Source organism: Anomaloglossus baeobatrachus, chromosome 4 (assembly GCF_048569485.1).
Source record: "Anomaloglossus baeobatrachus isolate aAnoBae1 chromosome 4, aAnoBae1.hap1, whole genome shotgun sequence".
NCBI classification, from domain to species: domain Eukaryota; kingdom Metazoa; phylum Chordata; class Amphibia; order Anura; family Aromobatidae; genus Anomaloglossus; species Anomaloglossus baeobatrachus.
In genome coordinates this window covers 16,828,248-16,900,336 of record NC_134356.1, presented here as the reverse complement: position 1 = coordinate 16,900,336, position 72,089 = coordinate 16,828,248, and the positions used below count along the sequence as shown (strand labels likewise).

The following is a 72,089-nucleotide window of genomic DNA, read 5'->3' as shown; positions in this document are numbered from 1 at the left end:
GGGCGGGACTGCCGACCTGACGTCCGATGTGAGGGCCGGAGCATCCTGTATGTTTCCTCCCCCCTCACTGATCACTGTGGGGACTCCAGATTCCCGCACTTTTCTAGCGCCGCCCATGGCCCCACTCCTCCCCAGAGAGCTCCGGCAGCCATTTTTTTGGCATTCTGCCGGTGGAGGATTTCCAGGAAAGAGCTCTGCAACACTGGGAGACCTAAGGCAGGGAATCTGGAGGACACACGCTCCGCTTTTTAGCGGTCGGTAAGCCACACCGGTCACCCGGTGCTGGTCCCCTTAGGGTGCCGGAATAGATACTATATATTTATATATATTTCTGTTCGGTCGGGCTGTATACCCTTTCCCATATACCCTCAGTGATCACTCTCCTAGGAGACAACAGCATGTCGTCCACAAGGAGCAAGGGTGCCAAGGCACAGGGTTATTTTGCGACCTGTACCTCTTGTGCGGCTAAGTTACCTGCGGGTTCCACCTACCCTCACTGTGAGCAATGCTCGACCCCTGTTTTGCTTGCTCAGCCGGAGCCTCGGTCACTAGTGGGCCCCTCGGCTCAGGTAGACCCCCCTGCTCTCCCTGTCCAGAGTTTGCCGTTTTTGCTGAAAAACTCTGAGTCACTCTCACAATCCATGGCTCAGTCTATGGACAAATGGTCTGCCAAGCTGCTTGAAGCTTTGCAGTCCAGACCGGTCCTTACACAGGCCCCGGGCCCTGTTGGATCGTCGCCTCCAGGCCCCTCCCAGTCCGTGCCGCAGCGCGTTCCCAGGGGGGGCCCTAGATCTCACGGGGAGGACTCCTGCCCGGACCACAGTCCCAGACCGGCTAAGCGGGCCCGCTGGGAATCTTCCCCCGACTTCTTCACGCTGCTCGGGTTCCCAGCTTGAGGACTCTCTGGAGGACGAGGCGGATGTCGCAGCTCAGGGCTCTGACCCTGACGTTGCTCTCAATCTTGATACACCTGAAGGGGACGCCATAGTAAATACCTTATCTCGTCCATCAACCAGGTGTTAGATCTATCTCCCCCGCCTCCTCCTGTAGAGGAGTCGGCGTCTCAGCAGGAGAAACACCAGTTCCGGTTCCCTAAACGTACACGGAGTGCGTTTTTCGATCACTCTAACTTCAGAGATGCTGTCCAGAAGCCCAGAGCGGTTCCGGACAAGCGCTTTACTAAGCGCCTTACTGACACACGTTACCCCTTCCCCTCTGACGTAGTTAAGGGTTGGGCTCAATGTCCCAAGGTGGATCCTCCAGTCTCTAGATTGGCGGCTAGATCTGTGGTATCGGTTGCAGATGGCTCATCGCTCAAGGATGCCACTGACAGGCACATAGAGCTCCTGGTGAAATCCATCTATGAAGCCACGGGCGCGTCTTTTGCCCCGGCTTTTGCAGCCGTGTGGGCACTCCAAGCTATCTCAGCTTGTCTGGCTGAGATTAATGCGGTCACACGTAATTCTGCTCCGCAGGTTGCGTCTTTGACTTCTCAGGCGTCAGCTTTTTCTTCCTACGCCATGAACGCAGTTCTAGACTCTGCTAGCCGTACAGCGGTGGCATCAGCTAACTCTGTGGCAGTCCGCAGGGCCATGTGGCTGCGCGAATGGAAAGCAGACTCGGCTTCCAAGAGGTTCTTAACCGGTTTGCCGTTTTCTGGCGACCGCTTGTTTGGCGAACGATTGGATGAGATTATTAAGGTTTCCAAGGGAAAGGACTCCTCCTTACCCCAGTCCAAACCGAAGAGACCTCAGCAACGGAAAATACAATCGAGGTTTCGGTCCTTTCGTCCCTCCGCCAAGCCTCAATCCTCTTCGTCCAGCAGGCCGGAGAAAGGCCAGAGGAACTCCTATGTGTGGCGGGCGAAGTCACGCCCCCAAAAACCCGCCGGAGGCAATGCCTCCAAGGCGGCCTCTTCATGACTCTCGGCATCCCCTAGCCGCATCCTCGGTCGGTGGCAGGCTCTCCCGCTTTGGAGACGCCTGGTGGCCACATGTTCAAGACCGATGGGTGAGAGACATTCTGTCTCACGGTTACAGGATAGAGTTCAGCTCTCGTCCCCCGACTCGTTTCTTCAGAACCTCTCCGCCCCCCGAGCGAGCCGATGCACTTTTTCAGGCGGTGAACGCTCTGAAGACAGAAGGAGTTGTGATCCCTGTTCCCCCCCAGGAACATGGTCGCGGTTTTTACTCCAACTTGTTCGTGGTGCCAAAGAAGGATGGCTCGTTCCGTCCCGTTCTGGACCTCAAACTGCTCAACAGACATGTGAGCACCAGACGGTTTCGGATGGAATCTCTCCGCTCGGTCATCGCTTCGATGTCACAAGGAGACTTCCTAGCATCGATCGACATCAAGGATGCTTATCTCCATGTGCCAATCGCATCCGAACATCAACGCTTTTTGCGTTTCGCCATCGGGGACGAACACCTTCAGTTCGTGGCATTGCCTTTCGGCCTGGCGACAGCCCGACGGGTGTTCACCAAGGTCATGGCATCTGTTGTGGCGGTCCTACACTCTCAGGGCCACTCGGTGATTCCCTACTTAGACGATCTTCTGGTCAGGGCACCCTCTCAGATGGCGTGTCAAAACAGTCTTTCCGTCGCTCTGGCGACTCTCCAGCAGTTCGGGTGGATCATCAACTTCCCAAAATCCAAGTTGACACCGACCCAATCACTGACGTACCTTGGGATGGAGTTTCATACTCAGTCAGCGGTAGTCATGCTACCGCTGGACAAACAGTTTTCGCTGCAGGCAGGGGTGCAATCTCTTCTTCGGGGTCAGTCACACCCCTTGAGGCGCCTCATGCACTTCCTGGGGAAGATGGTGGCAGCGATGGAGGCAGTGCCCTTCGCGCAATTCCATCTGCGGCCACTCCAGTGGGACATTCTCCGCAAATGGGACAGGAGGTCGACTTCCCTCGACAGGAACGTCTCTCTTTCCCTTGCAACCAAGACGTCACTTCAGTGGTGGCTCCTTCCCAACTCTCTGTCGCAGGGAAAATCCTTCCTACCCCCAACCTGGGCTGTGGTTACCACGGACGCGAGCCTGTCAGGATGGGGGCGGTTTTTCTCCACCACAGGGCTCAGGGAACCTGGACTCCGATAGAGTCATCCCTTCAGATCAATATTCTGGAGATAAGGGCAGTGTATCTAGCCCTATTGGCTTTCCATCGGTGGCTGGAGGGCAGGCAGATCCGGATCCAGTCGGACAACGCCACTGCCGTCACATACATCAACCACCAAGGCGGCACTCGCAGTCGTCAAGCCTTCCAGGAAGTCCGACGGATTCTGCAGTGGGTGGAAGCCACAGCTTCCACCATCTCCACAGTTCACATCCCGGGCGTAGAAAACTGGGAAGCAGATTTTCTCAGTCGTCAGGGCATGGACGCGGGGGAATGGTCTCTTCACCCAGACGTGTTTCGAGAGATCTGTCGCCGCTGGGGAACGCCGGACGTCTATCTCATGGCGTCACGGCACAACAACAAAGTCCCGGCATTCATGGCCCGGTCTCAAGATCACAGAGCTCTGGCGGCAGACGCATTAGTTCAGGATTGGTCGCAGTTTATACTGCCTTATGTATTTCCTCCTCTGGCGATGCTGCCCAGAGTACTGCGCAAAATCAGGTCCGACTGTCGTCGCGCCATTCTCGTCGCCCCAGATTGGCCGAGGCGGTCGTGGTACCCGGATCTGTGGCATCTCACGGTGGGTCAACCGTGGGCGCTCCCAGACCACCCAGACTTGCTGTCACAAGGGCCGTTTTTCCATCTGAATTCTGTGGCCCTCAACCTGACTGTGTGGCCATTGAGTCCTGGCTCCTAGCGTCCTCAGGGTTATCTCAGGATGTCATTGCCACCATGAGACAGGCCAGGAAACCAACGTCCGCCAAGATCTATCACAGGTCTTGGAGGATCTTCTTATCCTGGTGCTCTGATAATGGTTTTACTCCCTGGCCGTTTGCCTTACCCACTTTTATTTCATTCCTTCAATCCGGAATGGACAAGGGATTGTCTCTCGGCTCTCTCAAGGGACAAGTATCGGCGCTATCCGTATTTTTTCAAAAGCGTCTAGCCAGGCTTCCGCAGGTCCGCACTTTCCTGCAGGGAGTTTGCCACATAGTCCCACCTTACAAGCGTCCGCTGGAACCCTGGGACCTTAACAGGGTGCTAATGGCTCTTCAGAAACCACCTTTCGAGCCGCTGCGGGATGTCTCTTTATCACGTCTTTCGCAGAAGGTGGCCTTTCTAGTGGCAGTTACATCGCTCCGTAGAGTGTCGGAGCTGGCAGCGCTGTCATGCAAAGCCCCCTTCCTGGTTTTTCACCAGGATAAGGTGGTTCTGCGTCCTGTTCCGGAATTACTCCCTAAGGTGGTATCTCCTTTTCATCTCAATCAGGATATCTCCTTACCTTCATTTTGCCCTAATCCAATTCACCAATGTGAAAAGGATTTGCACTCCTTAGGTCTAGTGAGAGCACTCCGACACTACGTGTCTTGCACGGCGCCCCTGCGTCGTTCAGATGCGCTCTTTGTCCTTGTCGCTGGCCAGCGTAAGGGTTCGCAGGCTTCCAAGTCAACCTTGGCTCGGTGGATCAAGGAACCGATTCTTGAAGCCTACCATTCTTCTGGGCTTCCGCTTCCTTCAGGGCTGAAAGCCCATTCTACCAGAGCCGTAGGTGCGTCCTGGGCTTTGCGGCACCGGGCGACGGCTCAGCAGGTGTCAGGCAGCTACGTGGTCTAGTCTGCACACTTTCACGAAACACTATCAGGTGCATACCTATGCTTCGGCAGACACCAGTCTAGGTAGGCGAGTCCTTCAGGCGGCGGTTGCCCACCTGTAAGAGGGGGTCGTTTCGGCTCTTTTTATCGAGGTATTCTTTTACCCACCCATGGACTGCTTTTGGACATCCCAATTGTCTGGGTCTCCCAATGGAGCGACAAAGAAGAAGGGAATTTTGTTTACCGTAAATTCCTTTTCTTCTAGCTCCTATTGGGAGACCCAGCACCCGCCCCTGTGCCCTTCGGGCTGTTTGTTTTTTTGTGTACACATGTTGTTCATGTTGAATTGTTCTTTTGGTTATGGTTTCAGTTCTCCGAACATCCTTCTGATTGAATTTACCTTAGACCAATTTATAAGTTTCCTCCTTCCTGCTTTTGCACCAAAACTGAGGAGCCCGTGATCCACGGGAGGGTGTATAGGCAGAGGGGAGGGGTTACACTTTTTTAAAAGTGTAATACTTTGTGTGTCCTCCGGAGGCAGAAGCTATACACTCAATTGTCTGGGTCTCCCAATAGGAGCTAGAAGAAAAGGAATTTACGGTAAGTAAACAAAATTCCCTTCTTTTCCTGAACCATCTAAAAATCTAACCACAAATGAATTAAAAGCTATTGAAAAATTAAACTCATGAAATGACACAATCACACGCGAGGCAGACGAGGGAGGGAATATAGTTCTCCTAAGTCGAGAATATTATATCTCAGAAGCCCATCGTCAATGAAAAGACACGACTTCCTACCTCCCTTTAAGATCTGACCCTACAGAAAAATGTAAAAACAAATAGTGCAGCTTATTAAATAAGCACGTGACACTCGCAACTTTATCTAAAAAACAAGCTCTTAAACTTTTCCGGAATATCCAATGAGACCGCACTGCTACTTTTTACCAAAACTACATATAAAATATGTTCACCTTCCGGCCGACCCATTGTGTCTGGGGTGGGCTCTATTACTGACCCCTCTCCAGATACATGGACTGCTGCTACCTCCTGCCTTATCTCAAATTCCATCTTATGTAAAAGATTCTAGGGACTTTACCAATGTAGTTGATTCTATTGTGTGACAAGAAAGCATTCAGTTGGTCTCTATAGGTGTAGAGAGCCTTTATACAACCCCTGGCAAAACTTATGGCCTCACCTGGCTCTGAAGATGTTCATTCAGTTGTTTTACTTTTGTATATACAAAGCTGATCACAGAAATGACACCAAACTATAGTCATGTCAAATGGCAACTTTCTGGCTTTAAGAAACACTAAAAAAAAAACATGAAAACATAATGTGCAGCCAGTAACGGTTACTTTTCAAGACCAAACAAGGGGAAAAGTGATGGAATCACTCAATTATGAGCAAAAAATTATGGAATCGCCATATAAATAGTGGCGGAAGGTCCTGTCAGTGCTGGTTATCGGGAGGACGCAGCGATCATCGGAAGGAATAGTGACAGGAGACAGAGTGCAGGACGCATCGCGGGCACCGGTAAGTGTTATGGCAATGTTTATTAACTGTATGTGTACATTTATAATGCATTTTTCTGTGTTTGTGATTGCCTCCCATTATAGCCTATTGGTTCGAGTTCGGTTCGTCGAACGTTCGCCGAAACCGAACTCGAACGGGACCTCGGTTCGGCGAACCGAGCTCGAGCCGAACCGCGGCTGGTTCGCTCATCTCTAATCTTTACCTTTATATATCAAGAGGTCCAGACATTCAACTGTTTCTTGGCTATATTTGCTTGTGAGTTTGATGTTGCGATTATTCAGATTCAGGGTCCGGATAAATTCATCTAGTTCTTCCTTGGTGCCCTGCCAGCTTAAGAAGATATCGTCGATAAATCCGGTCCATAACAAAACCTTTTCTGTATTTGGGATGGCATCATTGAACAGGGACTCTCTCTCCCACAGCCCCAGGAACAAATTGGCATAGGAGGGCACAAAGGCCGGTCCCATGGCAGTGCAGCTCTTTATCAGAGTTAATAAAACAAATTACAAAAAAAATGTTGGATTCCACACCCTAATTTTCATAACCAGGACATGAACAGCAGCTGCAACAATTAAGCTGCTTTCACACTACGTTTTCTTAACATGCGTCCTGAACGTTTTTTTAACGCAAAAACGGATCCAGTGCAAATGCGTTTTCATTTCAATGCATTTGCAATGGACTCGCGTTAACAAGCGTTCACATGCATTTGCGTGCGTTATAGTGAGGATCCAGCGACTTGCAGTTTTTTAACATTTTTCAAAAACGCTACTTGTAGCGTTTTTGAGCTGTGTCCAACTTCTGCAAATTGCTGGATCCTGACTATACTGCACACAAACGCATGTGAACGCTGGCGTACTGATAGACAGGATCCTGCTTGCTCTACTGAGCATGCCCAGAAACCAGCCTCGGGTGATCAGTCTCTCTCTCCCCCTCCCTCTCTGTCTCCCCCCCTCCCTCTCTCCCCCTCCCTCTCCCTCTCCTCTCTCTCCCTCGCCTGAGAGCTGCGGACGCTCGTAACCAAGGTAAATATCGGGTAACCAAGCAAAGCGCTTCTCTTAGTTACCCGATGTTTACGTTGGTAACGTGTGCAGGGAGCCCGGCTCCTAGCAGCTGCGGATGCTCATAACCAAGGTAAATATCGGGTATCCAAGCAAGTTACCCGATGTTTACCTTGGTTACGAACCTACGCAGATGTCAGATGCCGGCTCCCAGTCTGTCACGTTCAGTTCCACTGGCTCCCGATCACATGACTCCAATGCCCGCCCCTAAACATCCAGTGACAGGATCCTGCAAAATAACACATGCGTTTTCATGCGTTTTTTTGCTGTAAAAGCAGGATCCGTTTTACAGCAAAAAAACGTTCATGACACATGTTAAAAATACGTAGTGTGAAAGCAGCCTTAGTTGTCTGCTGTCTCTTCGCTGGTTTGGAATAATAGAGGGGATCCCACACTTTTTTTTTTTCTTCATTATTTATATATATATAAAAAAAAAAAAGACATAGGGTCCCCCCATTTCTTTTCGAAACCAGCCAAGGGATAGCAGACAACTGGGGGATAATATTTTAAGGGTGGGAAGGGCTGTGGTTATTTGGCTCTTCCCAGCCTAAAAATAGCAGCACGCAGTCGCCCCAGAGGTGGCACATCCATTAAATGGCAGAACATATGACCTTATCCAGGGGACCATATTTGAAGCTGAAAGTAAATATTTTTGGTGTATTTTTAGGAGGTTTTTTTAACATTAGAATTTTTTGAACTTGTATTTTCCGAAGAATTAAAGTGCCTTACAAAAGTTTTCTGCCCCCTTGGATTTTTCAACCTTTTCCCACATTTCAGGCTTCAAGCATAGAGATAACAATTTTAAATTTGATGGTGAAGAATCAACAAGTGGAGACAATTGTGAAGTTGAACGAAATTTATTGTTTATTTTAAACTTTTGTAAAAAATAGTAAACTGAAAATTGTGGCGTGCAATATTATTCATCCCCTGTAAGTGAATCCTTTGTAGCGCCCCTTTTGCTGCGATTACAGCTGCAGTCTCTTGGGGGATGTGTCTATCAGTTTTGCACATGGAGAGGTGAAATTCTCGCCCATTCTTCCTTTGTAAACAGCTGGAGCTGAGTGAGGTTGGATGGAGGCGTTTGTGAACAGCAGCTTTCAGCTCTTTCCACAGATTCTCGATTGGGTTCAGGTCTGGACTGTGACTTGGCGATTCTAACACCTGGATACGGTTATTTTATTTGTGAACCATTCCATTGTAGATTTTGCTTTATTTTTGGGATCATTGTCTTGTTGGAAGACAAATCTCCGTCCCAGTCTCAGGTCTTTTGCAGACTCCAACAGGTTTTCTTCAAGAATGGTCCTGTATTTGGCTCCATCCATCTTCCCATCAATTTTTACCATCTTCCCTGTCCCTGCTGAAGAAAGGCAGGCCCAAACCATGATGCTGCCACCACCATGTTTGACAGTGGGGATGGTGTGTTCACGGTGATGAGCTGTGTTGCTTTTACGCCAAACATATTGTTTGGCATTGTGCCCAAATAGTTTGATTTTGGTTTCATCTGAGCAGAGCACCTTCCTCCACATGTTTGGTGTCTCCAGGTGGCTTGTGGCAAACTTTGACACTTTTTACGGATATCTTTGAGAAATGGCTTTCTTCTTGCCACTTTTTCATAAAGGCCAGATTTGTGCAGTGTACGACTGATTGTTGTGCTATGGCCAGACTCTCCCACCTCAGCTGTAGATCTCTGCAGTTCATCCAGAGTGATCATGGGCATCTTGGCTGCATCGCTGATCAGTCTTCTCCTTGTGTGAGATGATAGTTTGGATGGACGGCCGGGTCTTGGTAGATTTGCAGTGGTATGATGCTCCTTCCATTTCAATATGATCGCTTGCACAGGGCTTCTTGGGATGTTTAAAGTTTTGGAAATCTTTTTGTAACCAATCTGGCTTTAAACTTCTCCACAACAGTATCACGGACCTGCCTGTTGTGTTCCTTGGTCTTCATGATGCTCTCTGCGCTTTACACAGAACACTGAGACTATCACAGAGCAGGGGCATTTATACCGAGACTTCATTACACACAGGGGCTTATATTTATCATCATCAGTCATTTAGGACAACATCGGATCATTCAGAGATCCTCAATCAACTTCTGGAGTGAGTTTCCTGCACTGAAAGTAAAGGGGATGAATAATATTGCACGCCCCAATTTTCAGTTTATTATTCTTTACAAAAATTTTAAATAAGCAATAAATATCGTTCCCCTTCACAATTGTGTCACTTGTTGTTGATTCTTCACCAGAACATAAAAAATTTTATCTTTATGTTTGAAGCCTGAAATGTGGGAAAAGGTTGAAAAACTCAAGGGGGCTGAATACTTTCGCAAGGCACTGTAGCTTTGGAGGATAACCTCGTTCCAAAAATCTAGTTCTTAATTATTTTGCTTGTTTCAAAAAAATATCATGATCATTGTTGATTCTTCTTAAATGTAAAAATTGACTATATGGTATTACTTATTTAATGTGCCAAGGATGTGCACTATTAAGATGAAGTGAGGAGAACAAGAAAAGGCGAACAAGGTCCAATTTCCATCAAAAAAGTATTTATTGTAATAATATATATATATATATATATATATATTATATATATATATATATATATATATATATATATGAAATAGGTTTAAATAGAGCAGTGGGTGAATATACACAATAGCAAAATTAGTGGTGAACAATAATCATATCCCACTGGATACTGCACGTGTCAAGCAATAGAATTACATAGCTTACATATAAAAGGAAGCTAGAGACATTAATGCAACTTAGTATATGAAAATAACCGCCACAGTAGTATCATAATCTCAGGGAAAAATTCCTACAGTAACTATAAACAATTTCAAGAGACATATATATATATATATATATATATATATATATATATATATATATATATATATATATATATAAAATCTCTCAATGTCTAGGCGGTGGACAGCAGTTACATAGATACATAAGAGAATTTTGCAACCACCAATATGGGGTATATATACTAATTAATATAATCAATGAATCAATAGAATATAATAAATGACTACCCCTCTTAGTGTAATAGCAAAACTCCAATAGATGTCCATATATAGAAATGAACATCAACAATTATCAAACATTAATAGAGTGATACATCAATTATAAATGGACAATCACCCAGAGTCTGATCGGCAGTAACATACAAAAAGTGCAAAAACTACTGCAGCTAAATGTATAGTAGATAGTCCCTAGCTGCAGATAATTAGCATAACATGATTAAATAGCTAGTTGGTAAATAGGATTATCATGGCGTTTGAAGGACTTCCCAGGAGTGATTGTGTCCCATAGATGTTATAATTACATGGCAACACATAGTGTGGTAATCCCCATACCAAACAGCTAGGTAAATATATGGTGGATAGTGCAGGAGAAAGCTAAATTACTAAAGCTGGTGTCACACACAGCGACAACGACATCGCTGCTACGTCACCATTTTCTGTGACGTTGCAGCGACGTCCCGTCGCTGTCGCTGTGTGTGACATCCAGCAACGACCTGGCCTCTGCTGTGAGGTCGCCGGTCGTTGCTGAATGTCCAGCTTCATTTTTTGGTCGTCGCTCTCCCGCTGTGAAGCACACATCGCTGTGTGTGACAGCAAGAGAGCGACGAAATGAAGCGAGCAGGGAGCAGGAGCCGGCGTCTGGCAGCTGCGGAAAGCTGTAACCAGCGTAAACATCGGGTAACCAAGGGAAGGCCTTTCCCTGGTTATCCGATATTTACCTTCGTTACCAGCCTCCGCCCTTGCTGCCAGTGCCGGCTCCTGCTCTGTGCACATGTGGCTGCAGTACACATCGGGTAATTAACCCGATGTATACTGTAGCAAGGAGAGCAAGGAGCCAGCGCTAAGCAGTGTGCGCGGCTCCCTGCTCTCTGCACTGTGACATGTAGCTGCAGTACACATCGGGTTAATTAACCCGATGTGTACTGTACCTAGGAGAGCAAGGAGCCAGCGCTAAGCGCGGCTCCCTGCTCTCTGCACATGTAGCACAGCGACGTTATCATCGCTGCTGCGTCGCTGTGTTTGACAGCTAAGCAGCGATCATAACAGCGACTTACAAGGTCGCTGTTACGTCACAGAAAATGGTGACGTAACAGCGACGTCGTTGTCGCTGTCGCTTAGTGTGAACCCAGCTTAAGTCCCATAGATAGTACAATTACGTGATCACACTCAATGTGATAATCACCATACCTGATAGCTGAATAAATGAACACGCGCAAATAAGCAGCAGGAGGCGGCCCGACGGCCGTTTCGAACACCTTCGGGGAGGTTGAAAAACTCAAGGGGGCTGAATACTTTCGCAAGGCACTGTAGCTTTGGAGGATAACCTCGTTCCAAAAATCTAGTTCTTAATTCTTTTGTTTGTTTCAAAAAAATATCATGATCATTGTTGATTCTTCTTAAATGTAAGAATTGACCATATGGTATTACTTATTTAATGTGCCAAGGATGTGCACTATTAAGATGAAGAAGAGAATTAGTAGATGCTTTTTTCCTGTAAACAGATCCTATAATGTGACCATCAAGTTTTCGGCCAAAAAATCCAATGAGAACCTCCAAAAATTGAAGAGAAACACATGTTCATAGTATTAATGGTGTTTAGATGAAGAACAAAATCATGAAAGATTTCTTCAGTTTCATCCCATCCCATAAACACATCATCGACATAACGACAATATGTCTTAATGTGCTTAAGGTAGGGGTTGGAAACAGGATTGTAAATACAACGATTTTCAAAAGCACCCAAAAAGATGTTTGCTAGGGTACATGCAATGTGGGCGTACCCATCCTAGCCCCACTGCATTGAATGTACCAATCATCTGCAAAATGAAATCAAGAGAATCAACCACAAATTGTATAAAATTTTGACTTTTACCTAAGTCCTTCAATACCTCAGAGACCACACTGATACTTTCATCCTGAGGAATTCTAGTACAACCCCTGGCGCAAAAATTCTGCCCCCCCCCTGGCTCTGAGGATGTTCATTTAGTTATTTACTTTTGTATAAATCAAGCAGATCACAAAACTATTTTTGAAAACAAATGACGTAGGCTTCGACAAATTTTTGTGTCCAGCCAGGTACAACTAGGCAGCTGGGGATTAGAATCCGCAGCACAGGTTGGCCTGAGTTTTCTGGGCCCCACTGCTGCGAATTGCAGTCTGCAGCCGCCTCAGAAAATGGCACTTTCATAGAAGCGCCATCTTCTGGTGCTGTATCCAACTCTTCCAGCACCTACCTGCTATACCTGGCTAGCATACAAAAATATGGCGAAGCTCACATCTTTTTTTGGAGTTTTTTGGCAAAAAAAAAATAAAAATGCTTCCCTGGATTTTCCATTGCCAGTGAAGGTAACACCAAGCAGTGGAGTTAGCAGCCAGTAGCTGCTTGGATTACCCTTAGCTAGCAATACAAAAAATGCAGCGGGAGCCCATATATATTTTTTTTAATTATTTATTTAAATAACTAAAAACAAAATGGGCTTCCCTGTATTTTGATTGCTGGACATCACAGTGCTGTAAAAATAAATCTTTAAAAAAAATGACGTAGCGCTCCGCGGTATTTTTGATTCTCAGCGCAGATAAAGCAGACAGCTATGGGTTGCCACCCACATCTGCCTGCCGTTACCTTGGTTGGCAATCAAAATACAGGGAAGCCCATTAATTTTTTCTATTTAAAAAATAGTTAAAAAAAAAATTACGTTGGGTCCCCCAATTTTTGATAGCCAGCTAGGGTAAAGCAGACGGCTGTAGCCTGAAAACCACAGCTGGCAGCTTTACCGTGGTTGGGGATCCAATGTGGAGGTCCCCCCAGGCTCTTTTTTTATAATTATTTTATAAATATTAATAATTACACAAAAAAAGTAGGGTCCCCCCCAAATTGGATCACCAGCCAAGGTAAAGCGGACAGCTGTGGTCTGGTATTCTCAGGGTGGGAAGGTCCATAGTTATTGGGCCTTCACAGTCTAAAAATAGCAGGCCGCAGGCACCCCAGACGTGGCGCATCCACTGGGGACGAGTTTTCTGTCGCATGTTTCATGGCACATGCGACAGAAATCAGAGGAGTAGGGTGAATGCGGCCGGCACGCTGCTGTGCGCGCGGCCATCTTGGATTTCTGGGAGGGCATCAGGGGGGGCACTTTGGCGACACCGGGGGACCGGAGGGGACCGGGGAGGAGATTTATCATGTTTGTTCATGCCAGATGGGAGATAAATAATTTTTTACCGGCGCTGTCATTTACTGTAACGTGATCATCGGTGTACGGTGTATACCTGTGATCACGTGAGCGGGGACCGGAAAAACCGTCCTGAATCATGATCTCCAGGGTCTCAGCTAGCCCTGAAACCCCGGAGATTTTCTGATGCTGGGGGGCACTATTCACTTATTTCTGCCTGCTGTTTATAAACAGCAGATCAGAATAAGGCTACATTAACACGACCGATCCATTTTTGTGGTCTGCAAAAAACAGTCCGTTTTTTTTTCACGGGTGCATCCGTGTGGCATCCGTTTCCGTTCCGTAGACGGTTCGTATGTCATCTGTTTGTAATCCGTGTGCCTTCCGTTTTTTTTGTGTACTGCAAAAAAACTGACGGAGGGTAAATGCATAAATTTACCCAGGATCCATAGCTTCATCCTACATGAGGCGGTCACATGTTCACTCCAGTGCCATTTTCTACTGCTTTTCACAGCGTAGAGCGCTCTGGTGATTTTCTTTTGCTTGTGCACTTCATATCAGTCTTTTCTGTCATTATAATGGCAGAAAGACACATAATGTCCCACTCTCCTGCATTTTGTAATTTTGCACCCTTTGGTGCCTTTCATGTGGCACTAAGGGGTGCTTAGCTTTGTATTTAGCCAAAAAAATGAAAAAAAAAATGACGTAGGGTTTCCCCTATTTTTGCAGCCAGCTAGGGTAAAGCAGACGGCTGCAGCCTGCAGACCACAGCTGGCAACCTCATCTTGGCTGGTAATCCAAAACTGAGGGCACCCCACGCTGTTATTTTAAATTAAATAAATAATTAAAAAAAAAACACACGTAGGGGTCCCCCCAAAATTGGATCACCAGCCAAGGTAAAGCAGACAGCTGGGGTCTGATATTCTCAGACTAGGGAGGTCCATGGTTATTGGACTCTCCCCAGCCTAAAAATAGCAGGCCGCAGCCGCCCCAGAAGTGGCGCATCCATTAGATGCGCCAATCCTGGTGCTTCGCCCCAGCTCATCCCGCGCCCTGGTGCGGTGGCAAACGGGGTAATATATGGGGTCAATACCAGATGTGTAATGTCACCTGGCATCAAGCCCTGGGGTTGGTGAGGTCAGGCGTCTATCAGATAGCCGACATCACCAACCCAGTCAGTAATAAAAAAAATAGACGACAAACACATTTTTATTTGAAAAAACACTCCCCAAAACATTCCCTCTTTAACCAATTTATTAGAAAGAAAAACAAATCCAGGTCTGGTGTAATCCAAGGGGTTGCCATGACGATCCACACTGTCCCAGTCAATGAAGAGCAGGATGTTCCCCATTGGCTGGGAGAGCAGTGCAGTGACCTGAGCTAACATTAATGGGTCAGCCCAGGTCACTACAGGGCATGACAAGTGCTGCTGTCAGCGAGGTACATTACCTGCGCTGATCTCCTGCACTGCTGACAGCACCTGTCACTGAGTTCAATGACCTTCACAGCCAAGTATCGCGAGCGGCCCGTGACGTCACCGCTAGTCAGTCTCGGGTCGGAAGCGAGAGAAGGTGATGTGACAAGCGGCGGTCATGGAGGACAGTGACAGCGCTGAGGTCGGGACTTCATCACCGCAGGTAAGCCGAGCGAGACCATGTGTGCAGAGTACCAGGTGGGCGGAGCCTAGCGGGGTAATGTGTGCAGAGTGCCAGGTGTGCAGAGTGCCAGGTGGGCGGAGCCTAGCGGGACCATGTGTGCAGAGTGCCAGGTGTGCAGAGTGCCAGGTGGGCGGAGCCTAGCGGGGAAATGTGTGCAGAGTGCCAGGTGGGCGGAGCCTAGCGGGACCATGTGTGCAGAGTGCCAGGTGGGCGGAGCCTAGCGGGACCATATGTGCAGAGTGTCAGGTGTGCGGAGCCTAGCGGGACCATGTGTGCAGAGTGCCAGGTGGGCGGAGCCATGTGTGCTGGCGGCGGAGTGCAAAGTGGGTGGAGCCTAGCGGGGTCATGTGGCGCTGAGGACGTCAGTGTCGTGGACTGCATGGCTGGGGACAGGTGAGTGTGAGTGTGTGTGTGTATGTATGTGTACATGCCGCGTGCAGGAGGGGGCGGAGTGAGCTGAGCGGGGAAGTGTCGGCTTCCTTCACACGTAACTAGGATAAATATCGGGTTACTAACCAAAGCGCTTTGCTTGGATACCCGATGTTTATCTTGGTTACCAGCTTCTGGCAGGCTGCCAGCGATGGCTCCTGCACACTGCAGCTGTAAAAAGCCCTGCTTTTTGCTGCTAGAACCATTCTCGAATGTAACTAGAACTATCGAACTTTAGCAAAAAGCTCGAGTTCTAGTTCGATCTAGAACAACCCCAAAATCACTCGAACCGCGAACTGGAGAACCGCGAACCACGAACCGCGCTCAACTCTAGTAAAGATGAATCTCTTCAGACTGTGAATTTTTGAAAAGCTACTGCGGTAAATTCATTATTACATTTCTCCTCAGCTCATCCGCAACCTTTAAAAAACAGTATTCCATTCGGACAATTTTTAAGGTTGTGTAGAAATTGCTCTGAAGATCATTCATTTTATCAACAATCGCGTAAATTATCAAGGAGATTCCTAGAGAGGGGCTATAGCTATTTTATTCGAAAAAGCTTCCAGCGGGCATCTCAATTAAATGGAATGGATCTTTTGAAAAATAAAAAGAAGTCAAATCAGGTTCAACAGGTGAGATTTATCTCACAATACAATAACGACTGGTGACAAATCAAGGAGATTTTGGAGCGATTTTGGCCTCTTTTGAGCTAAGACACGGTACTAAGAAAATGCATTCCGGAAAAACCCTCAATTACATATCGACGAGCCAAGAACCAAAAGAATCATTTGGTGCATAGCTATGATACTGGTAATGATACCCAAAAGAATTTATTTGGTACAATTGGACCAAAATGGGGTTTCTACCCCTGTGGTCAGAGCTTAGCCTGCCGAAACATGCAACGGGCCTCAACTTTTTATTCAAGTGATCAGAATAAAGAATTTCGTATCATACAACACATAACTTGTAATACCGAGGGTGTTGTGTACTACGCGACATGCCCGTGTGATCTGATTTATATTGGACTTATGTCCCGAAACCTCAGAATTCATATCAGAGAACATGTTTTGGACATAATTAATGCATCTAAAGCAACTGAGGAGACAGAGTTAAAACCAATACCACGTCATTTTTGGAGAAAACATGAATGTAATGCAAAGCTCCTTAAAGTAATTGGCATTGATCGGATTGTATTTAATCAGAGAGGAGGGAATCTCAAAAAGATTTTTGCTCAACGTGAGGCGTTTTGGATCTGGAAGGTCAATACGGTACGTCCAATGGGTTTAAATGAGGTTTTAAGTTTTGCGCCCTTCCTATAGTCGTCTATATGTGAGGTTATTGCTCTTTTCCATCTTTTATAGTATATAATAAAAAGTTTTTAATCAAGTTTTTTTTAACAAATGTTTAATTGTGGTTGGCGTTTTTTTATTTTGTGTTTTTAACATGTCCTGCTTTTTAATTTGATCATTCTTTGTTTGTTAGCCGGAATCTTTACTGAAGGAACCAGTTTTGGGAAGAATGAAGATCACCTGATTCCTTGGTCGAAGGATTTGTTAGATTATATATATAAATAAAAAAAAATTCAAGAAAACGGATTGTTATACATATTATTGGGTTGGTTTGGGATTTAATTGATTGTACCGGTAATAAAGATTTTTTTCAATTATATGGATTGTTGTATATGTATTAGTTGAGTCGGTCTCCACGTTCATTTTGTATGGTATTTTTTGTGTTGTGCTATTGTGTGTTTGGGGGTTATTTAATTTCAGGAGTATAATGGGGAAGTACATAATACATGGGTAAGTAAATGGAGATTCACTTAGGGTATAGTCACATTTTCATTTTTTATATTATTTTAGATATATTTTTTGCATGTATATTTTTCATATATATATGTATATACATATATATTTCACCTCTATTTTGTCACTGATTTTATAGAAAAATTGTTTTATTTTATAATTAAATATTTTTATAATCACTCACTTTATCTTCATATAGTAATTTATGTCAATTTCCTCCCTATAGCTCTTCTGAAGCTACAGAAAGAATTAATTCCATGTCCTTTCAGTATACTGTTTTATTCCTCCGTCTTTTCCTAAGTTCACTGAATTACTTACGGCGCATGCGCTTGCTTTGGTTGCCTTAACTTCGGATCTCACGGGCGACGTGTCAGGAGCAAGCCCCATCTGATGACCGGTCACTGGGAGGCGTGCCTTGGACCTGCTGGACGCCGAGACGGCAGCTTTCTGAACTCATGAGCACACAGTCCTAAACGCTACACAGTTGCCACAATTAAAGGGGAGTTCTGTCATTTGACGGCTCACCCTTAAATAACCAGTGTTTCATTCAGCCATTACGCCTCTGATGAAGTGGCACCACGAAACGGACGTTGGGGAGGGGGGGGGGATTGTGGCAGAAATTTACAGTGGTAATGTTTTGGTTTACTATATGACCGTGGAATAATTCATTGGAGTACTCTCGGACGCGGTAAAGTGGAGCACAGCAGTTCTATCTTTATGGGATTACCCTTAATTTGTATGTATTATTCATGCTGTGTTCCTCTCTATTCCATGTCCTGGATACTCGATTATATGTAGGCATATGGTGGGTTTTTTTAGCTAATTTAGAAGTGGTATAAATTAAAGGTTTACACATTTTCTGAGCGGTTCTTGTTTCACCCTGGAATGTCCTGGAACACAAAAAAAATCTTCACATCTATATAGTTTGATATGAATATTTATTCACGTTTATATAGTCTGATATAATTATTTATATTTAATTATTTGGTGCACATTGACACATATTTATTTTTGTATATTATATTATATTTGCACCTAATTTATTGGTGTGTTCTAGGTTTTTTTAGGGTGCTACTTTTACTGCCCATGATTTTTGTGAATTTATTTTACATACAAACTTCCTTTTACTCCTTTTAGCCTACACTGGGTTTAGGGCCTCTTTTGTACTATATGGCATTTATTAGATATACACTAATTTATTTGAAGTGATATAATTTATTGCATTTCTATTTTTTTTAGATGATTATTTATATTAATACATATCCTTTGAAAAAAATGTGTTGGTTTATTTTCTATATGAATCAATATATTTTTATATGCATTTTTTGACAGAATTGATTGTACTATGAAATAGGCATATTTATAATTCATCAGGAGACTAACCCAACTATATTTACGATCTTACTAAGTTTTTGTAAAAATTACATGCCATGCATATTTCATTAATTGCTTGTAATAACATTTGTTCATAATCATTGCCCAGGTGTTTTTGTCTCTTTTTTTGTATCAATTTTCATATCCCCTTTTGATTTTAATGTCTTTTTATGAGTATTATGTAATAAAGCAAAATTAATTATATTTATGATGTGGGAGTCTTTGGATTTATGCTATTGTGACTCCTAATTGATCTCGAGGTAGATTGGATATCTTACTGTAATAATTTACAGTCATTGGCTAGGACAGCGAGTTATGGAACGTCACGGGACCCTTCTTTTGGATTAGGGGTTTTGCAGGGAAATAAAATTGGCTAATGAAAGTCTCTTGTTTTTACTCATTTTCTGTTTTTATGTCATATGTTCACCTTTAGGGAACGTTGTGGGCCATCGCTATGGATTATGGCTTTTTTTATTTATTTATTTTTTTAATAAATTGGTGAACAAGCGCTGTAGTCAGAAGGACGGATGTGTTTGTTCAAACTACATTTTTCTTTTATACTTCTACTGGATCAGTAATTGGGTTGTCTGGTAGACGCCCACCCAATACTGATACCAAGGCTTGATGAAAGCAGGCATCAATCCCATATATTACCCAGTTTGCCACCACACCAGGGCAACAGGAAGAACAGAGTACAGCATCAGATTTGTTGCATTTAATGGATCTGCCACCTCTGGGGCGACTGCGTGCTGCTATTTTTAGGTTGGGAAGGGCCAAATAACCACAGCCCTTCCCAACTTTAAAATATCATCCCCCAGTTGTCTGCTATCCCTTGGCTGGTTTCAAAAAGAAACGGGGTTACCCTACGTCTTTTTTTCTTTTTATAACTAATGAAGAAAAAAAAAAAGTCATCAGCGTGGGATCCCCTCTATTATTCCAAGCCAGCCAAGAGACAGCAGACAACTTAATTGCTGCAGCTGCTGTACATGTGCTGGTTATGAAAATTAGGGGGTGGAATCCCACATTTTTTTGTAATTTGTTTTATTAACTCTGCTAAAGAGCTGTACAAGCCATCTAAATATTATCCACCCCGATCTCCCTCCATCTAAATATTATCCACCCAGCTCTCCCTCCATTTACAGTGCCTTGCAAAAGTATTCGCCCCCCTTGAATTTTTCAACCTTTTCCCACATTTCAGGCTTCAAAAATCAAGATAAAATTTTTAAATTTTATGGTGAAGAATCAACAACAAGTGGACACAATTGTGAAGTTGAACGAAATTTATTGCTATTTTAAACTTTTTAAAAAATAAAAAACTGAAAATTGGGGCGTGCAATATTATTCATCCCCTGTAAGTTAATACTTTGTAGCGTCCCCTTTTGCTGCAATTACAGCTGCAGTCGCTTGGGGTTTGTGTCTATCAGTTTTGCACATGGAGAGGCTGAAATTCTCGCCCATTCTTCCTTTGTAAACAGCTGGAGCTGAGTGAGGTTGGATGGAGGCGTTTGTGAACAGCAGTTTTTAGCTCTTTCCACAGATTCTCGATTGGGTTCAGGTCTGGACTGTGACTTGGCCATTCTAACACCTGGATATGTTTGTGAACCATTCCATTGTAGATTTTGCTTTATGTTTGGGATCATTGTCTTGTTGGAAGACAAATCTCCGTCCCAGTCTCAGGTCTTTTGCAGACTCCAACAGGTTTTCTTCAAGAATGTTCCTGTATTTGGCTCCATCCATCTTCCCATCAATTTTAAGCATCTTCCCTATCCCTGCTGAAGAAAAGCAGGCCCAAACCATGATGCTGCCTCCACCATGTTTGACAGTGGGGATGGTGTGTTCAGGGTGATGAGCTGTGTTGCTTTTACGCCAAACATATCGTTTGGTATTGTGCCCAAATAGTTTGATTTTGGTTTCATCTGAGCAGAGCACCTTCTTCCACATGTTTGGTGTCTCCAGGTGGCTTGTGGCAAACTTTAAACAACACTTTTTATGGATGTCTTTGAGAAATGGCTTTCTTCTTGCCTGTCTTCCATATAGGCCAGATTTGTGCAGTGTAGACTGATTGTTGTGCTATGGACAGACTCTCTCACCTCAGCTGTAGATCTCTGCAGCTCATCCAGAGGGATCATGGGCCTCTTGGCTGCATCTCTGATCAGTCTTCTTCTTGTGTGAGATGATAGTTTGGATGGACGGCCGGGTTTTGGTAGATTTGCAGTGGTATGATCCTCCTTCCATTTCAATATGATCGCTTGCACAGTGCTTCTTGGGATGTTTAAAGTTGTGGAAATCTTTTTGTAACCAAATCCAGCTTTAAACTTCTCCACAACAGTATCATGGACCTGCCTGTTGTGTTCCTTGGTCTTCATGATGCTATCTGCGCTTTACACAGAACCCTGAGACTATCACAGAGCAGGTGCATTTATACGGAGACTTGATTACACACAGGGGCTTATATTTATCATCATCAGTCATTTAGGACAACATTGCATCATTCAGAGATCCTCAATCAACTTCTGGAGTCAGTTTTCTGCACTGAAAGTAAAGGGGATGAAGAATATTGCACACCCCAATTTTCAGTTATTTTTTTTTAAAAAAGTTTAAAATAAGGAATAAATTTCATTCAAGTTCACAATTGTGTCCACTTGTTGATTCTTCACCATAAAAATTTTAAATGTTATCTTTATTTAGCTGCCATTACCTTGAGAACGGTGGCAGCTATAGGCATAGAAGTGGTGTCTAGGTATAGTAAAGTAGCCATGCGCTACGCAATGAAACCACCTATAGCGCCACCTGGTGGAAAACAACGGAGTTAGCATTTTTGTCTCGATAACGGAACGACAGAGGAAAAAAGTGAATTACAAAGTTGTAGGGCATCATCAATTCAATACGAATCGACACCTTGCATACAGAAATGCTATGATTAGAATGTGTAAAACTCACAAGGCTGCGGACGTGAAGCGATTCCTCATGGAGACCTTCCTACAAGTCATTGGGTATGGTGGCTGTGTGGAGTGGCCTCCGCTCACCTGACCTGACCCCATTGGACTTCTTTCTGTGAGGTCACATCAAACAGCAGGTGTATGCGACCCCTCCACCAACATTGCAGGACCTACGACCACGTATCACAGATGCTTCTGCAAACGTGTCACCTACCATATTGCACAACGTGCAGCAAGATACAGTATGCTGTGCAGAACCCAGATGTGCATTGCAGCAAGATACAGTATGCTGTGCAGAGGCCAGATGTGCATTGCAGCAGACGGGGGCCACTTTGAGCATCAAAGTTAAATAAGCGCCATATGCGTGACCAGCATTCAATGTTTTGGGGGGGGGGGTCATGGGTTTCATATCATAGCATTTCTGTATGCAAGGTTTCGATTCGTATTGAAGTGATGATGCCCTACAATTTTATTTTATTTTTTCTCTCTCGTTCCATTTTCAAGATAAAAATGCTAACTCTGTTGTTTTCCACCAGGTGGCGCTATAGGTGGTTTCATTGCGTAGCGCATGGATACTTTACTATACCTAGACACCACTTCTATGCCTATAGCTGCCGCCGTTCTCAAGGTAATGGTGGTGGACAGGATATGGGTGGACACACTGTATATTATCCATCCAGCTCTCCTTCCATCTATATATCATCTATCTAGTATCTCTCATTTTTCTGGCTTTGCACATCCTTTACAGAAGAAGAAAAAAAATCACTTCAGTATCGTGATTCCTTTATGGTAGTCATATGGATGTCCACAATATTTTTTTTTTTTTTTTAATACACAGATGTGTGAAGGAAGCCTAAGTTATACAAGTGCAGGAAGGAGAGCTGTATGTGTGGGATAGATGTAGAGCGATGTATGCCAAACTGTCAGTGCTGTGAGATGAGAGCTGCAGTTTTGTAGGGAGGAGAGCAGAGCAGCTTATTACATAGACCAATTTATATTATTATTTATTATTATAGCGCCATTTATTCCATGGCGCTTCACAAGTGAAAGAGGGTATACGTACAACAATCATTAACAGTACAAAACAGACTGGTACAGGAGGAGAGAGGACCCTGCCCGCAAGGGCTCACAGTCTACAGGAGGAGAGAGGACCCTGCCCGCGACGGGTCACAGTCTACAGGAGGAGAGAGGACCCTGCCCGCGACGGGTCACAGTCTACAGGAGGAGAGAGGACCCTGCCCGCGACGGGTCACAGTCTACAGGAGGAGAGAGGACCCTGCCCACGACGGGTCACAGTCTACAGGAGGAGAGAGGACCCTGCCCACGACGGGTCACAGTCTACAGGAGGAGAGGACCCTGCCCGCGACGGGTCACAGTCTACAGGAGGAGAGAGGACCCTGCCCACGACGGGTCACAGTCTACAGGAGGAGAGAGGACCCTGCCCGTGACGGGTCACAGTCTACAGGAGGAGAGAGGACCCTGCCCGCGACGGGTCACAGTCTACAGGAGGAGAGAGGACCCTGCCCACGACGGGTCAGTCTACAGGGGATGGGTGATGGTACAATAGGTGAGGACAGAGCTGGTTGCGCAGTGGTCTACTGGACTGAGGGCTATTGTAGGTTGTAGGCTTGTTGGAATAGGTGGGTCTTCAGGTTCCTCTTGAAGCTGTCCACGGTAGGGAGAGTCTGATGTGCTGAGGCAGAGCGTTCCAGAGTATGGGGGATGCACAGGAGAAATCTTGTACGCGATTGTGGGAAGAGGAGATAAGAGGAGCAGAGAATCTGTGACTACAAGTGTTGGGTGGAGAGCAGAGTAGTGTATGTACTGTAATAACCCACAGCCCAGCTATCCAAACACCCCCCCCCCCCCCAAAACTGTCAGTGCTGTGAGATGAGAGCTGCAGTTTTGTAGGGAGGAGAGTAGAGCAGCGTTATTACATAGACCAATCTATATTTTCTGTGACTACAAGTGCTGGGTGGAGAGCAGAGTATGTACCGTAATAACCCACAGCCCGGCTATCCACCCCCCAAACTGTCAGTCCTGCGAGATGGGAGCTGCAGTTTGTCCCTCTGCTCTGCATATATTCCAGATACTGGGCCATAATTCCCTGATGACTGGGATAGGTGTAGATTGATATATGCAATGACCCAGCTCTGCCATCCTCCCCCAAATCACACTGCCGCCACCTACTGTGATTACAAGCTTCAGGAGAGCAGAGACGAGTGTCTGGGATCCATGTAGAGGGGTGTATGCGATGACATTTTCTCTCCCCCCCCCCAATCAGAGGGAGTCTGCTCTCCTGGTGTCAGACAATTCATCAATATCTGCATATTCACTTTTGTAGTAACGGCTCCATACACCGGCTAGTGGCCGTTCCTGGTACTGCGGCTCTGATCATTCACTTTAATAGGAGCTGAGGTACCAAAAACAGCCACTAGTGTACGGTGAGGTGGTAGTCTCCAATATACCCATCCTACAGAGGTTCACCTGCATAAAGAGGTCAGGTTTTATGAGTGTTAGGGCTGCTTCTCACTTGTGAGTTTCTCGCAGTAGAGCAATGGGAGAAAATCTCGCATTGGAATCGGACACATGTTAGTGAATGATTCAGCTCTCATCTGCGATTTTTTTCTCAGTCCAAATCGGACTGCAGCATGCTGCTTTTCTGCGAGTTTCTACTGCGAGTTTCTCCAATGCAAGTCTATGGGAGCGTGTAAATAATGGGATGTCACGGGACGGCACTCACCATCCTAGTGACATCCGATTTTCTAAATACATTTCTCGCATGTTTCCTAAAACACTGGAAACGAGCGATGTCTCCCAATGTCTGTCAATCACTATTCTCTGTCAGTCGGTCTCTCCCTCTCGGTCTCTATTCTCTCTCTGTCGGTCGGTCACTATCTCTGTCCCTCTCTCACAGTCTGTCGGTCATTTTCCCCTCCTCTCTCATACTCACTGTTCCCCGATCTCCGGCGCTGCACGGCATTCACACTGCTGCGGCGGCTTTTACTATTTTGAAAAAGCCGGACGCTCATTAAACAATCTCGTATTCCCTGCTTTCCCCGCCTACAGGCGCCTATGATTGGTTGCAGTGAGACACGCCCCCACGCTGAGTGACAGGTGTCTCACTGCACCCAATCACAGCAGCCGGTGGGCGGGTCTATACTGTGCAGTGAAATAAATAAATAAATAAATAAATAAAAAAAATGGCGTGCGGTCCCCCCCAATTTTAATACCAGCCAGATAAAGCCATACGGCTGAATGCTGGTATTCTCAGGATGGGGAGCTCCACGTTATGGGGAGCCCCCCAGCCTAACAATATCAGTCAGCAGCCGCCCAGAATTGCCGCATACATTATATGCGACAGTTCTGGGACTGTACCCGGCTCTTCCCGATTTGCCCTGGTGCGTTGGCAAATCGGGGTAATAAGGAGTTAATGGCAGCCCATAGCTGCCACTAAATCCTAGATTAATCATGTCAGGCGTCTATGAGACACCTTCCATGATTAATCTGTAAATTACAGTAAATAAACACACACCCCCAAAAAATCCTTTATTAGAAATAAAAAACACAAACACATTCCCTCATTACCAATTTAATAAGCCCCAAAAAGCCCTCCATATCCGGCGTACTCCACGGACCTCCAGCGTCGCTTCCAGCATGAAGGTGACAGGAGCTGCAGAAGACACCGCCGCTCCGGTCACCTCCAAGCAGCAACTGAGGTGAGTAGCGCGATCAGCTGAGCTGTCACTGAGGTTAATCGCGGCCACCGCTGGATCCTCCAACAGTGACAGCGGGTAACCTCAGTGACAGCTCAGCCGATCGCGCTACTCACCTCAGTTGCTGCTTGGAGGTGACCGGAGCGGCGGTGTCTTCTGCAGCTCCTGTCACCTTCATGCTGGAAGCGACGCTGGAGGTCCGTGGAGTACGCCGAATATGGAGGGCTTTTTGGGGCTGATTAAATTGGTAATGAGGGAATGTGTTTGTGTTTTTTATTTCTAATAAAGGATTTTTTCATGTGTGTGTGTGTGTGTGTGTGTTTATTTACTGTCACTTACAGATTAATCATGGAGGGTGTCTCAGACGCCTGACATGATTAATCTAGGATTTAGTGGCAGCTATGGGCTGCCATTAACTCCTTATTACCCCGATTTGCCAACGCACCAGGGCAAATCGGGAAGAGCCGGGTACAGTCCCAGAACTGTCGCATATAATGTATGCGGCAATTCTGGGCGGCTGTTGGCTGATATTGTTAGGCTGGGGGGGCTCCCCATAACGTGGAGCTCCCCATCCTGAGAATACCAGCCTTCAGCTGTATGGCTTTATCTGGCTGGTATTAAAATTGGGGGGGACCGCAGGCCATTTGTTTTTAATTATTTAATTATTTATTTCACTGCACAGTATAGACCCGCCCACCGGCTGCTGTGATTGGGTGCAGTGTGACACCTGTCACTCAGCGTGGGGGCGTGTCTCACTGCAACCAATCATAGGCGCCTGTGGGCGGGGAAAGCAGGGAATACGAGATTGTTTAATGAGCGGCCGGCTTTTTCAAAATAGTAAAAGCCGCCGGAGCAGTGTGAATGCCGTGCAGCGCGGCGGCGGGGATTGGTGAGTATGAGAGAGGGCTGCTAACTTCAGTCACTCGGGGGATTAGTGGTCATCGGTGAGCCCTTCACTGGTGACCGCTAATCAGGACGCGGCACAGACAGAGCCGCAGCATGACAATGAAAATCGGGTTAAGTTCACCCGAGTTCATTCTGACAGTGCGGCTCTGTCTGTGTCTGCTGTCATCTGCCGTTCAGCTCTGCTACATGGCTGTCTGTGTCTGCTGTCAGCGGCCATGTAGCAGCGCTGAATGGCAGATGACATAGTAAAAAATACGCATTACACACGCATTACACACGCTAGTAAAATCTCAGAAATAGCATCGCACTTGCGTTGCACTCGCACCTAACGTGAACTAAAATCAGCCGAGTTATTTTCAGCCCAGTCGGACCGATTTTACTCACATAGATGTGTTTCCACCCTTAAAGCCCCTTTAAAAAGAAAAAAAAAAATATATATATATTTTTTTGCAAATTGACACTTTATTCCTGGAAATGACACATTTAGTAATTACATTAGTGAATAACTTTACTTACAAAAATTTGAAAAATATGAAAAAAAACCAAAAACAACAACAAACAAGAGAAGCGAGAGGAGAGTGCGGAGCGAGCCCTGAGAGAAGCGTCCGCCATAGTGGTATAAAGCGGGCAAGAGGCGGCGGGAATACTCCGGAGACTACTCCCACCTCTGGCTATAGCAAAACCACAACACCCATGCCTCAGGCTGTCAGAGCATTCTGGGAGTTGTGGTTTTAAATTATATATTATATTTGAATATAAATTTTGTTAAGCTGTGAGTGGCTGACTGACCCCCCCCCCCCCCCCCTTAAAGGGGCCCTCCAGGATTTTATAAAATACAGCTCAAGCTTCTATTAGACACTAGTATCCTTAATCTGAGCATTTTATAAACTCCTGGAGGACTCCTTATAAAAAGTTTTATATAAAAAAGGTATAGCACCGCCATAGTGTTTCCAAGTTACTGCTCTGGTATAAAAGCTCTCAAAACAAAACAAAAAGAAATGTGCAACACCGGAGGAATGTGTGAAATTACGACCGTCTGGCATCCTTTAAAGGGGGACTCCACTTATATTAGAAAAATAAAATAAAATCTGATTAGTAAGGCAGGGCTGAGAAGAAATGCCAGGACTGGTCTGCTCCCTCAGGGGTCAGAGTAGTAAATCTAGTGGTTATGGATCCACTGACACCTACAATTACTCAGGCCTTTAGCACAAACTTACTGGCATTGAGCTGAAAGAATGGAAAAAGCCTTAGTCGTGGTTGTGCGACTTTAGTAATCAGATTTTTGGGGAGAACCTCTAAAAAAACGGGATAAACACTGAGTCACCATTGTATAAAGCAGCTAATGGCTTCAGTAGTCAGTGGCCACGGCAGCAGAATACTGAGTCCTGGCTTCAGTCCTAGGTAAACACGTGGCCTGCGCCCGGTCCGGCCTGAACCTGGGGCTTTCCTGTGGCTACAGCAGCAGGGGCGTCCGCTCCCCCCATGACTGCCGCTTGCGGAAGAAATCTCTGAACTGTGTTAGGCCGGCCCGGATCCGATCCCTCAGGGGAGGCAGGTGGTGACTGGGATCCAGGATGTTCGTGATCCGCCGCTCCCGCTGTCGCTTCCACACCACATAGGGGGTCGGGGGGAAAGGTGGTCGATCCCTCACCCTGTAGAGCTGGATAAACACACCGCTGACCGCAAGGACCACCCAGACCGCGATGATGATGAAGTCTGTGGAGACCAGAGAAAGATGTCAAGAGTGGTAGACCTTTCCTTATAAGGGGTATTCCCATCTCCAAGATCCGGTCCAAATATGTCGTAGGTGTAATAAGAATTATATTAGCAAATACCTCTAATTAGAAATGTAGTATAATTTCCCTGATAGCCACATCACTTACCTCATGTGCAGGGCATCACAGTAGCTTAGGTATCCATGGTAACAATCACAAGCAACTCACTATATGTGACGTCAGTGGCCATAACCATGGAAACCAAAGCTGCAATTCCATTGGAGGTATTTACTATTTACTACACCTACTACATACTGGGATAGGATTTTGGAGATGGAAATACAGTTAAGTTTCTGGGGAACCAGATCCGTCCCACCATGACACCTGCTACAAGGAGGACGACGGCAGCAAGAAAAGCTACATGCGAAGTTGTGCGGAAATCCAACCCGCACATGTCACAAGCTCAAATAACAGCTCTGCCCCCCTCCTCCCACCATTATTTACACTGCAGCTCTGCCCCCTTTCCCCCCCATTATTTACACTGCAGCTCTGCCCCCCTCCTCCCACCATTATTTACACTGCAGCTCTGCCCCCCTCCTCCCACCATTATTTACACTGCAGCTCTGCCCCCCTCCTCCCACCATTATTTACACTGCAGCTCTGCCCCCCTCCTCCCCCATTATTTACACTGCAGCTCTGCCCCCTTTCCCCCCCATTATTTACACTGCAGCTCTGCCCCCCTCCTCCCCCATTATTTACACTGCAGCTCTGCCCCCCTCCTCCCACCATTATTTACACTGCAGCTCTGCCCCCCTCCTCCCCCATTATTTACACTGCAGCTCTGCCCCCTTTCCCCCCCATTATTTACACTGCAGCTCTGCCCCCCTCCTCCCACCATTATTTACACTGCAGCTCTGCCCCCCTCCTCCCACCATTATTTACACTGCAGCTCTGCCCCCCTCCTCCCCCATTATTTACACTGCAGCTCTGCCCCCTTTCCCCCCCCATTATTTACACTGCAGCTCTGCCCCCCTCCTCCCCCATTATTTACACTGCAGCTCTGCCCCCCTCCTCCCACCATTATTTACACTGCAGCTCTGCCCCCCTCCTCCCACCATTATTTACACTGCAGCTCTGCCCCCCTCCTCCCCCATTATTTACACTGCAGCTATGCCCCCCTCCTCCCACCATTATTTACACTGCAGCTCTGCCCCCCTTCTCCCCCATTATTTACACTGCAGCTCTGCCCCCCTCCTCCCACCATTATTTACACTGCAGCTATGCCCCCCTCCTCCCACCATTATTTACACTGCAGCTCTGCCCCCCTCCTCCCCCATTATTTACACTGCAGCTCTGCCCCCCTCCTCCCACCATTATTTACACTGCAGCTCTGCCCCCTTTCCCCCCCATTATTTACACTGCAGCTCTGCCCCCCTCCTCCCCCATTATTTACACTGCAGCTCTGCCCCCCTCCTCCCCCATTATTTACACTGCAGCTCTGCCCCCCTCCTCCCACCATTATTTACACTGCAGCTCTGCCCCCTTTCCCCCCCATTATTTACACTGCAGCTCTGCCCCCCTCCTCCCCCATTATTTACACTGCAGCTCTGCCCCCCTCCTCCCACCATTATTTACACTGCAGCTCTGCCCCCTTTCCCCCCCATTATTTACACTGCAGCTCTGCCCCCCTCCTCCCACCATTATTTACTCTGCAACTCAGCCCCCCTCCTCCCATGTGCTTTACATTGCAACTCGGCCCCCCTCCTCCCCTATGCTTTACATTGCAACTCAGCCCCCCTTCTCCCCCGTGATTTACACTTCAACTTGGCCCCCCTCCTCCCCCCCCTTTGCTTTACACTGCAGCTGTCGCCATCCTTCTCCCTTATGATTTACACTGCAGCTGTCGCCATCTTCTCCCTTATGATTTACACTGCAGCTGTCGCCATCTTCTCCCTTATGATTTACACTGCAGCTGTCGCCATCTTCTCCCTTATGATTTACACTGCAGCTGTCGCCATCTTCTCCCTTATGATTTACACTGCAGATCAGGGCCTTCCTCCACCCATGATTTACACTGCAGCTCTGCCCCCTTTTCCCCCCCATTATTTACACTGCAGTTCTGCCCCCTCCTCCACATGATTTACACTGCATCTTCGTTCCCCTTCTCCCCTCCCCCTACAGATTTGGATGTGACGGCGGATGTCTCTTACCGTTCCTCTGGAAGGGCACGCTGCTGTAGGCCGTGCTTGAAGTCCCTGCTTTAGCGCCCTCTTCAGGACATTTAGGGTGATGTAGCTGAGGCTGGTGTACAGGTAGGCTGGCAATCGCCAACACCACCGCATAGGAGCCGACCACGCTGCAGCTCAGGATATTCAGCTGTGGGGAGAGGGAAGCCGGCCTATCAGTGCCCCACATTGTAAGAAAAATGACGCACTTCTGCTTGTAAAGCCGCCGGAGAGTTAACCATTTCACATGATTTACACTGACCTTTGCAGTGTGCTGACTGTGTGTGTTCGTGTGTGTTCGTGTGTGTGTGTTCGAGGGAAAACCCCCCCACAAACTATTGGTCACCTACAATCAGCCACAAGGGGCGCCACGATCCCACGTCATGTGAACTGCACAGTCATCCACGAGAAACGCGTCACATGACGGCGACAGCGACTCACGGTCAGGAAGCGGTTACAGATCAGTACATTGCAATATACAAATTTATTTAAAGAGATCCCGCCCTCATAATATGAAACTAACCATTTTTGGGAAGGGGAGCAGAAACGCCGGCACCATCAGAGCGACGCATGCGAACGTCAACCAGAATATGCTGTCGTTTCGGAAACTGGAATACTCGCCTGCGGGACGGACACAAAAAGTTAACGAGATTCAACAAGGCATCCTTAAAGGGGCGGCTCACAAGTGGGAGAGATCATGCATGTTTACATGGTGAGCAGCTGAATGTGGGCGGGGCTGTAAAGTGATTGACAGGTCTGATCCTGCAGCACACTGCTGAGCTGGGACATCACCGCATACAGTTTGTGCGCTGCAGGCAGAGACTGCCGCTGACACTGGTTATGGAGCAAATGACCGGCGTCGACACCGGTCCAAAAAACGTGAATATCTAAATGTCCCGTTAGGTGTATGCAGCTCCTACGCAGGGCTGTGTCTCCATAGTAATGGTGTAGCACCATGCTGCAGTCATGCGCCGCTCTGTCCTCCTCTTGAATACACAGTGTTTGTAGTCTGTAGCCATGGAGACACATAGATCTGCCTGGAACCTGCATACACATTGGCAGGATTCTTTTTATAACTTAATACAGTTGTAGGACTTCATACATTACCTATTGGGGTGAAGAACAACATGGCCGACACCAGGAACCCCAGCACCAGCCCCACCAGCATTACACAGAGGTAAATGCAGCCAAACCTCCACCAGTAACCGAACAGCAGGAACCCCCCGAGGAGCCCGGCCACGGCCGTCAGCGACAGACGAGCTGCGGAGAGAAAAATGGAGAAAAGTGAAGGCTCAGACACCGGATCATGGGTCATAGGCCACAGATATAGACTGGTCTCTGCCTGCACAGTGACAGGAATATATATGAGAGCCACTACAATATGATTGGCTGAAAATCGGAGGGGGAGGAGCCTAGGCGTGACAACAGCCACAACCGGACAACAGGAACTATGGTAACAACCAAAGCTAGTTCTTCACCTAGTGATTGGCTGCCAGGAGGAGCTGAAAGAGGGCAAGGCATAGCCTCTATGACCAGATGGTATCATGGCTGACCATTGTAACTATCCATTAATGCTTTATCTAGTGATCGACTGCCAAAAGGAGCGGAAAGAGGGAATGAGAAGAGCCTGCTGTGGAAGAAAGGGCACCAAAAATGGTGACTCAAAGCTATGGCCTTCAAGATCAGCTTCTAGGAAGAGCTGAAAGAAGGGAGAAGAGGATGGTATCTGACAAAGTACGGACTTAAGAAAAACAATATCCCCAACATTGTCTGCCAGAAGGAACAGCTCCACTACAGCCAACATGCTTGACAGCTATTTCCTGAGGACAGGTCTTACCGTCATGGTTGAGATGTGTAACGCTTGTGAGGAGGAGGAACATGAAGAATCCAAAGATGATAAACCCCATACAGAAGAAACCTGGAGAAAAAAAAAAACGCAGAGAAGATAGGGGGACGGGACGGGCCAGGGCGGGAAGGTCGCGGTGGACGGGCCAGGGCGGGAAGGTCGCGGTGGACGGGCCAGGGCGGGAAGGTCGCGGTGGACGGGCCAGGGCGGGAAGGTCGCGGTGGACGGGCCAGGGCGGGAAGGTCGCGGTGGACGGGCCAGGGCGGGAAGGTCGCGGTGGACGGGCCAGGGCGGGAAGGTCGCGGTGGACGGGCCAGGGCGGGAAGGTCGCGGTGGACGGGCCAGGGCGGGAAGGTCGCGGTGGACGGGCCAGGGCGGGAAGGTCGCGGTGGACGGGCCAGGGCGGGAAGGTCGCGGTGGACGGGCCAGGGCGGGAAGGTCGCGGTGGACGGGCCAGGGCGGGAAGGTCGCGGTGGACGGGCCAGGGCGGGAAGGTCGCGGTGGACGGGCCAGGGCGGGAAGGTCGCGGTGGACGGGCCAGGGCGGGAAGGTCGCGGTGGACGGGCCAGGGCGGGAAGGTCGCGGTGGACGGGCCAGGGCGGGAAGGTCGCGGTGGACGGGCCAGGGCGGGAAGGTCGCGGTGGACGGGCCAGGGCGGGAAGGTCGCGGTGGACGGGCCAGGGCGGGAAGGTCGCGGTGGACGGGCCAGGGCGGGAAGGTCGCGGTGGACGGGCCAGGGCGGGAAGGTCGCGGTGGACGGGCCAGGGCGGGAAGGTCGCGGTGGACGGGCCAGGGCGGGAAGGTCGCGGTGGACGGGCCAGGGCGGGAAGGTCGCGGTGGACGGGCCAGGGCGGGAAGGTCGCGGTGGACGGGCCAGGGCGGGAAGGTCGCGGTGGACGGGCCAGGGCGGGAAGGTCGCGGTGGACGGGCCAGGGCGGGAAGGTCGCGGTGGACGGGCCAGGGCGGGAAGGTCGCGGTGGACGGGCCAGGGCGGGAAGGTCGCGGTGGACGGGCCAGGGCGGGAAGGTCGCGGTGGACGGGCCAGGGCGGGAAGGTCGCGGTGGACGGGCCAGGGCGGGAAGGTCGCGGTGGACGGGCCAGGGCGGGAAGGTCGCGGTGGACGGGCCAGGGCGGGAAGGTCGCGGTGGACGGGCCAGGGCGGGAAGGTCGCGGTGGACGGGCCAGGGCGGGAAGGTCGCGGTGGACGGGCCAGGGCGGGAAGGTCGCGGTGGACGGGCCAGGGCGGGAAGGTCGCGGTGGACGGGCCAGGGCGGGAAGGTCGCGGTGGACGGGCCAGGGCGGGAAGGTCGCGGTGGACGGGCCAGGGCGGGAAGGTCGCGGTGGACGGGCCAGGGCGGGAAGGTCGCGGTGGACGGGCCAGGGCGGGAAGGTCGCGGTGGACGGGCCAGGGCGGGAAGGTCGCGGTGGACGGGCCAGGGCGGGAAGGTCGCGGTGGACGGGCCAGGGCGGGAAGGTCGCGGTGGACGGGCCAGGGCGGGAAAGTCGCGGTGGACGGGCCAGGGCGGGAAAGTCGCGGTGGACGGGCCAGGGCGGGAAGGTCGCGGTGGACGGGCCAGGGCGGGAAGGTCGCGGTGGACGGGCCAGGGCGGGAAGGTCGCGGTGGACGGGCCAGGGCGGGAAGGTCGCGGTGGACGGGCCAGGGCGGGAAAGTCGCGGTGGACGGGCCAGGGCGGGAAAGTCGCGGTGGACGGGCCAGGGCGGGAAAGTCGCGGTGGACGGGCCAGGGCGGGAAAGTCGCGGTGGACGGGCCAGGGCGGGAAAGTCGCGGTGGACGGGCCAGGGCGGGAAAGTCGCGGTGGACGGGCCAGGGCGGGAAAGTCGCGGTGGACGGGCCAGGGCGGGAAAGTCGCGGTGGACGGGCCAGGGCGGGAAAGTCGCGGTGGACGGGCCAGGGCGGGAAAGTCGCGGTGGACGGGCCAGGGCGGGAAAGTCGCGGTGGACGGGCCAGGGCGGGAAAGTCGCGGTGGACGGGCCAGGGCGGGAAAGTCGCGGTGGACGGGCCAGGGCGGGAAAGTCGCGGTGGACGGGCCAGGGCGGGAAAGTCGCGGTGGACGGGCCAGGGCGGGAAAGTCGCGGTGGACGGGCCAGGGCGGGAAAGTCGCGGTGGACGGGCCAGGGCGGGAAAGTCGCGGTGGACGGGCCAGGGCGGGAAAGTCGCGGTGGACGGGCCAGGGCGGGAAAGTCGCGGTGGACGGGCCAGGGCGGGAAAGTCGCGGTGGACGGGCCAGGGCGGGAAAGTCGCGGTGGACGGGCCAGGGCGGGAAAGTCGCGGTGGACGGGCCAGGGCGGGAAAGTCGCGGTGGACGGGCCAGGGCGGGAAAGTCGCGGTGGACGGGCCAGGGCGGGAAAGTCGCGGTGGACGGGCCAGGGCGGGAAAGTCGCGGTGGACGGGCCAGGGCGGGAAAGTCGCGGTGGACGGGCCAGGGCGGGAAAGTCGCGGTGGACGGGCCAGGGCGGGAAAGTCGCGGTGGACGGGCCAGGGCGGGAAAGTCGCGGTGGACGGGCCAGGGCGGGAAAGTCGCGGTGGACGGGCCAGGGCGGGAAAGTCGCGGTGGACGGGCCAGGGCGGGAAAGTCGCGGTGGACGGGCCAGGGCGGGAAAGTCGCGGTGGACGGGCCAGGGCGGGAAAGTCGCGGTGGACGGGCCAGGGCGGGAAAGTCGCGGTGGACGGGCCAGGGCGGGAAAGTCGCGGTGGACGGGCCAGGGCGGGAAAGTCGCGGTGGACGGGCCAGGGCGGGAAAGTCGCGGTGGACGGGCCAGGGCGGGAAAGTCGCGGTGGACGGGCCAGGGCCAGCAGGGCAACTCACCAAGCCTCAGCCAGCGGTGCCCTGAGAAACAGATGAGGAGGCCGAAGATAGCGCAAAATGTGAAGAAAACTTTGGTTGACACTTTACCTGCAAAAAGAAGAGAATGTAATGTGAGGCTATAATGTTTTGAGGCCTCGCAGTGAGGGAACGGAGTGTTATGTGTGCGCATCCACCTCCCATTGACAGCTCCCCAACCTCCCCCATTACTCTCCCGTACCCAGTGTGGCGCAGCTGTCCATGGCCGAGGTGAAGTTGCAGGCATAGGTGTGGACAGGCACATAGGCTGCCGACGTGTTCAGGACAGGATCACGGACAACCACGTTGTAGATGACACCTTGTCCGGGGACCGAGGAGAAAGACATGGTGGTCCTGTCGCTGGAGGTCAGAGTGGCCAGCTGGCAGCAGAACAGAAGAGGTAAATTAGCACCATACAGCAGAGATCATCAAGCATTCTGCCCCATCAGAAGGCACTATCTGCAGTCATATGTAAACCCTTCTCTGCCCTAGGCCACCAGGGATGCTGAAATTAACTGCTTTTGCTTCCTAGTTATTCAAGGTATTATGACAAACCCACACTACCAAATCAGAAGGGACTGCGACATTAACTCTTTACATACCCTAGTACAGGGTTCCCAAATGTCAGTCCTCGAGGCATGGACAGCGAATGATTTCCTCAGAATCATCATCTGTGTAATACTAAGGAAATCCTGAAAACATGCAACGTTCTGGGCCTTGAGGACTGGATTTGGGGAACCCCGCCCTATACCACCTGGGATACTGGCATTACCCCATCTTTACAAACCACAAGGCCTGTCCACATTAGCCACTTAAAAGTTTTACTGAACCCTATCTCTGTCCTTGATCACTAGGGATACTAGTATTATTCCTTCCATTTCCCTAAACCTCAATTATAGGTATTTATCCATTCCCTCTTGCCCTAGATCACCAGGGCTGTCAAAAATAATCCACCTTTCTTCCCTAGCCCAGCAGGGATCCTGGCAGTAATCCTCAAGGAATGATATAGAATATCCCTCCCGCCATGTCACAAACTGTGACCACTTGCTCATGTCTTTCATCTCATACCATTCTGTAAAAATTCTCCCCCTCCCCTGAAATACTCTGCGCTGCTGAGAGACTTCAGCCACTATGTAACGCTCCTCGGTATCCTCTTACCTTTATGCCATTGGCAGAGATTTGCCGCACCAGTGACATGGTCTGCAGATGCGCCAGCAGCACCGAGTCGTTCAGATTGTTCTCCGGCAGGAAGTACTGGTAGACGTCGTACTGGAGACGAAACCGGGATTCCTGGCCCGTCTGGACATCGCAGGGCAGAGGCTGCGCCGCTCTATAGGGGAGAGTCACATGTATCACCCCCGACTGACGGACGCCCACACTCCTCTCTAGGACACCGCTATGTTCCGTACCTGGCATGGCCCAAGTTGGCAGGAGCGAATGTGATCACAGTCTCGTAGAGGTTGTACTGCAAGTGAACGTTCGGGTCAATGTCCAAACTGAACTCCAGGTTACAGGCTCCGGGGATCGGGTCTGCGGACAGAAGACAGCAGAGTTATGCCATATACCGCCTCAGGGTGCAGAAGCACGAGTATTATGACCGCCGCCATGTCATTTCCTACAAGAGGTGACCGGCCGTTACCCCAACAAGAGGAATATTCCCCACATTAGGCAGGCGATTACCTCGTTCAGAGTACGAAACCGTGACAGCCGAGGCAACAAGGGGGTCCGGGGACGACGTGTCCAGGAACCAGGAGCACGAGGTCTGGTTGGGGATGAGTTCATTCAGGAGGCCGGCGTCACTGCCAGTCTCCGAGGCATTAATAGTCGGGACCTAGAAAAAGTAGGAGTGTAAATACCAAGCGAGTGCAGCTCTGGAGTACAGGATCAGTAATGTATGTACACAGTGACTGCACCAGCAGAATAGTGAGTGCAGCTCTGGAGTACAGGATCAGTAATGTATGTACACAGTGACTGCACCAGCAGAATAGTGAGTGCAGCTCTGGAGTATAATACAGGAGGTAACTCAGGATCAGTAATGTATGTACACAGTGACTGCACCAGCAGAATAGTGAGTGCAGCTCTGGAGTATAATAAAGGAGGTAACTCAGGATCAGTAATGTAATGTATGTACACAGTGACTGCACCAGCAGAATAGTGAGTGCAGCTCTGGAGGATAATACAGGTGGTAACTCAGGATCAGTAATGTATGTACACAGTGACTGCACCAGCAGAATAGTGAGTGCAGCTCTGGACTATAATACAGGAGGTAACTCAGGATCAGAATTGTAATGTATGTACACAGTGACTGCACCAGCAGAATAGTGAGTGCAGCTCTGGAGTATAATACAGGAGGTAACTCAGGATCAGTAATGTATATACACAGTGACTGCACCAGCAGAATAGTGAGTGCAGCTCTGGAGTACAGGATCAGTAATGTATATACACAGTGACTGCACCAGCAGAATAGTGAGTGCAGCTCTGGAGTACAGGATCAGTAATGTATGTACACAGTGACTGCACCAGCAGAATAGTGAGTGCAGCTCTGCTCAGCTGCTGCTCACTGTGGTAATTGAGGTGTGGTCGCTTCTGATCCTGGTGTGTGCTCCTGAGCTCCTGAGAAGGAAGACCTCTCCACCAGGGACCTGCTCTCTCCTCCCCAGGGAGGGAGCGGGTTGCTGGGCATGGGCGATGGAGCCAAGACCCCTGCTTCTGTTCCCCGAACCAGGCCGGCGGGGATCAAGAAAAGCCAGCAACCGGCCTGCTCATCTGAGGACTCGGGGGTGAGGCCCTTCACCAGGAGTCGCAGTAATGTGGCTCCTACTCCCCCCGGGTCTGTGGAGACCCCGAGAAGCTGCAAGGCTTCCAGCATAGAGGAAATGCCTGCAAGTGTGCATGATAGCCGTCCTTCCGGAGGAGAGCCGAGTACTCACGGAGGTGAGGCCGACCTTGCTGAGGAGGGATGGGGTTCGCAGCGACCCCGGGAGTCTGTGTCCACCTATGGCTCCCGGGTCATGAATCATCTGCGTGAGTATGAAGAGGCTAGCAAGACCATCAGGAGACTCCGGGAGGAGCTGCGCTGCACAAGCGCCAAAGCTGCCACAGCCTCCAGGGCCCGGAAGACCAAGCTCCTGGCAGAAATTAACAGCTTAAAGCAGGAAATTAATGAATTGGAGGTGAGAAAAGCATTTATTAGAGAAAAAAGTGGACCGTTTAAAGAAAAACTAATGAGTGAGGACCGGTTCCGGCAGATGGCTGATAACAGAGAGCAGAGGCTGATGGGGCTGCAGCCTGAGAGCCAGGTAGATGATGATGATGATGATGATGATGACCAGCAGAAAGCCCCACCTGGCAGCCTGCAGAGCCACCCGCAGGCCACATGCAGCGAGCTTCCTGCGGGACAGGCGGCTGTGCCATCTAGTCGCGGTCCTGCTGGCTCTGGGGAGGACAGTGACCACAGCAGCCAGGGAGGGGCGCTAATGGCGGAGATCAAGCTGCTGGAGTCCCCAGTGTGCCTCCAGAACTTCCACCTTGGTGATGATCTACCAGAGGAGGCACCTGGGGGCAAGAGCAAGGCGAAAAAGAACAAGCCAAAGCCGCAAGAAACGGTAAGCTACGTGTATGCCCCCCTCCCTGTACCCCCAGAGCCGGCCGCAGGGTCAGCTTGCTGTATAAGCCCCGTTGCCCAGCCCAGCCCGGGTCCTGCTGTGGATTCGGTGCAAAGGCGCGGGGAGATCACAAAGCGAGGTAGCGAGGTGCAGAGCTGCGTTTCTGCTTGTAGTAGTGGGGACGTAGCAGGGGATGCATCAGCCGAGAGGCTGGACAGTGAGGGCGGCCCGGCGGCGGGCATTCGGTCAGGCCGCGATACTGTGGTGCGCTCCCCTGTGGGAGGGGGGAGCAGCCCAGTGTCGGGGGCAGCTGCGGAAGCCTCGGCGCCTCTAAATACTGTTGCTGCTGATCACTCAGTTGAGAAGCGGCGGCAGTGTGAGGGGGCTGCTGGGGCTGAGAATCCCAGTCCTCCCACGAAGCCTCTGTTCTGTGTTGGTGCCGCTGGTCAACCGGATACTGATAGTGAGGATCAGCGGCACCTCACAACAGCTAAGGATCAGCGGCGCCCTGCTCAGAAGTCACTAACTGATGACGCGGAGGGCACTCATAAGACCAGGGGTGAGGGCGCCTCCAGTTCTATGGAGGTGGCTGAGCCCCTTGTGCCCGATGATGCTGAGGTTAACATGTCACCCACTCAAGGTACTGGTTCAGCAGGTGTGAATGTGGTGGTGGGGGCAAGTGAGGAAAAGTCTGAGGGTGTGAATATTGGTGAGGGTGCTGGTATGATGGATGGTGAGATGGAGGTGGGTAATGATGAGGTAATTACTGGTCCAGTTGTCCCCCCGGTGGTGGCAGCACCTGTCAGGAGTTATGCCAGTGTCACCGCTGGGGGAACCAGGGCGTCCTCCTCGTCTCCGGCCTCTGTGGACGGCATATTGCAACGGCGCCTCCTGGAGGCTCTAAAGAGGGGTGAGAGATCACTAAATGTAGAGGGTCGAGAGGTTGATCTATCCTTTTGGATAGAGAGGCATGGCCTCGGGGCCTTCCGAGAGCAAAGAGAGGGGGATACTGTGTGGTCCCTCCCGACAGCCGGGCCGGCCCGTGTGCGTAGGAATGTGGTCCATCTTCAGTGGAGGGGCAGTGATGCGTGTCTTCCACGGAAAAAAGTTGTGGAGCTCCTGCTGGGGATGGGCTTCAAGGCGAATGACATCTACGCTTTCTTACATTTCTATGGCACGACCGAGTTTGATATCAGCTTTGTTCGGCCGGAGGGGCTTGAGCTCTTCTGGTCGAATTATGAGCTGGTAAAGAACGAGCCTGGCTGGCGAGACTTTGACGTTCAGGCAGTGTCTCGCCAAAACCAGGTCAAGAGAGTGACCGTGATGACTTGTAACGAGTCACTCTCTTGTTTTGACATCATGACGTGGCTTAGTCGGTACGGGGAGGTGGTGGAAATGCCGAAGAAAAACCGAGACGAGTTTGGTATCTGGTCAGGGGCCTGGACGTTTTTGGTAAAACTTAAGCGTTCAGGTGGTACGGTTGCCCACATCCCATCATCTGCCTTCCTGGGTAGGGATCGTATCCTGGTCCACTACCAGGGGCAACCGAAGCTCTGTCACAAGTGTGGCGACCCCACGCACTTTAGTGCAAATTGCGCTGTGCAGAAATGTGCATTGTGTGGGGATGTCGGCCATCTCGCCGCATCTTGTAAGGAGATTAGGTGCCACCTGTGTGGTGAGTTAGGTCATCCGTTCAGCCGTTGTCCTCGCTCCTTTGCTAATACAGTCAGGACCCCGGTGGGAGAAAGTCGAGAGGCAGATTCTGCTGGGGAAGGGACTGGCAGAGGTGAAGGAGCTGAGGGGCCAGGGAGGAAAAGCAGGCAAAAGACGCCTGCCCAGCTGAGGCGTCTAGATAAGCGCAGACAGGAGAGGCAGGTGGGCGAGCCCCGGCCAACTAGGGTGACCCCTGCTCTGGATGCCAGGCCTGCTGCTGAGGCCCCGAGGGACAATGAGTTGGATGAGGAGGCCAGGAGGATCCACAGGGAGGAAAATGCCACTTCCTCAGAATCCTCCCATTATGAAAGTATGGATGAGGATAATAGGCAGTGGCTACAGGAAAAGCGTAAGCGCGGCACCAGGAAAAAGAAAAACAAGGGAGATGTAACATCTTCTCCTGCTCTGACTAAGGTACCCAAGGAAGGTAAAGCCGACTCCCCTCTGGTGGGTCTCTCTAACCAGTTCCAAGCCCTTGAGGACACCTCTTCCTCTGAAGAGGAAGACGAGGGTGAGGTTCCGGCCTCGGCGGTGCTTACAGGAGGCGCCGAGTCTCCTTCTCCTGGGGATGCCAGGTCCACGGGGGGAGGGACTGGCCCAGAGTCCGGAGACGAGGACGATAATAGAAGCAAGAGTGTGGGAATGGACGTATCTGTGTCCCTCAAGAGGGGGAAGGATTCCTCCTCGGAGGCAGAAGATAGGAAGGGGAGCGGGAAAAAGAAAGCCGTCTAACTCAATCACCAATGATGGCGGTACCCACTCTGTTGACGCTGGCGTCCATTAATGTCGCCAGCATTAAGTCAAATACGGCTAGATTTGCGGCCTTTGATTTTTTCAGCCGGGTTGAAGCTGACATTTTCTTTTTGCAAGAGACCAGGCTGTCAAACACAGCGGAGGTGTTTAAAGCCAAAAGGGAGTGGAGACTCGGGCCCTCTTATTGGTCTCTTGCAGCCGAGCCGTATAGCGGAGTGGCGGTCCTCTTTACCGCACCGGTAGAATGCCGACGGGTTATTGAGTTAGAAATGGGGAGGTGCCTGATCTTAGATGTCCTCCTGAAGGGACAGGAGCTCCGGCTCATTAATATCTATGGTCCCCAATCTAAGTGGGACCGGAAGTGTCTCTTTATGAGGATCAAGCCCTACCTTTTTACGAGTCGGCAGGTTGTCTTTGGAGGGGATTTCAACACTGTCACGAGACCCCGAGATAGAGGAGGTGCCAGAGGAAAGCTGACTTATGATAGCGTCGCTCTTAATAGTATAGCTAGTGAGGCTCGCCTGGTGGATGTCCACATCCGGCACACCCCGGGCCACGAGGGGTTCACCTATCATAGAGGTAATTGTAGGTCCAGAATAGACAGGTTTTATTTAAAGGAGGAAGCCGTCTCTTCAGCAGTATCTGTTGTTGAGGTGGAGTTCTCCGACCACTGTTTAATTTTGTTTTCTCTGAATGTTACAGAGACCCCCCGGATGGGAAGAGGCTTTTGGAGGCTGAATTCGTCTCTCTTGGAAGAAGCGGAGATAAGACAGTCCTTTGAGGATTTTCTTCAGAGCCAGGTACCCTTACTGGATCTTTGTAGTAGTAAGTCAGAGTGGTGGGAGATGTTCAAGGAAAGGGTGGCGAGATTCTTCCGCCAGCTCTCAAGCCTCAGGAGTCTGGACAGGTACCGCCTGTACCAGGGCCTGAGGAGGAAACTCGAGCATCTTGTCTCAGCTGGAGGTAGCCGTGAGGAGATCTCCAGAGTGAAATCTTTGCTGAGGAGGTGTCAGTATGATAGGCACGCATCTTTGGTTTTTGAGAGGGATTATGGGAAGTACCGCTCGCCCGACCCTTACAGGAACTGCAAGATGTCAGTGAATAGTAAAGTTGTCACAGGACTGATTGACAGTACAGGGTCCCTGAGGAGATCCAGATCAGGGATCCTGGAGGTCGTCAGATCCTTCTACTCGCACCTCTTGGGGAAGAGGGATCTAGACTGGGATGAGATGTCGGCTTTCCTGGCTGAAGCTGTCCCCGAACCAGGGGTAGACCCTTCTCTTGATGTTTTGACGGAGATGATCACGGAAGAGGAAGTTAGGTTGGCGATTGAAGGGCTAGCCCTAAAGAAATCGCCAGGTCCAGATGGCTTAACATCTGAGTTCTACAAGACCTTTAAGGACGCCTTGGTTCCCCTCTTGACTGAGGTATTCAATGAGTGTCTTTCCTTGGGCACTCTGCCGAAGTCAATGAGGAGGTCTGCCCTGATCATCTTGTCAAAGGGTAAGGATCCGTCTTGCATTGAGAATTGGCGTCCCATAGCGCTTCTCAATGCAGACAGGAAGGTTTTGGCAAAGGTGCTGTTTAATCGGCTGGTGAAGTTTGCACCCCAGCTCCTTTCAGGGGCCCAGCATTGCTCTGTTCCGGGCCGCAGTACATTTAGTGCTGTGCTCTGTGTCCGAGAGGCAGTGGAGCAGGGTAGGGCTGGCCACTGGAAGGGGTACATGCTGTCCCTGGATCAGGCAAAAGCGTTTGATCGGGTTAATCATGAGTACCTCTGGTCTGTCCTTCTGAGGTATGGCCTGCCGGGGAGGTTTGTTGATTGGCTTAAGACCTTGTACGCTGGGGCAGAGAGTTTCCCGCTTGTGAACGGTTGGATTGGCAGCTCTTTTGAGGTTGGTTCTGGTGTTCGCCAGGGTTGTCCCTTAAGCCCCCTGCTGTACGTGTTTGCGATTGATCCTTTCCTTCGGAGGGTGGAGAGTGGACCGTTGGCAGGGGTCGAGATGGACCGGACGGCACCGGAATCCACTCTAAGGGTGGTGGCGTATGCTGATGACGTCACCATTTTTGTTTCCTCGGATGGGGAGGCAGAGTGGCTGATGTCAGAGGTAAATCGCTACTCTGAGGCATCTGGGTCCAAGATCAACCGGGATAAGTGTGAGAGTCTCTGGCTGGGAGGAGGAGATCCTGGTTTTGATCTCCCGGACACCCTTCCAGGACCCAAAGTTTCTGCAAAAGTTCTTGGCATCGAATTTGGCCAGGGGGATTACCCCAAACAAAATTGGGAAAGCAGGCTAGAGATCGCCACTCAGAAGGTCAACCAATGGAAGGGTTGGTCTTTGACCCTAAGGGAAAGGGTAAACCTGATCAAAACTTACCTGCTCCCTTTACTCATCTATCTGGGCAGCGTGTGCATCTTGCCGGAGCCTCTCTGGACTCGGATCTACAGTTTGTTCTTCCAGATGTTATGGGGGAATAGACTGAACCTGATCAAGAGGGAGGTTACTTACCGTACGAGGAGACTAGGAGGGTTGGGTATGGTCAACCCTGTGGTATTCCTTGTGAATACCTTCATTAAGATCAATATTGCAAACCTCTGGAAAGATAGGGCTCCTCCGTGGGTATTCTCCTGTAGTGGATGGTTTCAGCCTTTCTTCCAGGAATGGGAGACAGGAGGGCAAGTGAAGGATCTTCGCACACCGCATGGACATCTTCCGGCTTATGCTACCCTGGTTCTGAAGGTAATTCGCCGGTGGGGACTGGGAATGTGGGAGATTAGGACTCTGCCAAGGAAGCTCCTTGACAAAAGGGTTCTGTTGACCCATTTCCAGAGGCCTCTGGCGCTCAGAGACTGCCCAAGTCGGGATTTTGGGGTGGGTTTGCATCTTTTAAATTCTATCAGAATCCCCTCGAAGTTTTGGGACTTGGCTTGGCGCTGCTTCCATGGGAAACTGTGTGTGAGGGACAATCTGAAGTGTAGGAGCTCTGAGGATAGGAATTGTCCTCGAGAGCAGTGTGGTACTGTGCTGGAAAGCATGGACCATTTCCTGCTTCGTTGTCCCTTTAACACAGAGGTATACAACAGGGTGGGCGCCTCCATTGGCTGGCCTCGGCTGGCCGGTCTCTCCTATGCGGAATGGGCCTATGGAGCGTTCAGAGACCTGGGTGGTCGGGACCGCTGCACTTTATTTCTAGTTAGCGTAGTGGTTAGGTATCACATGTGGAACGCACGGTGCTTAGTATCGACGCAACGGAAAATCCTCCCAGTGGATGATGTGTTTAGGACCATACTCGGTGACCTGGTGAAGGTGCGCTCTCTGGAGTATGAGAGACTGGGCGCGCGGAGGGAGGCTCTCCTCTGGAGGGGCTTTTCTTTTAGTGTGCCTTAGTCTACTCCTCTCCTTTCCTGGTGGTGGGCTGCTGCTGACACCCTAGATTTTTGTTTTGATCAGTATACAGTGATGTAGGGCTGCAGGCGCCGAACCTGGGCTTTGTTGATTGTTTGTTTTGTTTGTTGATTTGTTGTTGGTTTGTATATATTGTATATATTGTGTATATAGATAGGGGTGTAGGTGTTAGGTTGGGTGGTGGCAGGAGGGGGGAGGTGGGTTCATCTTTTGGGACTTTGGGACATTGAGGTTTGGGTTACACACTGGCGCTGCCTGATCTGGTCCAAGGACGTTGGACATGGACTGAAGCATGAGACGCAGGACCAGCTCTCAGGTCGGCGCAGGGGTGGGGATGGTGGTCTGGAGTGGGGGGTTCGTTTATAGATTTAGTTTTGTATATAGTTAGTATTGATTTTATTTATGTTTACGCGTGTGTATATAAAGGGAAAAAAAAAAAAAAAAAATTTGCCGTACAGGCTATTTATTTTCTTTCCTGTTTTATGTTTGCTATTTTCTTTGGCAGCTGGACCAGAAGTCAGTGATGTTATTTATTATTATTGTGTATATAGGAGGGTTGTATGTAATAATGTGTGTGTGGAGAGAGCGAGCGGCTGAACCAGGGCTCAGTTACATGCAGCTTTTCTGATTGATATTTTGTTATGTTTCTGTTATTATGTTTTTTTACTTTTATAATAAAAGATGTACAGGAGGTAACTCAGGATCAGTAATGTAATGTATGTACACATTAACTGCACCAGCAGAATAGTGAGTGCAGCTCTGGAGTATAATGCAGGAGGTAACTCAGGATCAGTAATGTAATGTATGTACACATTAACTGCACCAGCAGAATAGTGAGTGCAGCTCTGGGGTATAATACAGGAGGTAACTCAGGATCAGTAATGTAATGTATGTACACATTAACTGCACCAGCAGAATAGTGAGTGCAGCTCTGGGGTATAATACAGGAGGTAACTCAGGATCAGTAATGTAATGTATGTACACATTAACTGCACCAGCAGAATAGTGAGTGCAGCTCTGAAGTATAATACAGGAGGTAACTCAGGATCAGTAATGTAATGTATGTACACAGTGACTGCAGCAGCAAATAGTGAGTGCAGCTCTGGGGTATAATACAGGATCAGTAATGTATGTACACAGTGACTGCACTAGCAGAATAGTGAGTGCAGCTCTGGGGTATAATACAGGATCAGTAATGTATGTACACAGTGACTGCACCAGCAGAATTAGTGAGTGCAGCTCTGGAGAAGGTGACCAGTCCATCACCACTAGAGGAGACTACATACAGGAGGTGGGTTACGCACCTTGCTTGTGGACAGCGTCACGTTCACGTACTGACTGTGCACTTGGAATAGGATGAAGGAGACGTTGCTGGGAATGTTATGTAGGACAAACTCCGTTGGGGAGGAATGATTGAGTGTGAAGTCTGTGAATCTTCCCACTGACACATCTGAGAGTCCTGGAAATAAGAGAAAAAATATACAATAGTCACCCTAATCTTATGCAGTCTCAGCAGGGGTGCATTATTGTTTAAGTCGCATTGCTCAGTATGAAGCAAAATTAAATTCATTCTTCATACGCCGCCTGCATTCTGTATCAGTCACCCGCCTGTCACATGAGGCAGAACACAAATCATTATATCATGTGCAGAGTGACCGAAAACAGAAGAACAAAACATAACCGCACAAATCTAATAGACGAGGGAAACATACACAGAGGTTACAATATCCTGTGCTCAAGGGACTAAACTAATATAGGGGCAGTATTACACCGTGTTTCCCCGATAGTAAGACACCACCGATAGTAAGACTTAGGCTATGTGCGCACGTTGCGTACTAGCCCTGCAGATATTTCTGCAGCGATCTGAAGAGCACATGTGCGCTTTAGATCGCTGCAGAAATGTCCGTAGTGAGCGCCGATTCCATGCGCTCTGCCTGCAGCTCCTGCCATAGACAGAGCAGGAGCTGCCGGCAAAGCGCAGGAAAGAAGTGACATGTCACTTCTTTTTACGCAGCACTTCGGCAGTAGCCGAAGCGCTGCGCTCTAAAGCGCCACGTGCGCACGGCCCCTGCACAATCTCCATAGACTGTGCAGGGGCCGCAGGACGCATGCAGCGCAGCGTAACTGCATGAATTTACGCAACGTGCGCACATAGCCTAAGTGGGGGTTTTGGGTGGGGGTCGGCTAATGTAAGACGTACCCCGAAAGTAAGACATAGTAAACGGGAAAACACGGTAGTAGTTAAATTCTTGTATATAGGGGGCAGTATTATAGTAGTTATATTCTTGTACATAGGAGCAGTATTATAGTAGTTATATTCTTGTATATAGGGGCAGTATTATAGTAGTTATATTCTTGTACAAAGGGGCAGTATTATAGTAGTTATATTCTTGTACATAGGAGCAGTATTATAGTAGTTATATTCTTGTACATAGAGGGCAGTATTATAGTAGTTATATTCTTGTACATAGAGGGCAGTATTATAGTAGTTATATTCTTGTACATAGGGAACAGTATTATAGTAGTTATATTCTTGTACATAGGGGCAGTATTATAGTAGTTATATTCTTGTACATAGGGGGCAGTATTATAGTAGTTATATTCTTGTACATAGGGGGCAGTATTATAGTAGTTATATTCTTGTACATAGGGGCAGTATTATAGTAGTTATATTCTTGTACATAGGGGCAGTATTATAGTAGTTATATTCTTGTACATAGGGGCAGTATTATAGTAGTTATATTCTTGTACATAGGAGCAGTATTATAGTAGTTATATTCTTGTACATAGGGGGCAGTATTATAGTAGTTATATTCTTGTACAAAGGGGCAGTATTATAGTAGTTATATTCCTGTACATAGGGAACAGTATTATAGTAGTTATATTCTTGTACATAGAGGGCAGTATTATAGTAGTTATATTCTTGTACATAGGGGCAGTATTATAGTAGTTATATTCTTGTACATAGGAGCAGTATTATAGTAGTTATATTCTTGTACATAGGAGCAGTATTATAGTAGTTATATTCTTGTACATAGGAGCAGTATTATAGTAGTTATATTCTTGTACATAGGGGGCAGTATTATAGTAGTTATATTCTTGTATATAGGGGGCAGTATTATAGTAGTTATATTCTTGTATATAGGGGGCAGTATTATAGTAGTTATATTCTTGTACATAGGGGCAGTATTATAGTAGTTATATTCTTGTACATAGGAGCAGTATTATAGTAGTTATATTCTTGTACATAGGGGGCAGTATTATAGTAGTTATATTCTTGTACATAGGAGCAGTATTATAGTAGTTATATTCTTGTACATAGGGGGCAGTATTATAGTAGTTATATTCTTGTACATAGGAGCAGTATTATAGTAGTTATATTCTTGTACATAGGGGGCAGTATTATAGTAGTTATATTCTTGTATATAGGGGGCAGTATTATAGTAGTTATATTCTTGTACATAGGGGGCAGTATTATAGTAGTTATATTCTTGTATATAGGAGCAGTATTATAGTAGTTATATTCTTGTACATAGGAGCAGTATTATAGTAGTTATATTCTTGTACATAGGGGGCAGTATTATAGTAGTTATATTCTTGTATATAGGGGCAGTATTAGGGCTGCTTCTCACTTGCGAGTTTCTCGCAGTAGAGCAATGCGAGAAAAACTCGCATTGGAATTGGACACATGTTAGTCAATGATTCAGCTCTCATCTGCGATTTTTTTCTCAGTCCAAATCGGACCGAGAAAAAAAAATCGCAGCATGCTGCTTTTTTGCGAGTTTCTCGCACCATTTGTCCCAATGATTTCCTATGGAAGGGGATTAAAAGTAGCATCACACACGCGCACCACCGTTCACATTTGCGAGTGTGGCAGTAACTTCGCTCATTAGATGAATGTGACAGCACATTCCCATAGGTTAATTAAATGAAATGTTTAATAGCTTTTATCTAATTAAGATGTTGCATGAAACTAGCATCGCAATCGCAACACACGCGAGCAAAAAGCATCGCACTTGCGTTGCACTCGCACCTAACGTGAACTAAAATCAGCCGAGTATTTTTCAGCCCAGTCGGACCGATTTTACTCGCATAGATGTGTTTCCACCCTTATAGTAGTTATATTCTTGTACATAGGGGCAGTATTATAGTAGTTACCGTATATTCTTGTACATAGGAGCAGTATTATAGTAGTTATATTCTTGTATATAGGGAGCAGTATTATAGTAGTTATATTCTTGTACATAGGCGCAGTATTATAGTAGTTATATTCCTGTACATAGGGGCAGTATTATAGTAGTTATATTCTTGTATATAGGGGGCAGTATTATAGTAGTTATATTCTTGTACATAGGGGCAGTATTATAGTAGTTATATTCTTGTACATAGGCGCAGTATTATAGTAGTTATATTCCTGTACATAGGGGCAGTATTATAGTAGTTATATTCTTGTACATAGGGGCAGTATTATAGCAGTTATATTCTTGTACATAGGGGCAGTATTATAGCAGTTATATTCTTGTACATAGGGGCAGTATTATAGCAGTTATATTCTTGTACATGGGGGCAGTATTATAGTAGTTATATTCTTGTAATAGGGGGCAGTATTATAGTAGTTATATTCTTGTAATAGGGGGCAGTATTATAGTAGTTATATTCTTGTACATAGGAGCAGTATTATAGTAGTTATATTCTTGTACATAGGGGGCAGTATTATAGTAGTTATATTCTTGTAATAGGGGGCAGTATTATAGTAGTTATATTCCTGTACATAGGGAGCAGTATTATAGTAGTTATATTCTTGTAATAGGGGGCAGTATTATAGTAGTTATATTCTTGTACATAGGAGCAGTATTATAGTAGTTATATTCTTGTACATAGGGGGCAGTATTATAGTAGTTATATTCTTGTAATAGGGGGCAGTATTATAGTAGTTATATTCTTGTACATAGGGGGCAGTATTATAGTAGTTATATTCTTGTACATAGGGGGCAGTATTATAGTAGTTATATTCTTGTACATAGGGGCAGTATTATAGTAGTTATATTCTTGTACATAGGGGCAGTATTATAGTAGTTATATTCTTGTACATAGGGGCAGTATTATAGTAGTTATATTCTTGTACATAAGGGGTAGTATAGGAGTTATATCATTCTCAGTCACAGATACCCCAATCATCTGATGTTTCCAGTCATTATTTTACATAATATTTACAATATTTTACTTTCCATGGAAGTATAGTCATTTCCTAGAAAACACAGCACAGTTTTGCTGACCGGGAGTAAATTTAGCCTGTGACATTTATGAATCTGCAGACGTTCTGAGACGACTTTTGAAAAGGGAAGTTACTTGGGGAAGTTTGGCCAGTTCGTTATTCCGTTAGTATTTTGTGCCACTTTCAAGTATAATTTTCTCAATGCTCATTACCTAAAGAAACCATTAGGGTACGTGCCCACAATATGGACGTGCTGTGTCCTCTCCTGTGAGGCTGCGAGTGCTGGCCGCAGGAGACCATGATCAGGGTTCGGGCCGCTGTGGTCTCTGTTCTCCCTGTAGATGACACTCGCGGCTCCACAGCAATAAATTGACATACTGCTTGGGAAGCCGCATCACATGTCGTTTTTCCCGCAGTGTAAACTAAGCAGTGGGCAGATTTCTAGAAATCCCATCCACTGTGCTTGTACTGCACAATGCAGCATTTTGGACAACGCTGTGAACCCTGATTGTGTGATCATAAAATACTTGCATATTAGTTTCTTTTGCTCGGGGAGTTCCTTTATATATTTTGCAGGAGTTTTCCCAGACATATCCGGTATGAGATCCTCGTGACTTACTATAACCTCCTTGTATTCATCTGGATCCTCCATTAGGAGGGGAGCGGCTGATGAGCCGATAGAGGAACCGAAAAAAGTTTGGGATTTTTCTCGGCCCTGAATGTAAACAAAAACATTGCAGCCGCAATCTGTAAATAGTGGCATGAAGCCCACCCTCCCCGGCTCTGCGGTGCCAGTCCTCACTGCTGCCCACGCCCTCCATGAGCGACAGGAGGAGCAATACAATATATCCCTCTCACCAGGGAATGGTGGAAAAACCGAAAACTCATCAGTAATACCCTCATTCTGATCTTGATACCTTTTTCCTGCACTGACACATTGTATAAAGAAAACTCCAGCTTACCATATAAGTAACTGACTACGACTGACATTGTTGCACTTTTTAGCTCAAAGAATTGTCTCAGCCTGGGGAGGACCCGAGTAATGCAGCGCGGAGCAGAACACATGACGGGACTTGTGACCGGCCATGAAATGCGCTAATAGGGGCCGACAATACTGCTCTATGGAGAGGATGGGAGAAGCCCCCCTCCACTGGATGGTCAGGGCTGACACAGGTCAGAGAGATCCTACAAATCGAAGGCTTGGAGAAGAGCAACCTCCAGAGGCAGCTGCTCAAGCCAAACCCTATAGATAACACATAGGAGGAATGCACACGTGTCGTGTCACCCCCTTTCCTGGGCGCCAGACCCCCTCAGCAGATGTATCACAGGATATTTGTGGCCACAGCCTTACATAATGTCACCACAGCCCTGACAAAAGGAAGAGGCAGCCCTGTAGCTAGCAGTGGAGCGCCCCCTACTGGGGACCCCATATCAATGACAGGGGGACAGAGCGCCCAATAAAAAGGTCTGAGGCAACTTCAGATATCATTGGACCTCTGCAGTCAATCACAGGCTGCAGCAGTAGTGTTGAAGGTGATACAGATCTATGGGGCGGCCTGTGTAGACTGCAGAGTGTTGGAAGGAGAGTGCTTCAGTTAGATTATGTCATTCTAGAGGCTCTCCACCTGATCCGCTCATTATAAAAAGCCTTTACAATGTTATTAACAGAATACAGTCCCAGATAACGTGCTGACCATTGGGGGTCCCACCATTGGGGGTCCCATTGCCTCCGCTCCATTCATTGCCTGCGGCCATTAGTAGTGGAGGCTCTACTCAGCAGTGTGCGAAGCAGAGGCCGACCACGCGCTGCCCCATTCAGGACGAGGCTGCAGATCCTGGATCTCAAAGCACCAGAGCCGTGAACCGGTCTATAATGGTCAGCAAGTCATCCAGATTTTATAAGGAGAGGGAATGACGTATTTTGGGATACTGCTAATCCAGGCTAATGAGGGCAGAGGCTGGCATAACTAGGTGTTTTTTTCCTTGTAGTGATGAGGAATGGAATTGAGAGGAAAGGTGAGACCATAGATACCAGTTTACCAAGTGTGGGTGGGGGGGATGGGGGAGGCCATGCACAATGCTTTACCAAGTGTGGGTGGGGGGGATGGGGGAGGCCATGCACAATGCTTTACCAAGTGTGGGTGGGGGGGATGGGGGAGGCCATGCACAATGCTTTACCAAGTGTGGGTGGGGGGGATGGGGGAGGCCATGCACAATGCCTTACCAAGTGTGGGTGGGAGGATGGGGGAGGCCATGCACAATGCCTTACCAAGTGTGGGTGGGAGGATGGGGGAGGCCATGCACAATGCCTTACCAAGTGTGGGTGGGAGGATGGGGGAGGCCATGCACAATGCCTTACCAAGTGTGGGTGGGAGGATGGGGGAGGCCATGCACAATGCCTTACCAAGTGTGGGTGGGAGGATGGGGGAGGCCATGCACAATGCCTTACCAAGTGTGGGTGGGAGGATGGGGGAGGCCATGCACAATGCCTTACCAAGTGTGGGTGGGAGGATGGGGGAGGCCATGCACAATGCCTTACCAAGTGTGGGTGGGAGGATGGGGGAGGCCATGCACAATGCCTTACCAAGTGTGGGTGGGAGGATGGGGGAGGCCATGCACAATGCCTTACCAAGTGTGGGTGGGAGGATGGGGGAGGCCATGCACAATGCCTTACCAAGTGTGGGTGGGAGGATGGGGGAGGCCATGCACAATGCCTTACCAAGTGTGGGTGGGAGGATGGGGGAGGCCATGCACAATGCCTTACCAAGTGTGGGTGGGAGGATGGGGGAGGCCATGCACAATGCCTTACCAAGTGTGGGTGGGAGGATGGGGGAGGCCATGCACAATGCCTTACCAAGTGTGGGTGGGAGGATGGGGGAGGCCATGCACAATGCCTTACCAAGTGTGGGTGGGAGGATGGGGGAGGCCATGCACAATGCCTTACCAAGTGTGGGTGGGAGGATGGGGGAGGCCATGCACAATGCCTTACCAAGTGTGGGTGGGAGGATGGGGGAGGCCATGCACAATGCCTTACCAAGTGTGTGGGGGGAGGATGGGGGAGGCCATGCACAATGCCTTACCAAGTGTGTGGGGGGAGGATGGGGGAGGCCATGCACAATGCCTTACCAAGTGTGGGGTGGGGGGATGGGGGAGGCCATGCACAATGCTTTACCAAGTGTGGGTGGGGGGATGGGGGAGGCCATGCACAATGCCTTACCAAGTGTGGGGGGGGGGAGGATGGGGGAGGCCATGCACAATGCCTTACCAAGTGTGGGGGGGGATGGAGGAGGCCATGCACAATGCCTTACCAAGTGTGGGGGGGGGATGGGGGAGGCCATGCACAATGCTTTACCAAGTGTGGGTGGGAGGATGGGGGAGGCCATGCACAATGCCTTACCAAGTGTGGGTGGGAGGATGGGGGAGGCCATGCACAATGCCTTACCAAGTGTGGGTGGGAGGATGGGGGAGGCCATGCACAATGCCTTACCAAGTGTGGGGGGGGGAGGATGGGGGAGGCCATGCACAATGCCTTACCAAGTGTGGGTGGGGGGATGGGGGAGGCCATGCACAATGCCTTACCAAGTGTGGGGGGGGAGGATGGGGGAGGCCATGCACAATGCCTTACCAAGTGTGGGGGGGGGATGGAGGAGGCCATGCACAATGCCTTACCAAGTGTGGGGGGGGGGGGATGGAGGAGGCCATGCACAATGCTTTACCAAGTGTGGGTGGGGGGATGGGGGAGGCCATGCACAATGCCTTACCAAGTGTGGGTGGGGGGATGGGGGAGGCCATGCACTGGTTTACCAAGTGGAGAACACACAGCCATTTGTAGAACAGGCAGAGACAAGTGTGCGTGTTTGTTTTATGTATGTGTAGCTAGTGGTGTGTTATGTATCCATGCAAATGTGTGTATGTGTGGCTATCTCCGGCTTTCTTACCCGCGGCGCAGGAGACTCCCATCAGGAGCAGTGCGGTGATCGCCCCCGGACCTCTCATGCTGCCGCCCTGCCCTGGTCCTGGCTGCACACTGCCTCACATCCCCCAGAGAGCTACCACCAAACCTCCCAAACCGGACCGCACTTCCGGCCCCGCCTCTGGACTGCAACAGCTATGACAATAAAAACAGAGCACTTCCGGACGATGGAACGCAGCTTTCGGGCTGTTCAAGCCAGTACACTTCTCACTTCCGGCCCATGGAACGCAGCTTTCGGGCTGTTCAAGCCAGTACACTTCTCACTTCCGGCTGATGGAACGCAGCTTTCGGGCTGTTCAGGCCAGTGCACTTCTCACTTCCAGTGAGAAGCAAGTCGCCAAAGTCTGGTTGTGGTGATAAGTGATATCCTATGATTCCCTCTACAGTATATAATAACCAAGCTGAACAGCAACAAGGGCCATATATAACTGCTGCGCAGGAAAGCAGGCCAATCACATTGCCACTTTCACTTTATGTAATACAACTAGGAAAACTCAAGTTGTTTTTTAATTAGTTATTTGCAGAATGCAGATTTAATAGCTCTAATGACGTTTGGAAAAATGTAGGTAAAATCTATTTGGTTCGCTGCAACAACAACCTTTGATTGGTCTTCGATTGAGAAGTGAAAGCTGAGCTGTGATTGGTTGCTATTGACAACTGTACCAAATTAATCTATCTTCTCTCCCCTATGTTCTCTAGCAAGATAACCTCACTGGCCATACTTAACTCTTAAGAGCCACAACATTTTTTTTTTTCTATCATCATATCCTGAAGCGGCTGATTATTTGGGCTACATGATTTTTTTAAAATATGCCATTCGCTTTACCATACAATATATGGAAAAATAGGGGAGGGGGAGTCAAAATAAGGTGAAATGGTTAAAATAAAACAATTTTGCAGTTTTTGTTTTTACATATTACATCTGAAGGAGGGAGAATGAAGCCAGCGCTGGTTGGCCTGGTTGATCATGTGACATAATGCTGCCCGAAAAAGACAGTTCTGACATTGCTTGAGCGCACCCATATCGGAGGGGAGTATAGGTGTTATTGTTTTACTGGGGGAAAACATAGGGGTAGTGACCAACCCCATTAACTGTTGGATATTGACCATGGCATGTAAGTGGTTAAACAGCAGAAGTCGCAGCTCCTGAGCCCGCTCCATACACCCTCAACCGCTTCATTACAGATATTTACATCATGGAAAAGAAATGTCTTAATAGTATACACTGTATCTGTTTCAATATACAAGTGCATCTCAATAAATTAGAATATCATCAAAAAGTGAATTTATTTCAGTAATTCAATACAAAAAGGGAAATGCATATATTATATAGAGTCATTACACACAGAGGGATCTATTTCTATATATTACATAGAGTCATTACACACAGAGGGATCTATTTCTATATATTATATAGAGTCATTACACACAGAGGGAACTGTTTCTATATATTATATAGAGTCATTACACACAGAAGGATCTATTTCTATATATTATATAAAGTCATTACACACAGAGGGATCTATTTCTATAAATTCTATAGAGTCATTACACACAGAGGGATCTATTTCTATATATTACATAGAGTCATTACACACAGAGGGATCTATTTCTATATATTATATAGAGTCATTACACACAGAGGGAACTGTTTCTATATATTATATAGAGTCATTACACACAGAAGGATCTATTTCTATATATTATATAAAGTCATTACACACAGAGGGATCTATTTCTATAAATTCTATAGAGTCATTACACACAGAGGGATCTATTTCTATATATTACATAGAGTCATTACACACAGAGGGATCTATTTCTATATATTATATAGAGTCATTACACACAGAGGGAACTGTTTCTATATATTATATAGAGTCATTACACACAGAAGGATCTATTTCTATATATTATATAAAGTCATTACACACAGAGGGATCTATTTCTATAAATTCTATAGAGTCATTACACACAGAGGGATCTATTTCTATATATTACATAGAGTCATTACACACAGAGGGATCTATTTCTATATATTATATAGAGTCATTACACACAGAGGGAACTGTTTCTATATATTATATAGAGTCATTACACACAGAAGGATCTATTTCTATATATTATATAAAGTCATTACACACAGAGGGATCTATTTCTATAAATTCTATAGAGTCATTACACACAGAGGGATCTATTTCTATATATTACATAGAGTCATTACACACAGAGAGATCTATTTCTATATATTATATAGAGTCATTACACCACATGTTTATAGAAATAGATCCCTCTGTGTGTAATGACTATATAATATATAGGAATAGATCCCTCTGTACGTAATGACTGTATATAATATATAGGAATAGATCCCTCTGTGTGTAATGACTCTATATAATATATAGGAATAGATCCCTCTGTATGTAATGACTGTATATAATATATAGGAATAGATCCCTCTGTGTGTAATGACTCTATATAATATATAGGAATAGATCCCTCTTTGTGTAATGACTCTATATAATATATAGCAATAGATCCCTCTGTGTGTAATGACTGTATATAATATATAGGAATAGATCCCTCTGTGTGTAATGACTCTATATAATATATAGGAATAGATCCCTCTGTGTGTAATGACTGTATATAATATATAGGAATAGATCCCTCTGTGTGTAATGACTCTATATAATATATAGGAATAGATCCCTCTGTGTGTAATGACTGTATATAATATATAGGAATAGATCCCTCTGTGTGTAATGACTCTATATAATATATAGGAATAGATCCCTCTGTATGTAATGACTGTATATAATATATAGGAATAGATCCCTCTGTGTGTAATGACTCTATATAATATATAGGAATAGATCCCTCTTTGTGTAATGACTCTATATAATATATAGCAATAGATCCCTCTGTGTGTAATGACTGTATATAATATATAGGAATAGATCCCTCTGTGTGTAATGACTCTATATAATATATAGCAATAGATCCCTCTGTGTGTAATGACTGTATATAATATATAGGAATAGATCCCTCTGTGTGTAATGACTATATAATATATAGGTATAGATCCCTCTGTGTGTAATGACTATATAATATATAGGAATAGATCTCTCTGTGTGTAATTGACTCGCCCACCCCAGGGCTATGGGACACCCGGTGCCGGGCCGGACTAGTCCGGTGGTAGTCAGTGGTGGCTGGGCCCGGCTCCGTGGCCCTGGTGGGTGTCAGTATAATATGTGGCTTGCTTGTTAATGGTTGTGTTCATGACGCCACCTGTGGTATGCGGCTAATAAGCCGCCGCTGCTGTGTGAGGCCTCCGGGATGATGTTACTGCAGCAATAGTGGTACTGCTCCCCACAGGTGGAGCAATGCCCGGGGCACAGTTGGTGCTTGTGAATGTCTATGCAGCGGAATAACAGAGACCACTCCAAGGGTGCAGTTCAAGTTCTTTTACTCACAGTTCTTGTCACAGCTGTGGGGACCCTTGGACTGCTGGGACCACCGTCAGGGATCTCCGCCGTTTCTGGGTGATTCAGAGAGTAAAAGCCGGTGCCCTTCTCTTAGTGTCTCTTTCTCCGGCTGTCTTCCTTAGCCTTGCCTTTGTTAGGATAGACCTGGCTTGGCCTCCACTGCAGCCTCCAGGCTGGGGGGTCACCTGTCGGCTGATTACCCCTTTTCTGGAAGTCTGCTATGGGTTCTGGCCCTGGGAGCTTACAACGTCCCTGGGCCTCGGTTTTTACTGTTTGGAGATGTTTTTGCACTCCTCCAGTCTCTAGGGACCGTCCCCTGTCGCAGCTTAGTCCCTCCACCGATGTTTCTGTGGAACAGGCCACCGCAGCCTACAACTACCCGTGGCACTTCTAGGGCCCTCTCTCCTTGGTACCTCTAGGCCTGCTCGTGATACTTCCAGGACTACCCGCGGCCCTGCGACTCCTTCTGTCTTCTACGTGGTGTCACCTGGACCTCTGGGTCCCAGGGTCTTCACCAGGAAGCGTCTCCTTCAGTTTCTCTGCTCCTGTCTGACTTGGAGCTTTCTTTCCTTCTTTCTTTCTTTTCTTTCTCCTCCTTGCCTGCCTCCAGCAAGCCTCCTCCTCCCTCCTTTCTCTCGTTCTTGTTCTCCAACTACATGCTGGCTCTTCACCCTTGCTCTCCCTGAGGTAGACTGACTAAACTTGACCTTCCTATCTGTGTCTGCACTCTTGTGGCTCCTCCCACCTCCCAGTTGCTAAGCTGTAACCTATAGGAGCAGGGATGGGTCTTACGGCCCCTCCCAGCATGCAGCATGGGAGGGTTGCCTGCCACTTTCCCTGGTCCTAGTATGTGCCTAACAATGAGTGTAGTGCGGATTTACCAGGGGACCGGAGTTCACTCTCTTCCTCTCCCAGAATGGGGCATCACACCGCTGGTGGGGTGCAATGACCTGTGGCGACAGAAGCCTCAGGGGCGCCACACTCCCCCACAGCAAATCCCAGCACGTCCTCGGGCTGAAAAACAACAAAAACATGTGGAAGAACTGCAAAAACATTTTTGTTATGCAAAACATAAAACAATAAAACATTTCTTCCCTTTATGGGAGGCACATATCAGTGAACGTTGCGAACTTCTTATAAAGAAACTATGTGTGCACTTTCAGTTCATTGCACAGTTTGGGCACTTCCCCCATAATTCTGGTAGGGGGCACAACGGGTGCAACTAATTACATTTTTGGCTACAACAAGTCCAGTAGCCCGACAGTTCGTTTCTTTCAATCAACAAAACGGCACAATCAACCAGCCATTAAGTCCAATGGCCTGGTTACATAGGACACATAAACAACATACCAGCCACTAAGTCCAGTGGCCTGGTATGACATGACACATACACTTCCACCGGGGCCCACATTCCAGTTCAGTGGCCCGGTAACACATAAACATGGGGGGTGACGTCTTCAAAAAGCATTAGGGGCAGTACAGCAGGAAAGGGTGTCATCTTCGAAAAGAATAAGGGGCAAAACACGAGGGACTTCTTCAAAAAGAATGAGGGGCTATGTACAGTTCAGCATCTCTGTCTTCATCTTCTTTACTTTCGAGGGTAAATGTCAGGGTCCCACTCCGGCATTGCTCCCGGCAGCAGGTACGCCGACGAGATCATCGTCTGGGTTCCCTGGGCGCTGGTCCCTGACCTTCGGCGCTGCCCTGCAGCCTGGAGTGGAGTGGGGCTGCTTGCAGGTGTCGCACGGCGCTGCTGCAGGGGGCTGCTTGTTTGCAGGGGGCTGTTGCTGTGGTCTCTAGGGCCCTGCTTTGGCCGGGCTCCCTGCATCACACGCGCCATGGAGATCCTGGTCTGCGTCTCCTGGGTGACTGTCGCAGGACCTCTGCTCAGTTCGGTGGCCCGGGTCGGCCTTGAGGTGGTGCTGTTGCCAGGGGAGATGCTGCGCTCTGGCACTGTGCGGCGCCACTCCGGCTCTTCTGGGGCCGCTTCTTCCTGCAGGATATGTACATGCAGCGCGTACCATCCGCGGTCCCCCATCAGCCGGGTATACTCCACCACATCACCCGGCCTGGCGTCGCGCCCTGGGTGGCCTCTGGGCAGGTGCTCCTCGATGTCTCTCCGGGCCACAAACACGTCCTTGCCCAGACCGGGCTCCCGGATGAAGCCCCAGCCGCCTTTCTGCCGGAAATCAACCACGGTGCCCCATCTTACTGGGCACTCGGATCCCTTCAGGGCCTTCCTGACCTCTTCTTTGGAGGCCAGATTGGCGACTTCTCGGGCCCTCCGTTTCTCCTCCCGGAGTTCCCGCTCCCTCTGGTACTCGACCACCAGCCTCCGGCACGTCATCTCGTTGGCCAGGGGAGTTTCCTTGGGGAGCAGCGGCCGCTGCAGTCCCCTGGTTTCTATGGGCGCTGCGTCCCAATTCACTCCCGGGGATGCCATTCCCAGGAGGCTCACAGGGGGACTCGGCAGGGGGCCCACTAGTTGTTCCGGGTCCACCCCTCCCCAGGCTCCGTCTGCGGGGGTCTCAGGCAGGCCTCTGGTGCCCCACCGGGCGTGAGCGAGGCCGGCGGGGGAGGCCAGGGGGTCGGTGAAGAGGCTGGTCGGGGGCGCGTGGCGGGGCCATGGGTCCGGACAGATCGGGGGTTCATTTAGCTCACCCTGTTGCTGCTCCACGGCATCCATCCACTGGCCCAGGCCTTCCGGCATCAGCGGTGTTTCTCTCTGCCGGTCCGCTTCCACCTCCACGCTGCTCAGCCTCCGGGCCAGGACTCGCATTTCCTCTCTCAGCAGGTCCAGCTCGGGATCCACTCCTCCGGTCCCTGGTGCACCTTGCTGCAGCTCCTCCGCCATGCTTCCGACCTGGGGAATGCTGCCTGGAACACTGCTCGAGTGCTCGACCACGCCACTCGGCTGCTCCCTTTTCCTTCTCGGAGGCGGGGCCGGAGGCTGCACTAGCAACTGGCGCCAGACTGGCGCCCAGCCCATCACGGCCGGCACCGCTCCGCTTAGCATCAGGTACATCTTCTTTATCTGCTGGTCGGGCGTTTAGGCTCTCTCTGCCAGCCAGCCAGCTTATCTAGTCGCCACTTCTTCTTCTTCCGTTTTCTATGGCGGGCACCGCTTCGCGCGCTTTTCTTGGACAAGGGGGCGGGGCTTCTCTTCGCGCCCTTTCTTCTTACACGCCCCCCTTCTTCCCGCTCTCAGCAGCGCTAATGGCGGCGGTTTCTCAGTAAAGTACACAGTCTGTCACACGGTTCTTCAGGCGCACAGTACCCGGTTAGACCGGGCACGAAATCCTGTTCACAGCGCCAAAGTTGACTCGCCCACCCCAGGGCTATGGGACACCCGGTGCCGGGCCGGACTAGTCCGGTGGTAGTCAGTGGTGGCTGGGCCCGGCTCCGTGGCCCTGGTGGGTGTCAGTATAATATGTGGCTTGCTTGTTAATGGTTGTGTTCGTGCCGCCACCTGTGGTATGCGGCTAATAAGCCGCCGCTGCTGTGTGAGGCCTCCGGGATGATGTTACTGCAGCAATGGTGGTACTGCTCCCCACAGGTGGAGCAATGCCCGGGGCACAGTTGGTGCTTGTGAATGTCTATGCAGCGGAATGACAGAGACCACTCCAAGGGTGCAGTTCAAGTTCTTTTACTCACAGTTCTTGTCACAGCTGTAGGGACCCTTGGACTGCTGGGACCACCGTCAGGGATCTCCGCCGTTTCTGGGTGATTCAGAGAGTAAAAGCCGGTGCCCTTCTCTTAGTGTCTCTTTCTTCCGCTGTCTTCCTTAGCCTTGCCTTTGTTAGGATAGACCTGGCTTGGCCTCCACTACAGCCTCCAGGCTGGGGGGTCACCTGTCGGCTGATTACCCCTTTTCTGGAAGTCTGCTATGGGTTCTGGCCCTGGGAGCTTACAACGTCCCTGGGCCTCGGTTTTTACTGTTTGGAGATGTTTTTGCACTCCTCCAGTCTCTAGGGACCGTCCCCTGTCGCAGCTTAATCCCTCCACCGATGTTACTGTGGAACAGGCCACCGCAGCCTACAACTACCCGTGGCACTTCTAGGGCCCTCTCTCCTTGGTACCTCTAGGCCTGCTCGTGATACTTCCAGGACTACCCGCGGCCCTGAGACTCCTTCTGTCTTCTACGTGGTGTCACCTGGACCTCTGGGTCCCAGGGTCTTCACCAGGAAGCGTCTCCTTCAGTTTCTCTGCTCCTGTCTGACTTGGAGCTTTCTTTCCTTCTTTCTTTCTTTCTTTTCTTTCTCCTCCTTGCCTGCCTCCAGCAAGCCTCCTCCTCCCTCCTTTCTCTCGTTCTTGTTCTCCAACTACATGCTGGCTCTTCACCCTTGCTCTCCCTGAGGTAGACTGACTAAACTTGACCTTCCTATCTGTGTCTGCACTCTTGTGGCTCCTCCCACCTCCCAGTTGCTAAGCTGTAACCTATAGGAGCAGGGATGGGTCTTACGGCCCCTCCCAGCATGCAGCATGGGAGGGTTGCCTGCCACTTTCCCTGGTCCTAGTATGTGCCTAACAATGAGTGTAGTGTGGATTTACCAGGGGACCGGAGTTCACTCTCTTCCTCTCCCAGAATGGGGCATCACACCGCTGGTGGGGTGCAATGACCTGTGGCGACGGAAGCCTCAGGGGCGCCACATAATGACTATATAATATATAGGAATAGATCCCTCTGTGTGTAATGACTCTATATAATATATAGGAATAGATCCCTCTGTGTGTAATGACTCTATATAATATATAGGAATAGATCCCTCTGTATGTAATGGCGCTATATAATGTATGCATTTCCCTTTTTGTATTGAATTACTGAAATAAATTCACTTTTTGATGATATTCTAATTTATTGAGATGCACCTGTATACTATGTCTACTCTCCCAAGAAGGGTCAGCGTATTTTACCCTCTCATCCCATATTGTGAGAACACAGATCCGGTCGTCTGTTCCATTTGTCCGGTCTGTACAGGATGACACTTATAAGGCCTCAGTCATTAGAAATACCTCACAGCAAAACTGCTTTTTACGTTTATTCGCAAAACAGCCAATCAGACTCAGCTGTTATGTTACCTCACCAACCAAGCAGCTAAACAACCAATCTGTGTTCAGCTTTCATTTTACCTCAGCAACTAATCAGCTAAACAGCCAATCAGAATTCCGCTTTATTTTACCTCAGGACAGCACAGTGCTCAGCTTTCATTTTACCTCAGCAGTGTAAGAGACGTGTGAGGCCCATAGACTTCTTCTTGACAGTCGGGTGTTTCTCTCACTGTTCCAAACGTTAGTTACAGCAGAAAACCATAATGGTAATTATATTTCATTGACAATATAAATTGCTGTTCTATTTTTAGCCCCTAATAGGAATGGGAGCTCAGGACTTGTGTCAGTCATACAAAAATCATCAGCCCCTGATGACAGAAGAGAGGACAAGGAAGCAGGACCCATGGTGAGTGTCCAGGAGTGAAGGGATGAGGTAAAGTGAGGAGCAATAGAATAGAATGGTGGTATTATTCATCAATATGACAGAGGGCGTGATGTTTAGGTCATAGACATGTTATAATATACTGAGGGGGAGCGTATGGTTGGATCCTGTCGGCTGGAAAAGGGGGAGACGATGGCATCACATGGAGCACTGACGTGATTCACTGTGGAGCCGTCCAGCTCGCTGCGCTCCCTGATGTGGTGGCTGACCCGACTGTTGTATGTTAACCCCACAGCACATATAGACACAGCCATAGTTTAATGTTGGGAACCGCAAGTGTAAAGGGCGCTCAGGATCTATGTTATTGCCACTTTCACACTGTATTATGACCTACGTTCACTGGTCTCGCCGGAGTTTCCATCCAAACCCCCCCTTCCCGCAAAACAGGTTTCGGACGCATGCGCCGACGGGGCCATTGACTATAATGGAGCAGATGGCGTCACCGTGTGCTCTGTCTTGCATCATTTTCAGGAGTATATGCTTTCTGTAGGCGGACACACAGACGTAGTAGACTGCTTCTGGGTGTCTGCATGCAGAAAGCATATACGCCCAAAAATCATGCAAGACAGAGCACACGGTGACTCCGTCTGCACCATTATAGTCAGTTGCTCTGTCGACGCATGCGTCCAAAACCCCTTTTTGTGGAGGGGTTCGGACAGAAGCCCCGACGGAACCAGTGAACATAGGTCATAACGCAGTGTGAAAGCGGCCTAAGGGTATGTGCTTATATAGCAGATTTGTGTGCAGGTTTTCAGCATACAAAACCATGTTTTGGCAGGAAAAACGCAGCAGAAAAAACGCTATTTTTTTATCTATCGTGTTTTTGCTTTTTTGTTTTTAAGCGTTTTTTATTTTTTTTTGTTTGGTTTTCTATTTTTTTTAGTCATGGCGATCGCTGCCGGGTCTCCAGCTGATGTTATAGCTGATCCTTGGCTCTTACTGCGCTCGCGCCGCTCCCAGTAGTTTAACATCCTGAATGCTGTGATCAATGCAATCACAGCATGCAGGAGTAAGGCTATGTGCGCACGTTGCGTACAGTCACTGCAGAAATTTCTGCAGCGATCTGAAGAGCACATGTGCGCTTTAAATCGCTGCAGAAATGTCCGTAGTGAAAAAAAAAAAGCCGATTCCATGCGCTCTGCCTGCAGCTCCTGCCATAGACAGAGCAGGAGCTGCCGGCAAAGCGCACAGCAGAAGTGACATGTCACTTCTTAGAACGCAGCGCTTCGGCAGGAGCCGAAGCGCTGCGCTCTAAAACGCCACGTGCGCACGGCCCCTGCACAATCTCCATAGACTGTGCAGGGGACGCAGGACGCATGCAGTTACGCTGCGCTACAAAGCGCAGCGTAACTGCATGTATTTACGCAACGTGCGCACATAGCCTAAGGCAGAGGGATCGCTTACCTCTCCGTGGCTATCGGGTCCCTGTAATGTGATCACAGAGACCTGATCGCTGCCATGGCAACATTGGGTCTTCATCATGACAACCCTGGGTTACTGAGCTATGGATAGCCTTACACACCATGTCGGTTGCATGGTGTGTGAGATATGTCAGTCCTGTAAATGCAAATTTAATCCATTGCAGTGATCAAGCTCGAGCACTGTGGTGGATTATATCAGGATAAAACGCTAAAAGAATTGACACATGCTTCAGATTTTTTTCTGCACCAGAATCTGCAAAGAAAAAAAATTGCAACATGTGCACAACAAGTCACAATTCTCATAGACTTTGCTGGGATGTGTTTATATATGCAGTATTGATTAAAATCTGCAAGAAAAAAGGCGAACAAAAACGCAGCATGGGCACAGTGGCTTGTAGATAGAGCAAGCAATCGCAGGTTCAAATCCCATAAGAGGACTGAAAATAAAGTAAAAAAAATAATGTGTTACAAAGTATTTAAAAAGATGTACAGTATCAAATCAGCCCCTTTTCTCTGTTTTAAAAAAATAACCATATCAAGTATCACGACGTCTGTAAAAGTCCAATCTGTCAAAATGTAAAAGTAATTTATTCACATGGTAATGTGTAAAGGAAGAAGCAAAACAAAATTCCAAAACTTTATTTTTCAATCGCAACACCTCTGCTAAAAATGCAATAAAAGCGATCAAACACTGTATGTACGCCAAACTGTTATCAATAAAAATGTTAGCTCACTTTGCAAAACAAGCCGAGTACAGGTCCATCAATGGAAAATTAAAAAAGTCACACGTCTCTAAAAATGAGAACATTTTTTTTTTCACAAAATTCCAATTTCTTTAAGGCTCTATATAATATGGTATCGTCATAAGGCCTCCTTCACTTGATCAGATTTTTGGTTTGAGTGCTGTCCCTGTTAGCATTTGACTTGACTGGCCTCTTTATTCTTCTGTCCCACATCAATAATGTGATATCTTCTGCTTGGAACCTGGAACAAGAAAATGTAATAAACCATAACAATGGTCACATCAGGAGGCAACAACTCTGATTCTCATTTCAGATTAGGGAAAGACTGACTGTGCTGCTCAAGGGGATGAGTGACGGGAAGTTAAAAAACTTAAAAAACTTCATTGCCTGCTGTGATCACTGCTATATGTCTTATAACTAGTGTTGAGCGGACCCGGATCGGAAAATTCGGATCTGCGCGGTTTGAGCTGCAGATCCGAGTCCAACCCGGACGCGGGATTCCGGGTGCACGATCCGGATTCAGCTTTTTTTTTTCTCTTTCTCTTTCTCTCTTTTCATCCATGTATAACTAAGATCTGCTGATCCTATAATAACGCTCCTCCACTGTTGAAGCTCTTCAGCTAGAATGGGGATTTTTTTTTTTTACAGGACTCTTCTTGTACTGTATACCATATTACTTTCTATGTGGCAGATTGTACCCTGAGACATTTAGGCTATGTGCGCACTAGAAATGTGAATTTTCTCAAGAAAATTTCTTGAGAAACTTCTGGGAGTGAAATATTTCCGGACCTCCGGAAAAAATCCGCACCAAATCCACATGCGGATTTTCCGCGGATTAGCCGCGGAATAGCCGCGATATTGCCGCGATTTTCCCGCGGGTGGTTCCCTGCGGATTTTTGCAGGCTGCACTGCCGAAATCCGCAAGGTACCTGCGGAAATAATGGACATGTTCATTTTCTCAAGAAATTTTCTCGAGAAATTCTTCTCAAGGAAATTTCTTGAGAAAAATCCGCACAAGTGCGCACAGCTATTTTTTTTTTTCATAGAAATTGCTGGGAAATGTCTGCACAAAGATTGCAGACATTTCTCAAGAAATTTCCGCGGCAAATCCGCGGGTAAATCCGCGGGTAAAAAGGTCTAGTGCGCACAGAGCCTTAGACCCAGGTGACCTTAGACATTTAGACCCAGGTTTGATCTCTGCACCCCTTCTTGCTACTGTACACACCTTATACTTACAGAGAATGCAGATAAGGCCTGTTTCACACGTCAGTGAAAAACACTGACGTTTTTCACTGGCGTGTAAAACACGCACATGTCCCTCCGTGTGCCGTGAATCACGGCACACGTGGGTTGTCTATGTGCAATCCGGGCTCCATTCTCCGTGAGCCGTGATTGCACTTAGAGATTAACTCACCTGTGCGCGCTCCCGCTCTCCATGGTGCTGAACGCTCCCGTGCTGCAGCATCCGGCCGGCGCTGACCCCCGCAGCAGCTGCTTCCGGGTCGGCTGTGTCGTGCATCATGAATATGCGCGACAGTAATGAGCCGGCTCAGAAGCAGCAAGCAGAACGGGCTGCGCAGAGCGCGGCTGAAGCCGGGTGAGTTAAAATGCTTTTTATTTTAGAAGCACGTTTTTTTCTGGCACGTGTTTCACGGACCACAACACTGCGTGGTCCGTGGGACATCAGTGATGCCAGAAAAAAATGGACATGTCTCCGTGCGGCAATCACGGACACGCGGGTACGCCGCACAGAGACACGTGCAGTGAAAAATCACTGATGTGTGAGCAGACCCATTCATTATAATGGGTCTGCGTATGTCAGTGATTCTGGTACGTTTAAGGCTATGTGTCCACGGGAGAATGTTGCTGCGGATTTTTCTGCATCAAAATCCGCGGCTTTCCCGCAAAATCCGCACCTTTTCAAAGGTGCGGATTTGCCGTGGATTTACCGCGGAATTGCCGCGGATTTTGGTGCGGATTTTTTTTTTTTCCCCCCAATTTTAAAGCCAAAATCCGGATCAAAATCCGCAACAATAATTGACATGTTGCAGATTTTTCCGGATCAAAATCCGCACCAAATCCGCCGCGAAAAAATCCGTAGCATGGGCACAGCATTTCCAAAATGCCATAGAAATGGCTGGGAAGTGCCGCTGCTGTAGATTTTCGGGAAATCCGCGGCTTTTCCGTGAGAAATCCGCGGCAAAATCCGCGCATTTTCCGCAGTGTGGACACATAGCCTAAAAAAACCCACAAACGTACCACAAACGTACCACAAACGTACCACAAACGTACCACAAACGTACCACAATCACTGACGTGTGAAAGGGGCCTAAAGTTTTAAGTACTAGAAGTCTTGGGTTCAAATCACACCAAGGACAACATCTGAACGGAGTTTGTATGTTCTCACCGTGTTTGTGTGGGTTTCCTCTGGGTTCTCTGCTTTCCTCCCATACTCCAAAGACATATACAGATAGGGAATCTAGATTGTGAGCCCCAGAGGGGAAAGTGATGATCACATCTGCAAAACTCTGTGGAATTAATAGCGCTATATCAGGGAGTAAAATAAATAAATATATAACAGGCGATCATAAGTGATTTAATGAGGGATATCTAGCATTCATATATGGAATTGCATACACTTTACAATAATGGACACCACCCTTTCCCATTGAGTGACCCTTAACCCCTTAGTGACGGAGCTAATTTTCACCTTAATGACCAGACCAAATTTTGCAATTCTGACCAGTGTCACTTCATGAGATTATAACTCTGGAACGCTTCAACAGATCCCGGTGATTCTGAGATTGTTTTTTTTCGTCACATATTGGACTTCATGTTAGTACCAAATTTAGGACAATATTTTTTGCGTTTATTTCTGAAAAAAATTGAATTTTGGCAAAAATTTAGAAAATTTCGCAATTTTCAACTTTTTAATTTTTATACCGTTAAACCAGAGATTTCTGTGACACAAAATAGTTAATAAATAACATTTCCCACACGTCTACTTTACATAAGCACAATTTTGGAAACACATTTTTTTTTTGTTAGGAAGTTAGAGGGGTTCAAACTTTATCAGCGATTTCTCATTTTTACATCAAAATTTACAAAACCATTTTTTTTAAGGACCACATCACATTTGAAGTGACTTCAATAGGCCTAGATGACAGAAAATACCTAAAAGTGACACCATTCTAAAAACTGCACCCCCCAAAGTACTCAAAACCACATTCAAGAAGTTTATTAACCCTTCAGGTGCTTCACATGAACAAAAGCAATGTGGAATGAAAAAAAGCAAAAATTAAATTTTACTTAAAAATGTTGCTCTAACCCAAATTTATTCACTTTTAGGCTGGACTCACACGAGCGTATGGCATCCGATGCGAGAGCATCGGATGCGATATGCTAATGTCCCCCGGCTCAGGCTCTGCTGCGAGCGTGAGCCGAGTGTCATGCGACTGTAACCCGATCTTGCGATCGGGTCACAGCTGTGAAGCTAAGTGCGGGTGCTGCGGAGGAGAGGGAGGGGGTTAATCCTCCCATCTCCTCCACTGTCAGCCTGTGCGTATATCGCACTGCACTGGGATAACATCCGAGTGCAGTCCGATGTATCTCTCGCATCCATTCACTTGAATGGGTGCGAGAGATATGGCGGTAGCAGCAAAACGCAGCATGCTGCCGCTTTTCTCGCATCCAGAATCTGGATGCGAGAAAAGCTGACCAACAGCTCAAACTCATTGCCTAACATTGGTCAGAGTGCAATGCGAGAATTTCTCGCATTGCACTCGTCCGATTTTCACGTTCGTGTGAGCGTACTCTTAGAAGAAATAACACAACACAATGGACCCCAAAACTTGTCCCCACTTTCTTATGAACGCACCGATACCCCACATGTGGTAAGAAACCTCTGTTTGGACAAATGGGAGGGCTCGGAACAGAAGGAGCAATATTTGAATTTTGGAAAGCAAATTTAGCTGAAATAGATTGCGGGCACCATGTTGCATTTACAAGTCCGCTAAGGTACCTAAACAGAAGAAACCCCTCACAAGTGATGCCATTTTGGAAACTAGACCCCTCAAGGCTTCTATCTAGGGGTATAGTGAGCATTTTGGACCCACAGGTACTTCACAGATTTTGTTAATGTTATGTTGTCATATTGAAAATTTTAATAATTTTTTCAATGTTGCTTTAGCATCAATTTTCTCACTTTTTCAAGAGGTAATTCCAAAAATTTGACCTCAAGGTTTGTTACCCACTTTTTTTATGAGCGCGGTGATACCTCACATGTGGTCTGAAACCTTTGTTTGGACAAATGGGAGGGCTTGGAACAGAAGGAACAATATTTGAATTTTGGAAAGGAAATTTGGCTGAAAAAGATTGCAGGCACCATGTCGCATTTGGAGGTCCCCTAAGGTACCTAAACAGCAGAAACCTACCAGAAGTGACCCCATTTTGGAAACTAGGCCCCTCAAGGAATTTATCTAGATGTTTGGTGAGTACCCTGAACCCCCAGGTGCTTCACAGAATTTTATAACGTTGAGCCATGAAAATAAAAAAATAACATTTTACCACAAAATTGTTATTTCAACCAGGTAGCTTTTTTGTCACAAGGGTAACAGAAAAAAATCACCATGAAATTTATTGTGCAATTTCTCCTGAGTATACCTTATATGTGGTGGAAATCAACTGTTTGGGAGCATAGCAGGGCTTGGAAGGGAAGGAGTGCCATTTGACTGCAAAATTGTCTGGAATCAATAGCGGACACTATGTTGCATTAGGAGAGCCCCTGAGGTGTCTATACAGTGAAGCTCCTCAACATGTGGCCACATTTTGGAAAATAGACCCCACAAGGAATTTATCTAGATGTTTGGTGAGTACCCTGAACCCTCAGGTGCTTCACAGAAGTTTATAATGTTGAGCTGTGAAAATAAAAAAATACATTTTTACCACATAATTGTTACTTCAACCAGGTAGCTTTTTTTTACAAGTGAAAAAGGAAAAAAATTCAGCATAAGATTTATTGTGCAATTTGTCCTGAGTATGCTCATCCCTTATGTGTGATGCAAATCAACTGTTTGGGTGCACATCAGGGCTCGGAAGGGAAGGAGCGCCATTTGACTGCACAATTGTCTGGAATCATTAGCGGACGCTATGTTGCATTTGGAAAGCCCCTAAGGTGCCTAAACAGTGGAGGTCCCCCACAAGTGACCCCATTCTGGAAACAAGACACCTCAAATCTTTTATCTAGGTGTATAGTGAGCAGTTTGAATCCAAGAGTAATTCACAGAATTTGATAAGCTTAGGTTGCCATATTGAAAATTTTCATTTTTTTCACAAAAATGTTGCTTTAGCATCAAATTTTATTACTTTTTCAAGAGGCAACAACAAACTGTGGACCCCACAGCTTGTTATCCAATGTCTTATGAGCACAGGGATACCCCACATGTGGCCAAAAACCTCTGTTTGGATAAATGGGAGGGCTTGGAATGGAAGGAGCACCATTTGAATTCTGGAAAAGTTGAAATAAATTGCGGGCACCATGTCACATTTGCAGGGCCCCTTGGGTACCTATACAGCAGAAACCCCCCACAAGTGACCCCATTTTGGAAACTGGATTTTACTCAGGAGTATAGTAAGCATTTTGAATCCACAGGTACTTCACAAAAATGTTGCTGTAGCAACAAATTTCTCACTTTTAGGCTATGTCGCCATGATCCAGCGACACGGCGTCTAGTACACAGTGTCAGCCTTCCTGCAGAGATGTGAGTGTTGTCCATGGGAGAACGCAGCTGCCCATGCCCACGATTTGGGTTCAGGCTGCTGTGGAGCTCTATGCTACCTGCAGAGAACACTCTTGTCTCCGCAGCATAAATTGACATGCAGAGGCTCGGGAAGCTGCACCACAGGTCGGTTTATGCTGCGGAGAAGAGAAGCACAGTGGGCATGAGATTTCTAAAAATGCTTCCATTGAGCTTCTGCTGCACAACACAGCGTTATGGACTGTATACCAATTCCAATATTAAAGTAGATATTACGTTCAACCAAAATTTATTTACTACTTTTTTAAAAAACCATGTGCTTTATTAATATCAAATGAACATACATACATACATAAATTTCATAAAAACAGGGGGGAAAAAGGAGGGATATTTGACCCTGTCCTTTTCCTGCCTCTACTACGGGGGTCGGCGTCCTACATATACAGACGCCCCCGTTCCACGACGACTGACCCTAGGTTGCCCTCCCTACTGATTTTCGAGTGCAATCCCTCTCAAGAATGAAACAACCCCAACAATAGTAACACCACAGTGAGGAAGAGGTGCTCAGTCAATAATAGCTAATTTGTCTGTATCACCAGTTTGACCTACAGGGATTTGGGGCCTTAGGGTCAGAGACTGTCAATAGGTCTGTGTGCTCAGTAGCAGATATGGAAAGATAGATATTTATGATGATTTGCTATTCAAGAAATGCCCAACTAAGATTTTGGTTATTTCAAAGACTGCCCGACGCGTTTCGCCCTTTTGAAAATTGAGGGCTCATCAGGGGCTTTGCAACTGTATCTTGAAATAAATTCTGTTTGGCAATTCTGAAACAACACAGAACAAATGATGCCCTCATTACAATTCAATAGTTATCTCAAAGATGTGAGTGTATATCAAAACACTAATACTAACCCGTGCTGGTAAAGTCCTTTTTGCCACTTTGAGAGATATCTGGGATGAAGAAGTATTGCCTCACAGCTAGTGTGTCCTGAGATGTATCAGGATGAAGACATTGCCTACATAGATATAAATGATTTGTTAATACCCTTTGTTCTGTCTCCTATTCATTAAATAGGATAAGGGTAATATCGTTTGTTGCCCACAAGAGGTCACTGTTGGCTTTCTTATGTTTTCCTCATACCTCTCTACAGTATTTCTGTGGTTTTGAGCCTGTTGCTTTAAGGAAAAGATACTTCCTTGGACTGCCCCTTTTTCCCTTCCCTTACTGAGTTGGAGACGCAGATGTCTTGATGCCTCCATAGGATTCAGAGGTGCTATGGTTGGCTCCAGTACCTTTTCTTCAATCGTTCCTCCTGACTAATGGATCCCGGTAGGAATCATTGTACTAGACTACATATTTGTGTTGGAATATGTGTACAGTTGTTATGTAGGCACTGTGAAGTGGCAGTGGATCTACTCAGATTGCATAGGCTGTGATACATGCAGAGCAGGTGTAGGGCAGCTTCAGCAGTGTAAATGTTGTGTTCAGTCATATGCATTGCTCTCTGTGTTATGCAGATTCTGTAAATACCAGTACTACTATGTATGTCATTCTGTTATTTGTGATATGC

General features: G+C 48.2%; 1 protein-coding gene across 1 annotated transcript; it reads right to left on the bottom strand.

Annotated features, from left to right (window-relative positions):
- Positions 1-26,764: 26,764 nt before the first annotated feature.
- On the bottom strand, positions 26,765-53,740 carry TM7SF3 (transmembrane 7 superfamily member 3). The gene is given in 14 exon segments (XM_075343751.1): positions 26,765-28,040; positions 30,250-30,286; positions 30,289-30,354; positions 30,356-30,415; positions 30,788-30,885; positions 31,372-31,524; positions 32,102-32,182; positions 34,939-35,025; positions 35,156-35,333; positions 36,112-36,283; positions 36,363-36,483; positions 36,634-36,784; positions 45,736-45,890; positions 53,585-53,740. Coding segments are annotated over 14 exon segments (1,680 nt in total). The 5' UTR covers positions 53,643-53,740; the 3' UTR covers positions 26,765-27,777.
- Between the last annotated feature and the right edge of the window lie 18,349 nt (positions 53,741-72,089).